The sequence below is a fragment of the Trichosurus vulpecula genome, chromosome 6 (genome assembly GCF_011100635.1).
Source record: "Trichosurus vulpecula isolate mTriVul1 chromosome 6, mTriVul1.pri, whole genome shotgun sequence".
Classification (NCBI taxonomy): domain Eukaryota; kingdom Metazoa; phylum Chordata; class Mammalia; order Diprotodontia; family Phalangeridae; genus Trichosurus; species Trichosurus vulpecula.
Genome location: NC_050578.1, coordinates 266,496,137 through 266,568,225, shown reverse-complemented (window position 1 = coordinate 266,568,225; position 72,089 = coordinate 266,496,137). Strand labels below are relative to the sequence as shown.

At 40.9% G+C, this 72,089-nt stretch overlaps 1 protein-coding gene across 3 annotated transcripts; it reads right to left on the bottom strand.

Moving 5' to 3' along the window:
- Positions 1-28,393: 28,393 nt before the first annotated feature.
- LOC118853002 (glycine N-acyltransferase-like) lies at positions 28,394-39,298 on the bottom strand. Of its 3 annotated transcripts, none has more exons than XM_036762789.1 (6): positions 39,189-39,298; positions 38,847-38,946; positions 34,844-34,951; positions 34,551-34,677; positions 33,451-33,622; positions 28,394-28,999 (listed from the first exon to the last, which is right to left on the bottom strand). In XM_036762789.1, exons 2-6 carry the CDS (start codon positions 38,922-38,924, stop codon positions 28,543-28,545), a joined length of 942 nt encoding a protein of 313 aa, XP_036618684.1. In that variant the 5' UTR covers positions 38,925-38,946; positions 39,189-39,298; the 3' UTR covers positions 28,394-28,542. The 3 variants fall into 3 exon arrangements, with proteins under 3 accessions (XP_036618684.1, XP_036618681.1, XP_036618683.1); XM_036762786.1 differs by lacking the exon at positions 39,189-39,298 and adding an exon at positions 39,027-39,135; XM_036762788.1 differs by lacking the exon at positions 39,189-39,298 and adding an exon at positions 39,022-39,132.
- Between the last annotated feature and the right edge of the window lie 32,791 nt (positions 39,299-72,089).

The following is a 72,089-nucleotide window of genomic DNA, read 5'->3' as shown; positions in this document are numbered from 1 at the left end:
CATACAATGTGTGTTCTTGAAACAGCTTGAATCCTGACTATAGCTGTCAAATCCCGTTCTCCTATATTAGCCAGTTAGTCATTTGATAAGCATTTATTAAGTACTTACAATGTGCCAGGCACTGTGTTCTGTGCTATAGTCAAATGAAATACTTTCCATCCTTCACACACGTTCCATGTTTTATGACTGCTGGGAATTTACTCAGATCTAGTATTCTCATCTATAAAATGAAGGGTTTGGATTGGAAGTCCTCTGATGTCTATTCTGCTCAAGATCTGTGATTCTACTGGTGTATTTGTAAGCTCTGGGGTTCATTGTCCCAAGCCCAACTCACACGGGGGATTTGTGTCTTCAGAGCCCTGCTTTGTCTCTTCTCAGGGTTCTTGGAGTAATCCTTGGGGCTTGGGGGCTTTTCTCTAATATTCTTCTCTAATATCTTAGCTCATTAACCCCAATGTGGTATATTCCTCTCCATATCAAACAACTAGATCCCAATATCAATTTTTCCATTGGTAGGTTCTCACTATCTCTGATAAACAAGCCCCATCAGGTAGCTTTTATGAAGGGTTATTTACTGCAAAGATACAACAAGATGCAGAGTACAGAAAATTCCAAAACTGGTAGCACACTCTCATCATATGTCTCACACCTTGCTTATTTTTTAAATTTTATTCACATCTTGCTTATTGCAATAGCCTGCTGGAACCTCTGCCTGCCTCAAGCCTTTCCCCACTCCAATCCGTCCTCCATTCAGTCACTAAAGTGATTTCTCTAAAACAGGAGTCTGATCATGTCACCTACCCCTACTTGATAAACTCCAGTGGCTCCCTATTATCTCTAGGAACAAATACAAAATGCTGCCTTTGGCATTCAAAGCCCTTCACCACCTAACCTGTTCCCCCTTACATTTCTAGTCTTCTTACACTTTACTCTCTGACACACAATCTTTGATCAGTGACACTGGCTTCCTGACTGTTTTATAAACAAGAAGGTTTATCTATCAACTCTGGGCATTCTCTTTGGCTGCCCGTCCCCTATGCCTGGAATGCTCTCCTTCCTCCACTCAGACTAATGACCTCCCCAGCTTCCTTTAAGTTCCAACTAAAATCCCACCTTCTATGGGAAGCCTTCCCTAACCCCCCTTAATTCCAGTGCCTTCACTCTGTTAATTATTTCCTGTTTATCCTATGTATATAGCTTATATATGTTTGTTTGCACATTGTCTGCTCCATGAGATCATAAGCTCCTTCTGGGCAGGGACTGTCTTTTGCCTCCTTTTGTATCTCCAACAATTAGCCAAGTGCCTGGCACATAGTAAAGGCTTAAAAAGTTTATTGATTGATTGGTCCCTGAGGAGAGTGGACTCAAGTGTAAAGTGGTTGGTACAAAAGATGAACTTCAACAAAATGACTTCTCTGTGTGCTTTAGCTGATGGACAAGCCCTTTCCTTGTTTGCAGCACATAGAGAGTCAACTGCCAAATTCATTATTAGGACAGCTTGGCTGTTGTAGTTACTGACAGATTTTCCTATGTACTCGAGTTGCTGGACCTCTGCTAGATTTTTTTGATCTTTTGAAGACTACAAGGTGGTAACCTGGTTTGGTCTAATACCTAATCACTTAAGAACAAGCTGGGAAGAAAGATAATGAAGGTGGAAGGAACAAGAGGGGCCATGCATTCATTTGTGAACGCATGGCAACCCAGCAAACAGTGTCTGTTACCTCTCCTTGGCCAGAGGCTCACGGTATTTCTTCCTCTTCACTGAACGGCTATTAGGGAAGCTGGCACTTTCAGGGCCTTTGTGTTCCACAAGTATTTGGGGTACAGTTGTGTTGTGTGGGCTGTGGGGGTAGAGCAGGGCAGTACCACTCCCTCCCACTCTACCATCTTGGCTGCTCTCCAGCTTCACCCCATTTCATAGGAGTTGCATAAGTAGGAATGTATGGATCACGGTGAAAAGGTGAGGGGTTTAATGTAGTTGTTTTTACTAGGCATAATCATTTAGTAAATATCTACTATGTGATAGGCACTGTGCAAAGCATTTTTATTTCATTGGATCCTTATAACAACCTTGCTGTTATTATCCCCATTCAATTATTGAGAAAATTGAGGCAAACAGAGGTTAAAGACTTGTCCAAGGTCATATAGCCAGCAAATGTTTGAGATCAGATTTGAACTCAGGTGTTCCTCACTCCAGGCTTAGTTCTCTATGTACTGTCACCATGCAGCTACATCTAGGTGGCGAAGAGAGAGTTCTTACATGTTTGTACTTTTTGTATGTGTGCTCGGTTCTCCCTTAGCTGCCAATTAAAAGACTTTTCATTACTTAGTAGAAAGCCAGCAGGAAACTGTCTAGATATCTGCACTGGTTAGGGTGGAGGGAGGTATTATGTGTTGTTATGCACTTGGAAGGGCACCCTAATACTAAATGGACCATTTTGCCCAAGGTCCTTTGGATTGGGCTTTCATTAGCCAATCATTCCCTTTGTCTCTTCCCACTTTCCCCCCTTCCTCTCAGTTTCTCCAGGAACCTACGATAGATATCTCCAAATATTTGAAGGGCCACCATAAGGAGAAAGGATGAGACTTGTTCTGCTTAGTCTCAGAGGACAGAAGTAGGAGAAACGGAGTGGGGTGAAGGTGGGGAAGAGAGGTGCAGAGAGGCCAACTGAAGCTTTTTAAAAACTATATTTTATTTTTTCAATGATCAAACATCTGCCTTCTCAGGATCTAAAGAAAAATAAACCTTGTTAGAAATATGTATTGTCAATCAAAACAAATCTCCATGTTGGCCATGTTCCAATTTGTTTTTAAGTCTCATTCTTGCACTCTGAATTCCTCACTTCTCTGTTAGGCAGTAGGCAGCACGTTTTCTCATCAGTCCTCTGGCATTGTGGTTAGTCATTACACCAATAAAAGTTCCTAATTCTCTTAAAGTTCTTCGCCTTTACTCATATTGCTGCTGTATAAATTGTTGTCCTGGTTTTCTTTGCTTCACTAGGCAGTGGGTCATATATGTCTTCCCAGGCATCTCTGAAATCATCCCCATTCACTTCTTACATCACAATATTATTCCATCGCATTTACATATCATAACTTGTTCATCCATTCCCCAATTTATGGGCACCTCCTCAAACAGATTCCTATTTTACCTCCCCCAAAGAGAAATAAGAGTTCATTTTACTTAGGACTAACTCCTCCCTTAATCTGTCTTTCCTCTATTTCCCTCCTCTCTTCTCCCCTCTCTCTGCTATTTCCCTGTTGAATGAAATCTATGTACCCAGCTACGTGTGTGCGATATATTCTTCCTTCCTTTAACCAGCTCAGAGGAGAGTAAAGTTGAGGTGTCATTGAGGTGCTTATTCTAAAATTCATGCAACAATCTTTCTCTTGTCTGAGCTGTGTTTCAGTTAGAAATCCCGTTGGATTCAACCCCTATCCGTCAGCTAGATAATTCTGCTGTTTCAGAGAGACAAAACTGCAGCCTCTCCTTTGAACTGGGATTCCTGCCCTGTATAACACAGTGTCCAATGTGTGAACTACTTGGAGGTAGTCTACACAGAAAGATTTGGAGATGAGAGACTTTAGAGAATTGTCTGGTGGAAATGAGGCCCAGAGAGATTAAATTAAATTCAACAGCAATTTATTAAGTCCCTACCATATGCAAGGCAAAGACAGAATTGCGTAGTGGTTTGAGGGCCGTCTTCAGAGTCGAGAAGATCTGGGCTCCGACATACTCAGGCTGTATGACTGTGGGTAATCACATTTCATTCCCAATGGATCCTCCAAGGGGACAGAAGTTACAGGGGAATTGCTGATATACAGGCTGAGAGTTTCCAAATTGGGAGTTACACACATGGATGGGCACAATGAGTCTGTACGTAATAATACAGTGACAATTTCAGGAAATGGGAAGTGGAATTCTCCCACCCAAACTAAAAGCCAAAACAAAAGATTTTCTTTTTTTCTTTTTTTTTTAAATTTTATTTTTTTTTATTATTTTTAGTTTATAACACTTGGTTCTGCATAATTTTGAGTTCCAAATTTTCTTCCCTCCTTCCCCGCTTCTTTCCCAAGACGACATGGAATCTGATATATCTTCCATATATAACTTCGCATTGAATTAATTTACACACTAGTCAAGTTGTGGCGAAGAATTGTGACCAATGGAATGAATCATGAGAAAGAAGAAACAGAACAAAAGATATTCTTAACGAAATGAAGGCACTGACTTTCACTCTGTCTTGGCAAACAGAATTCATCTACTGATACTGCTAGGCTTCCACTTGTGAGAACTGTGATTGTACAGGAGACAGCCTGGAGTAGTGGAAAAGTTATGGGACCCCTCAGACTGCCTGTGTGTGAGGATGTCATGAAAAAAGCCTCATAGATCAAGTAGGGTTTGTGTTTGGATAATCTGTGTGGTACCTTCTAACTTGAGGCTCAGTTAGTCATAGAATGTCAGTGCTGGGAAAGACCTTAGACAGAAAAGGCTTCAACTTCCGTAAGTTACCAGTGAGGAAAATCAGACCCTTTTACTACCTAAGATTCTAATCTTCTCTATGTCTTTAACGATCTATAAGATTCTTAAAGCCACTCTGGCTTGATTTTTCTCATCCGCAAGATCATGGAGATTAGACTGGATGAGCCAGGTGGCACAGTAGGTAAGAGGACCAGACCTGGAGTCAGGAAGACCTGAGTTCAAATTCTGACCAAGAAGAGTTCCAATCTGGCCTCAGACACTCTAGACAAGTCACTTTACCTCTCTTTGCCTCAGTTTTCTCATCTGTAAAATGGGGACAATCATAAAATCGACCTCAAAAGGCTGTTGTGAGGATCGACTAAAACAACATGTACAACACCTTCAGAATTTGAACGACTCTATAAATACCAGCTATGGCTGTTGTCCTTTAGTGATTCTCTTATTCTAGAAAAGATGGGTTAGTTCCACTTTGTAAGGAAATAGAGGGTAAGGAAGATAAGAATTCTCTTTGTCTATTGGAGTGTGGACAAGCAGTGTTACAAGCTTCAATTAATTTGCTGACTTTCATTCATTTATTTAACAAACATTTATTAAGTGCCTACTATGTTCCAGGCACCATGCTAAATGCTGGGTTGAAACTGAAACCTGTATACATAAATGCATTTGTACACGTTAGCTCCATCCTCAAATATTCTTTTCCATTTGGGGGGTTAACTTCCACTGGTTCCATCCACAAGGGTAAGAATGGAAACCAATCCATGTGAGAGAATTAAAAAGGTATTTACTCTTTTCTGCTATGTGTAGGAAAAATGGAATATTTTCTTTTATAAGGTACTGTAAAATGTGGGCCCTCAAGTGAGCCCCTAGGCCTTTTGTTTGGTATTTGGGTAGGGTACAAGCCATCCTTATTTCCTCAGTGTGATCCATGACAGCCCAAGAGATGGGGTTCCCCTCTGAGTTCATCAGGCAAAAAGTTGGGAAGTTCTGGATGCAACATGTGACATCATTCAGGCTCTTCTCATTGAGACCCAGCTCCCAATGATCGTTTACGAGCTTTGCATGCGATGCATTGAGGGGGGCAAACTTGAACTCCAGATTTCTACTGTAAAGAAATTAAGCCCAGTTATTTATGTCTCTGTTTTTGAATTTTCTGAAATGTCTACAATATATGGCTAGTCTTTCCAAAATGCATGAATGATATGGAAAATGGAGCCATACACTGTGAGAGTGGAGGGGAAACAGAATTAAGCCAGTGAGGCTGATGAAGACCAGAAGTTTGAGGCTGGGAAATGAAGCAGCTAAGGGAGCTTTCGGAGATGGAAGACTTACTTGTGGCAGGTAGCCTGAAGAAAAACGCTGTATTTCAGGGCATACCCTGCTACCTTGACACCTGGGAGGTAGTCAAAGGGTCAGGCAGAAAATATTCTTAGAAATCCAGGTGATTATGAATATATCCTGACAGAAAAAGTTGTGTCTAAGAGGGATGACCAGACAGTGGTTTATTCTAAAAGGACAGTTCATATTGGTTGTCCCAAACAAAGGGTACACACCTAAATAATATCTCTTTGAAAGGAATACCTGTGTGTGTGCAAACACACACACACACACACACACACACACACAGAATGGGTTAGAGTAGACAGAGAGCTAGCCTTGGAGTTAGGAAAATCTGGCTTTGAGTCCTGCCACTAACACACACGGGCTGGATAACCCTGGGAAAGTCACTTAATTTTAGTAGCTATAGACACAGGACTATAGCCAATTATTACATAAAACATATTTATTTTGAAAATTTTCATTTGATTTTTCTGATTGAAATAGTTTCATCATCATTGTTCCTTTTTATTTCATCGCTTTTCGCTTGCTAACAGCATTACCACAGATCTTGTTCCGTTTTTATCCCCTCTCAGAGACATATCCACCCCCTTCCTACCTTACCTTCAGGGATTCTGGGATGCTTTTGGCCAGTGATTGGTACAGAGCTTCCACCATGTGTTCCTCACATACTAGATGCATCCTATGGCATACACAAACTCTTCAGAATGAAATATTGGTTAGAATAAAATTAAGAGACCAAGGGACCCAGGACAAAGAAGGTAAGAAAGAAGAAATCAGGCAGGAGAGATCCATGGGACACATGGCCCATAGATGGATCCACCTGGGCTATTTGCAATAATGAGCCACACACTAAATCAGGGCCCACAAAATATGGGCTAAATCAGGGCCCACAAAATTCGATTCCTGAAATATATGAGGAAGGGGACTAATATCCTCTGGTGATTTTAGGAGGTTTAGTGTATAAAATGCTGGATGCAGAGTCGGGAAAACCAGAGTTCAAAGCCTTCCTCAGACACGTAACTAGGTGTGTGACCCTAGGCAAGTTACATAACCTTCTTTGCCTCCATTTTCTCATCTGTAAAACCTACTCTTATGGTCGTTGTCAGGATCCAAATGGGACAGTATGTGTAAAGTGCTTCGCAAACATCAAAGCATTGTACCGATGCTAGTTATTACTGTCCTTCCCCTAGGAGTTTCTACTTCAAAGATGTGTGAACCTTGAATGTCTCCTTTTTCCTCTCTGAGCCTCAGATTTTTCCACTGTAACATGTGGAGATTAGATAAAATGATCTCTCAGTTTCCTTCCAGCTTTAAAGACACCAAATCAACCCTTAACTGAAAGGAATGCCTGCCATGATATAATACTCCAGAAATGGTCATCTAGCCTCTGCTCAAAGACCCCTTGTGAGGGGGAACTCACTATTTTTTTGGGGGGGCAAGGCAATCATTGGTTAAGTGACTTGCCCCGGGTCACACAGCTAGTGAATATCAAGTGTCTGAGGCCGAATTTGCACTCAGGTCCTGCTGACTCCAAGGCTGCTGTTCTATCCATTGTGGCACCTGGCTGCTCTAGAACTCACTACTGTTTAAAAAAAAAAATTAATTTTTTTTTCAGAGTTGGGGTAAGTAGGGAAAGAAGGGATTTTTTTCAGGTGTAGGGGATACTCTGAGTGAAAACACACTAATAGGAGCTAACAGGAGACAGAAAGTAGTTTGGTTTGATTGTAATGGGGTAATGTGAGGTCAGTCTAGAAAGATAGTTTGGGGTTGGGATTGTAGAAGGCCTTCGAGGCCCAAATAAAAATATAATTTTCTAGGTAATAGGAACCCATTTAAGGTTGCTGGGGAGATAAGAGATGTGATGAAAGCAGTGACTTAGGAAGATTACTGAGATAATGGCATGAGAGGTAGATGGGAATGGGGGGGTGGTGTTGGAAAAACCAACGCACTATCAGAATATTCCAGATGGGAATATATGAAAATATTCTTCATCTCTTCTCTGAAAGAAGTAGAATAGTGTTACGGGCTTCCGAAGCGTCATAACTATGCTCGGGGTTCCCCCCAAGTCCCAGGCCTCTGCCTAAGCAAAGGACCTGATCTTGCGGACAATGTACGGGGTGGGAGCCGAAAAGATGGTAAAGCACTCCGTTTATTATTTCAGCAAGCAGCACATTTATACCTTTAGTGATGTAGGTACACTCTTTGGTTACGTGGGTGAAAGACAGGTAAAACTCATACACCTGGGTCCTAGGACCGCCCTGACTCCACCTACTCTCCTCCCCTTCTCTTCCCGTGCTACCCGAAGCTCCCTGCAGGCAGGCAGTCCGGGCAAAGACCGGAAACTCCACGTGGTCAGGAAGCCTGAAGTTCCACGTGGTCAAGCAGGTTCCCACAAAGACCTGGGATTGCTAGGGAGGCAACAAAGGCAAGACCTCTCCTCCTGGCTCCACCCACATCCCAAAGCCCTGAGTTTATCTCAGCAAGCCCCTGGGCCTGGAGGTCCGAGGAGGACAGGGCTTGGCTCCAACGCGGCCCGCAACAGAATAGTACAGAACAGTGTAGGTGAAAGAAGGGAAGGGATGTAAGAGATACTGCCCAGGGAAGATGGGCAGGGCTGACTCTTTCCTGTCCCCCACCACTGCCCCAGCCCGATTCCAAGCCTGGGGTCCCTGGGCATGTGGTAATGTCCCCAATGGAAAGAGTGAGAATTGACAGACTTAAGGTGCAGGAAGACAAGTTCAGTTTTGAACGTGCTGAAGTGGAGGAGCTGTCGTGACCTCCAAGTGGAGAGGCAGTGTGCTATGATAGAGCGATGGAATGGGAATCAGGAAGACTTGGATTCAAATCCTGTTCGGATAAATCAGCTGTGTGACCTCACCCAAGTCACTTCACCTTTCTTTGCCTCAATTTCCTTCCTGCTAAAAGAAAGGCGTTGGACTCAATGGTTTTTACGATTCATTCTGGCTCTAAATCTATGATTTCATGATGCTATGTCCTATTATAGTCCTGAAGTTCAGGGGAAGAGGTCATGGGTGGAGAGAGAGACTTGGGAATCATCATGTAGAAGCCATGGAAATAGATGAGATGATCGAGGGAGGGGGCATCCAGGGAGGGAAGAAGCCCTGGAATAGAGCTTGGGGAACCCCTAGTCCCTACTACTCTATAGCTCCTCCCCTCCCCAGGCTCACCTACTGTACGTGGAGGAGGGATCACTTGATTCTGGTCCTCTGTTCAACCTCACCCAGGAGTGGGGATCCCACCACAGATTCTTACCATAGTGGGCTTCGCTGAGCAGAGAAGATGGAATGAGAGGGGAGAACATCCATCCTGGAGGTTCATTACTCTACAATAGCAGAAGCAGTATCTACTCCTATGGCAATGCTCCAGTGCACAATAAATAGGAAAGTCAGGATTAGATCCCAGGTTTTCTCCTTCCATTAAATCATGGGAGACACCGAGTGGAAGGAAACCTGGATCTGACATTAAAGAATCAAAAAGTTTGAATTCCAGCTCTGCTCCTTCCAAGCTACATGACTTTGGAAAGTACCTTCTGTCTCCAGTCTTTACTTTCCAATGGGTATGTGTTGGGGATGGGGTTGGAAATTGGATAAACTAATCTTTAAAATCCTTTCTAATTCTAGAAGCATAAGCCCATGGAGTCACACCCCATCCCATTCACTGAGAGATGGTTATAATGAAATTTAGAATTAAGTATCAGCTCCCTACCCCAGTACCCATTGCCAGCCTCTGACTTTTTTGGGCTAGGAAACTACAGCACCTACCTCCTTCTGGAGATTCTAGCTGGCTGTGAAGTAGTAGCGGTTGTGATGCTTGACTCAGGTCAACCTTCTCTCACACACCCAGGTAGCCTGTTGGGAAAGTCTGGGATACTTGGGGATTCCTTGGTAGACCTTTTAGAGCCAAATCACGATGGGCCTTCTTGAAAGAGTGATGTGTAGTTTATGTTGTGTTAGGACAACATCACTTCCAATTTCAAAAATTCTGCCTTAAAGCTCTCAACTTTATACCCAATATTCCTACCTGATTGGCCTATTCGGAATCTAGTCACAGGCTACCAAAGAGTTGGACAGAGCATAAGCAAGTGTTGCTACATTATGAAAATGAGCATAACGGGGCAAATGATTACTCACAAAAATACTTTTATTGCAAAACACTTGGCATGAAACCCACTTCCCTGTCTCGCCACCTCCAGCTGTCTGGCTTCCAGAAAGCCTAACTGGACTATAGAAGGGGTGTTAGTCCATGAAGCTATTGAGCTACAGAGACTCTAGAACAAGAAGGGGTATCTAAGGAGCCACCCAGTCCAACCTTCTGTCTTTACAGATAAAGGAACTGAGGCCCAGAGAGCAGAAATGACTTCTCCATGATCACGCTCTTAGTAAGTATCAGAAACAGGTTTTGAATGCAGATCTTCCTAACCCCCAGTATATTTTTTTCCTAGGCACACCTCTATGCCTCCCAAAGGTAATTTTCCCAACCATCAGAGTCTTGCTTCCAGTCACAGAATGTTAACATTGGACAGAACCTAAGATATCACAAGATCACAGAGCTAGAGCTAAAAGGCACCTCATATCCTATACAGCCTGACAAATGAGGGAAATAGGGCTGATGGAGGTTAGATGACTTATCCTAAGTCATGCAGACATCAAATATCAGAGGTAGGGTTTGAATCGAGGTTCTCTGAGTACAGGGCCAGAACTCTTACTGGAGTGCCTCCCCCACTTAGGATCGGCTGCCCGTAGCACAGGTTTTTAGTCTGGACAACCTGAACAAAAGGGTCTCTTCAAAAACAGCCCCAATCTCAGCCTGGGGAGTAGGATGTGTTCCATTCTCCCAGGCCATCAGACCATGCTGCACTTTGGGGAGAGGGTCTATGGTCTGGGAGAGTAGGGAAGTATTTCAGAGACCAGCAGGACACAAAGCAACCCTTGCCTGAGCCCCAATAACATCCTTGACAAGTGGTCATCTAACCTCTTATGGAAGACCTTCAGCAGTGGGGAAACTCATTATCTACCAGCTTTTGGATGGCTCTTAATGTGTTCAGCTTTTCCTTCCGCGGAATCTAAATGATCCTCTCTGCAGAGTTTCCTGAATTCTCATTTCTGCTCTCTTTCTATCCCCAGAGCTTAACAGAGTGCCCAGCTTGTAATCACTTACAAAATGCTTATTGACCCACTGAGATGAGAGATGGAATACTGGAGATGGAAGTTTGAAGTCTGCATGGAAAGGAGTGACCATACACAAAGAGTTAACTCTCCTTCACGCTTTCTCACCATTATATTACTGGTATGCGTGGTCTTTTGTTTTCCTTTCTAGGGCTTATTCCATGGAGTGGCTGGAAGGACAATTCTAATCCTTTCATTTGGAGCAGACAGAGGTGATCTTACTAACACAAGCTCAGGCAGGCTGTTGTGCCACTTACCTGCCTGGCTTTGAGTTCCTGAATTGGAAGCCAAGTACCCTTCCCCCAGGCTCACTGGTGACTCTAGAGGCTTACATGGAAGCCTGGCATTGCCAAAGGAGATGTAGCAGGATGTACATTTCCCTTCTGATCACCTCTAGAAATATTGCACTCTATCAATTTCCTCCTCAGTTCTGAAGCCCAGTGGGTTGGCTTCTGTGGATAATACAATCAACATTTCAATGATTTTTTTTTGTCTAACTATACCTTATGAAAAAGAAATGCCAAAAGTACAAAAGGGAGATGCTCTTCTGGGTGTGGGAGCTAGTGATAGTTTTCTCTACTCTTATTCAAAGCCACTGGGAAATACTAAACCACCAGAATAATAGTAAATACTACTACTACTAATAATAAATACTAAACCACCGTAATAATCTTAGGCATTTCTGTAGGGCTTTAAAGTTTGCAAAGCCTCCTCTATAGTGAAAAGAATTCTAGCTCTGGAGGCAGAGGAGCTGAGTTCAAGACATAACACGTTCACCACTACCTGTGTGACCTTGGTAAAGTCACTTAAACTATGTGGGCCATGATTTTCTTATCTGTAAGATCATATGACTAGATGATAGCTAAGGTTGCTTCTAGTTGAAAATCTATGTTCTAATGAACCCCTTGGGGGATAAGCAATAGCAAATGTAATAAGAGCTGTTTATATAGCACTTTAATTTTTAATTTTTAAAATTTCTAACATTCATTTTAAACATTTTTGATCAAATTCTCTCTCTTCTTCCCACCCCTCCTCCACCCAGGGAGAAGGCAAGCAATATTTATATAGCACTTTAAGACTTAAAAAGCACTTTTACAGATGGTAGCTCACCTGATCCTCACATCAACTCTGTGACGTAGGTGCTATTATTATCCTCATAATGTATTTGAGGCAGGAGCTGAACGCAGGTCTTCCTGACATTAAGTCCAGCACTGTGTTTGCTATATCAAAGAAATTAAGACACAATGTCCAAGGACTAATACATCAAGATCTTCACTACTGATGACTTAGGAAGGTGAGTGGGAGCTTTGCCCTTGGAATCAAAACATGAGTTTGAGTCCTGCTTCTACCAATGACTAGCTGTGAGTTGTCATCCGAGTCACTAAACTTTTCTGGGCCTCAAGAGCCTCATCTTTAAAATGGAGATCACACTTTGTACATTGCCAGCTCCAGTAATATACTGCTGTGAATTGACTTTCTCAAAGTCACACCAGGAGTAAGTAAGTACATAGCAAAGTCCTCCAGTCCTACTGGTCTATGAATCTAACCCATAAAAGTGTTCTATAAATGTGAAGTATCATCATAGAATCAGGTAATTAGCCTATGTATGCCTAGGGATTCATGAGAATAAACTAAGGACACAAATGAATTATTTGCCAGACCAAGACAAGGGGTAGTTCCTTGAGTATGGAATAATCATAGCTTATAATTTACATGGTGTTTTATATACATTATCATGTGGTCACAAGAATCCTTTGAGGTAGATACTAGAGACATCAAAATCCTCATTTCATAGATGAAAAAAGTGAAGCTTATCACACCACACCTTCCAGATATCTCTATGCCTTGGTCCTCATGCCTGGAATCCTCCACCCTTTTCCCTCCTCCTCTTAGCTTCTCTGGCTTCTTTGAAGACTGAGACCAAATTCCACTATCTGCCAGAGGCCTTTCCTGGTCCCCCAGCCTTCAAATCTTAGATTACCTTAAATCGACTCTTTATGTGTCTTGTTAGTATCTGATTGTTTACACACTGTAATTTTGGGGATGTGATCTCCTTGAGGGCAGAAACTATTTTTGTTGCCTTTCTTAGTATCCCCAAGTGCTTGACACAGTGCGTAGCACATAGTTAAGTACTATGCTTACTGATTAACTAACTAAAGGGACTTGTCCATGGTCATCCAGCTTTCTCATCAGTTGAGATAGAGTATTCTTTCTACTTGCTGCCCCTCTCACACTGGGAAAATTGGAAGCACTCCAAGGTTGGAATGAGACTATCAGACAAATTAGTGACTGAATGTTCAGGTTACTGGCAGAGGGGAGAAGCGTGCGCATTTCTCTGTGGGGAGGTTCATCACGCCTGTTGCTTCTGTCCATCACGGGTAGGATGAGAAGACTAGGGCTTTTGAACATAGAAGGTCAGGACTGGAAAGGGATCTTAGAGCTTTGTTTAAGTCTAGGCTTTGGAATATTAAACTGCTTATATCCTTTGTCCTAGAGATATTACTCCTAGGTCTGTTCCCCAAGACGATTAGTGAAAAAGGAAAAGAGCCTACATGTTCTAAAAATGTTTATAGCAGCTCTCTTTGTATTGACAAGGAACTGGAAACTGCAGAGATCCCCATCAACTAGGGAAGAGCTGAACAAGTTATGGTGCATGATTTTGGTGGAATACTACCGTGCTATAAGGAATGATGAGCTCAGTGAGCTTTAGAAAAAAATGGATGGACTTGCACAACATAATGAAGTGAAATGAGCAGAACCAAGAAAATGTTGTATTGTACATAGTAACAGCGATATTGTTTTAAGAACGGTTTTGAGCAACTGAGTCATTTTGACTCTTATACATATTCAAATCAACTACAAAGGACCTATGAAGGAAGACACTATTTGCACCTAGAGGAAGAACTGATAAATAGAAGTATGTAAATAATGGTCATATATATATATATATATGACCATTATTTACATACTTCTATTTATATATATGTAAATACACACACATATGCATATATATACATATATTTGTGTCTAACGGTAGTTATCTCTAGGGTGAGTGGGGAGAGGGAAGAAAAAAAGGGGAAAAATTAATTTCTATGATAACTTTATTATATATTTAACAGGAATAGCAAGTTGTATATAATAGATTTATAGTTTCATGTACTACCATCTTTTTACTATTCTACTATGTTACAGAAATGTTTGTTTTATTTCTTAAGTTCAGAATAAAATAAATAAAATTTCAAAAAAGACTAGGCTTTGCTAAGAGAACCATTAATTAGCTTAATCAAGAGGGGAGGCCCCTAAATTTTCCTTTCAGTTCCAAGGAGTACTTAAGGAGGAGACAGAGGCAGAGGAACTGTTATGGAACAAGTGGTGACCTATGAAGTGGCTCATGGCCAGAGATTAGAGAGCTAAAATTCTGAGGTCCTTTCCGGCTCTAACATTCTATAAAATATTCTACTTTTTGTTCTGAAGTCCTTCATAGCTCTGACATTCTATGCTCCGAGGTCCCTTCTGGCACTGTCATTTGGTGATCCTATTATGCATAAACAGCAGTGAGGTGGCACAATAGATGGAACACTGAGCCTGAAGTCAGAAAGACTCATCTTCCTGAGTTCAAATGTGGCCTCAGACATTTACTAGATTTATGACTTTGGGCAAATCACTTCACCCTGTTTGCTCAGTTTCCTCTAAAATGAGATGGAGACAGAAATGGCAAACTGCTCCAGTATCTTTGCCAAGAAAACTCCGGATGTGGTCATGAAGAGTGGGACATGACTGAAACAATCAAACAGCAGCAGAAGAGTTAAACTTGTTCTGCTTAGCCACAGAGAATAGAGGAAGAGAGGGGATAGGAGTGGGAAAGATATGGAGAGGAAGATTTCATCTTAATTTAAGGAAGTCTCTCTGATGATCACAGCTATCTAAAAACAGAATTGTTTGCCCCCAGCAAGTAGTGGTATTTTGTCCATGGAGACCCTCAAGGACAAGCGAAATGACCACTAGTGGGTTGTCAAAACAGTAGAAGTGACTTCTGTTCAGATACAAATAGATTAGATGAGCTCTGAGGGAAGTAGGCTACCTTGGGATATACTGAGTTCCTCATCACTCCGATCTTCAAGTGGAGACAGGAGGACCAGTCTTTTGAGATGTCATAGAGCTTGAACTAGACGATCTTGAAGGTCTCTTTCAACTCTGAGATTCTGTGTTTCTTTGAACTCTCCCTCTCTCCTCTTGCCTTGTTGACCAACTGGAAAGTCATAAGCAGGAGCAATGTGGTGTAGTATAAATAGCTCTGATCTAGCAATCAATAGATTCTGCCATGTGACCTTGAGTGTTATGTCAACCCTCTGAGACTTACTTTCCTCAGTGAGAGGACTAGACTCAATCTCTTAATCTCTCTGTCTCTGTATGTCTCCGTCTGTCTTTCTGTCTCTGTCTCTGTCTCTCTGTCTCTCTCTCTCCTCTGCATTTCTATGTGTCTGTCTGTACATTTTGTCGGCTGTGTGTCTGTCTTCTATCTACATTTCTATTTATCTTTATCTATCTGTCTTTCTGTCTATCTACATTTCTATTTATCTGTATATGTCTTTCTGTATCTATCTGTATGTCTATGCTTTTATCATCTATCTGTCTATCTATCTATGTATCCATCTGTCTATCTATATTTCTGTATATCTACCTACCTATTTATCTGTGACTGTCTGACTATGGTTAAGTCTGCCTGCACTTCTATAATCTAGCTATCTGCATTTCTATCTACCCGTTTATCTGTGATTATCTGTCTGTCTATGTTTCTATCTACTTATGATAGAATCTTTATTAAGGGCTTGTAATGTGCTAGTCAGTGTACTATGCTCTGGGGGTACAAACACAAGCAAACAAGACAGTCTCTACCCTTAAATAACCAACATTTTCTATTTAATATATTTAATTTTCAGGATTGATTTTCACAACAGTTTGAATTTCGAATTTTCTCCCCATTTCTACCCATCCCCCACTCCAAGGTGGCATATATTCTGGTTGCCCCTTTCCCCAGTCAGCCCTCCCTTCTGTCACCCCACTCCCCTCCGATCTGCTTTTCCCTTCCTTTCTTATAGGGCAAGATAAATTTCTATGCCCCATTGCCTGTGTATCTTATTTCCTAGTTGCATGAAAAAAACTTTTTTTTTTGTTTTTGAATCTCTGTTTTCAAAACTTTGAGTTCTAAATTCTCCCCCCTCTTCCCTTCCCACCCACTCTCCCTAAGAAGGCAAGCAATTCAACATAAGCCACATGCCTATCATTATGTAAAACCCTTCCACAAAACTCATGTTGTAAAAGACTAACTATATTTTGCTCCTTCATAACCTATCCCCCTTTACTGAATTTTCTGCCTTGACCCTGTCCCTTTTTGATAGTGTGTGCTTTTGATTACCTCCTCCCCTATCTGCCCTCCCTTCTATCATCCCCCCTTTTTTATCTTCTTCCTCCTTCTTTCCTGTGGGGTAAGATACCCACTTGAATGTGAATGGTATTCCCTCCTCAGGTCAAATCCGATGAGAGCAAGATTCACTCATGCCCCCTCACCTGCCTGCAGCTACAGAACTGCTTTTTCATGCCACTTTTATGTGAGATAATTTACCCCATTCTATCTCTCCCTTTCTCCTTCTCTCAATATATTCCTCTCTCATCCCTTAATTTTATTTTATTTTTTTTAGATATCCTCCCTTCATATTCAACTCACCCTGTGCCCTGAATCTATATATATATACATATACATATATACATACATACATACACACACATATATGTGTGTGTGCATATATATGTATATATATGTGCATATATATATATATATATTTATACATATGCATATTCCCTTCAGGTACCCTAATTCTGAGGTCTCATGAATCATACATATCATCTTTCCATGTAGGAATGTAAACAACAGTTCAACTTCAGTAAGTCCCCTATGATTTCTCTTTCTTGTTTACCTTTTCATGCTTCTCTTGATTCTTGGGTTTGAAAGTCAAATTTTCTATTCAGCTCTGGTCTTTTCACTGAGAAAGCTTGAAAATCCTCTATTTTATTGAAAATCCATATTTTGTCTTGGAGCATGATACTCGGTTTTGCTGGGTAGGTGATTCTTGGTTTTAATCCTAGCTCCATTGACCTCTTGGAATATCGTATTCCAAGCTCTTCAGTCCCTTAATGTGGAAGTTGCTAGATCCTATGTTATCTTGATTGTTTTTCCACAATACTCAAATTGTTTCTTTCTCATTGCCTGCAGTATTTTCTCCTTGATCTGGGAGCTCTGGAATTTGGCAACAATATTCCTAGGAGATTTCTTTCGGGGATCTTTTTGAGGAAGCGATCTGTGGATTGTTTCAATTTCTATTTTACCCTCTGGCTCTAGAATATCAGGGCAGTTTTTCTTGATAATTACTTGAAAGATGATATCTAGGCTCTTTTTTGATCATGGCTATCAGGTCATCCAATAATTTTTAAATTACCTCTCCTGGATCTATTTTTCAGGTCAGTGGTTTTTCCAATGAGATATTTCACATTGTCTTCCACTTTTTCATTCCTTTTGTTATGTTTTAGAATATCTTGATTTCTCATCAAGTCACTAGCTTCCACTTGCTCCGATCTAATTTTTAAGGTAGTATTTTCTTCGGTGGTCTTTTGGACCTCCTTTTCATTTGGCTAATTCTGCCTTTCAAGGTATTCTTCTCCTCATTGACTTTTTGGAGCTCTTTTGCCATCTGACTTAGTCTATTTTTAAGTTGTTGTTTTCTTCAATATTTTTTTCATTATTTCTTGGGTCTCCTTTAACAAGTCATTGACTTGTTTTTCATGGTTTTCTCACATCCTTCTTATTTCTCTTCCCAATTTTTCCTCTACATCTCTAATTTACTTTTCCAAATCCTTTTTGAGCTCTTCCATGGCCTGAGACCAGTTCATAATTTTCTTGGAGCCTTTTGATGTAGGTTCTTTGATTTTGTTTACTTCTTCTAGCTGTATGTTTTGGTCTCCTTTGTCACCAAAGAAAGATTCCAAAGTCTGAGACTGAAACTGAGTGTGTTTTTGCTGCCTGGCCATGTTCCCAGCCAACTTACTTAACCCTTGAGTTTTTCAGCAGGGTATGACTGCTTGTAGAGTAAAGAGTACTTTGGTCCAAGCTTGAGGGGATGTGCGTTGATTTCAGAGCTATTACAGCCAGCTCCGCCACACCAGCACTCCTCCTTCCCCAAGAACCAGCAGCCTGGACCTGACTCAGATCTTCAGCAGGCTCTGCACTGCTGCTCTGATCCACCACTTAATTCCTCCCACCATGTGGGCCTGGGGCCAGAAGCAACTGCAGCTGCAGTACTGTAGCTGCCCCTCCCCCACTGCCCCAGGGGTGGTGGCTGAACCTCGAACTCTTTTCACTCTGTCCTCCCTCAACTTTTCCCACTAACCTTCTCTGTTGTCTTTGGTGTTTGTGGGTTGAGAAGTCTGGTAAGTGCCACAGTTCACTGATTTAGGGCGATAGGGCCTGTTCTGCCCTGCTCCCAGTCTGGTTGGTCCTGCCGCCGCCCACACTGGGCTCTGCTCTGCTCCACTCCCACCTCCATGCATGACAGACCTCATCCAGCAACGATCCAGGCTGTCCTGGGCTGGATCCCTGCTTCCCTCTGCTATTTTGTGGGTTCTGCAGTTCTGGAAATTGTTCAGAGCCATTTTTTATAAGTTTTTGGAGGGACCTGGCTGGGAGCTCATGCAAGTCCCTGCTTTCCAGCCACCATCTTGGCTCTGCCCCCGACGTTTTACAGTTCACAAAGCACAATATGCACATTTTCTTATTTGTGCCTCACTGCAACCTTGTGAGATAGGTACTAAAGGTATTATTATTCCTTTTTGAAAAAAGGAAACTGAGGCTCCAAGATGGTTTGCCTGGAGTCACACAGTTAGGAACAAAAGGTCCCTAACAGGTTTCCTCTTGAAGGATGCGTGTCCCTTTTGGTGTACTGGTCTGGGGGAGGAGACTCTTTGGCCTGGTTTACCTGGGGCCTACAGCATACACTTGGGCCACTAGATTCCTTTGTGGGCCATAGGGCACTGGTCCCTTTTCCTCTGCATTAGTCCAGTGTGCAGAGGGAGCTCAACCCAGCCAATCACAAAGGCAACGGCTTCTTCCTCATTTGGTCACTCCTTATAACAGACATCCTCAGCACCCATCACCTAGGGTGGAGGTCTGAGCTTCAGGTCATAGCTTTGTGCTACCTCAGATGCCTCCAAGGCCAAGGTTATGGTCTGCAGGGACTTCTAATCAATCAATCAGGTCTACATTAGAAATATAGTTGAATCTTGTCCAGTTTTTTACTTAAGCACTGAGTCTTTGTATTGCTTAATGAAAGGCAAATGCCCAAGATCATCCTAATGATGAACCAGAGGACTCGGGCTCTATTTAATCAAAGTGGCAGGGAAATTCAGGTAGATACAAACTGTGTTACCCCTCTCAATGACAGTAAGAGGCGAAGTGTTGTACGTGTTAAAAAAATCCACTCGCAGATTGGCTATTTCCACTTTCCAGTGAGGAGAGGAGGACAGTCCTCCTCTACCCTAGTGTCATCATGACCCCACTTAACTTCAACTAGGTACAAGTCCAGGGTCCTCTAGCTGCCTTTGTTCTATTTATGTTTTTTATTTTCAGACCTTAGACAAATGGGTACCCATGATGTATGTGTTCAGGTCTGTCAGTGGCCTTGTGAGTTCTGAAAGGTCCATAGGTCTTAGGAGGCAAGCAAGCTTGGCAGCTGGGGTGTCTCTAGACTAAGAAGAATAGGAAACTTTTGCTTCAGAGAGACAGTCGCTGGAAAGAAGATCAAGCTTGACTGTTGGATTAGACAGTGCTTGTTGAAGTGAAGTACAAACGGCCTAATTAACAGTACTGCAAAACTGCTTTATTTTCTGATCAGGAGTAAATATTAGTTTCATAATGCAGGAAAATAACCTTTATGTTCTATAATATTTATAGTGGCTCTCTTTGTGGTGGCACAGAACTGGAAATTGAGGGCATGCCTATCAATTGGGGAATGACTGAACAAGTTGTGGTAGGATTGTGGTGGAACAATACTAAGCTATAAGAAATGATGTGCTCGATTATCTTAGAAAAACATGGATAGACTTGCATGAAATAATGAAGAGCAAAATGAGCAGAACCAAGAGAATGACATATACAGTAACAGCAAAATTGTTTTAAGAGCAACTTTGAGCAAATAAGTCATTTTAACATTTATAAATACCCAAATTAACCACCAAGGACATATAAAGGAAGACACTATCTGCATCCAGAGAAAAAACTAGTAAATAGAAGTAGATAAAGAATGGTTTTACCCATATATGCATATTTGTATCTAATGATATCTATCTCTAGGAAAGGGAGGAGGAAAAAAAAGGGAAATAAAGAAATTGCCAAGATAAAGATTTCCCTGTTGGCTCAAGTGTTTGTACTTCAACATATACAAAACTATCACGTTCCTTATTGAGATTAAAAAAAGTGTTTATACATGATATTAGATACTTCTTTTCTTAAAACAAAACTATGTTTTTTTTAGTGGTATGTTTTTGTAAGTGTTGTAAGATAAAGGCTACAAGATACATAGAGTCCTGATTTCATGACAGATGGGGATTTCAGGCAGAATCGTAGCTGATGGATATAGAGAGTGGCTTTTGGCCCAATTTCTGGCACTGTAATGGGGTCATCAGAGCCCTAGAAGTCTGCTGGTAGCCATGAACTTGTAATGTGTACAGTCATATGCACAACAGAATCAGTGGGACCAATCACTGGCTAGGGTGTTGTGGGAGCAGAGTTTTCCAGGGGATGTCTCCTCAGCCATGATCCCTGATCAGGGTAGAGATTTTGACAGCAAATTACTCAGAGAAATATTTGACCTGTCAGGAACTAAGAAATGTAAGTCTATGTGACTACCCCAAAAAGCAGTTCCCCTTTCAGTAGGCTTTAATGGCAGCTGGCTAAGTAGATTGGGAATATTGGTAAGAGTATAATATACTTGGAGCCAGCATAAATCATTTTTTTCCATAGAAGCAATACAATATACCAAGGCATAACACTATAAATTTGGGGGACAGTGAGGATTACTGGCTAAAGTGCTGCAGTTCAGCATTCTAGTCAGGAAGAGATGGGTTCAAATCCTATCTCAGGCATTGATTAGCTGTATTATCCTAGCCGATTCACAACTTCTCTGAATCTCAGGTTTTTCTTCTGTAAAGTCAGAATAACAATAGCAATCTGTCGTATGGGTTATTGTTAGAATAATATGAGTTAACTCTTTGAGGTATTTTACAAGACCTAAAATTTTATATAATTGGTAACTATTATTAATCTACACCATGTTTGATGACATCTGAGAGAAAAAAATCAGCTTCCAATTGAAATATGACATAGAATATCATAGAATGTAAGAGGTCTAGAAATTCAAACTGAGTAGTACCTCGTACTACTGAGAGAGGTTGAGAGATATATGGAAAAAATAGATGGAAAGAAAAATCATTCCAATATTGTTGTTCACTGCCAAAACCTGTAGCTGGGACATAGAGTTCTGGTACATTCTTGGCTACAATAACAAGCACTGGAACTTCTGACCAATCAAATGGCAAACCATATGAGGGAGCTGAAAGTCTAGGAAATCTGTTAGTCTGTAAGACAGCTGTATGAAGTGGGGGAAGTCCTGCACAGATGACACATTGCAATTCCTTGCTAACTGTGAAAGAATGCTTGGATTATCAAATGAAGAGGAGTAAAAGAATGAAGAGTCAAGGAGTCAGACACCCAAAAGTTCCCATCTGCGGTGTGTGTCCTAGCAGAGATCTTTAAGGGATAATCAATATAAAGGTGACCTTGGTCAGCATTCACTTATAAGTAAGACCTAATCTAAGGACACTGGTAGGCAATGCAGAGTGTGCCAGGTGTCTTTACTCAAATTGTATACAATCTTTGGTATTGGGGGTTAAGGAGGAAATTTAACAGATTTAACAGAAGTTAAATCTGGAGGCATCCAACTTTCTGACTACTACTCATCCTTTGGAGCTCTTAGCAGGATGGAAACTCTATATAACAGAAAAATCAGTTAGCCCCTAGTTGTCCGTGGACCTTGGACTTTTCTTGTTGACCAGTGCACCCTAAGATAACTTCTACCCTACAGACAATATGGAGACAGAATACTTAAAGATGGTAGCAATTCACAGCAGAAATGGAAATTTTCAGCTAGTGAAAACTTAAAGCACTTAATATGTGCCAAGCACTGTGTTGGACGGACTATGCTAAGAGCTGGAGAGACTGAGGACTTAACCTCCTTGGCTTCCTCATTATTAAAATGAGTGGGTTAAACAAGTTGACCCTTGAGGTCCCTTCCACCTTTTGACCAGGATCCTGTAACCAGGTCTACAAAAGAGTTAAATGCCTCCAAAGTCACTTTGCCTGACAATAGAAAACTCTAGTCATCAGACAGAATCAAAGGGATAAGCCTTCAGAACTTGGGTTCCCCGTAGGCAGGGACAAAATTCTGAAGCGAAATTGAGTCATAAGCTCTGGAGTCTTTTAGCCCAGGAAGAGACTGAGTTGTTGTGGACTAGGAGTTGGAGAGCCAAGTTCCCAGTTCTGTGAGAGACACAGGGGAAGCAAAGGACAGATGTGAAGGAGAATGGACTTGGTGCTCCACCAGGACTACTAATGTTTTTATTCACCTATGGGATGCAACAGGACAACACTGACTAGAATGTTAGATCACTGATTGTTGGTGATTTTTTTCCTGACTAAGAAGAGGTAGCTGAGGAGCTGAGCTCCTCCTAGCTCCCTTTTTGTTTAAAATGACTGATGTTTAAATTTTAAGTTTGCCAAGCTGTTCATTTGCTATTTCCCATATATTTTTAAAGCCAGCTTTCTCTTGATAAATATAAGACTGATCTTGATTGCTATTGAGTGTATGTCTTTAATGATGGGCATAGAGAGTAAATGAGGAGGCAGTAGTTACTACTGTTAATACAAAGAATTATAATTAGAAGTGCAGTTAGCTATTCCTCTGTCCAGAGAACCAGGATCTTCATCTGTGCTTGGGGACTCAAAGGTGTCGTGATGACATTTGATTATTAGCCTATGGTAATAAGCTTCATTAAAAATCAGATAAGGGAAGCCATGTGGATTGAGGGCCAGTTTGCTTCTAGGCCAGGTGTTCTTAACCTTTTTGTATCAAGTATCCCTTTGCAAATCCCTTGAATATTGGTACTTTGGCAACTCACCTACATCACTTAGGAGCTCAGTCATGTTAAGGCTTCCTGTAAACTTTCCTTTCCTTCATATAGACTAAGGCAATAAGGAAAGACTCATTCTACAGTAAAGGAAAGTGTTTGAGGCAAGGCAGCTCTTCACAAAGCCAGCTTTCTAGCCCTACAGGCAGTTCATAAAGGAGAAACTCTGTGACAGAGCATCATCCTCAGTCAGTGAGGATAAAAAAGAACCTAAGCATTGGGAGGAAATAACTCTTAGCCTTGTCCTTTAAACCCCTTCAGCAGTCCAGCATGGGGAAGGAAAAAGATCCCTTTTCTCTCTCCCTCCTACCCCACTTTGGCAGTGATGTCTTGAAGCAGAGTAATTATCCAGTAAGAGACTTTGAAATCAACAGAAAGCAATTTTAGGGAGCTCAAGTGAGCCACCAGCTCAGCAGAGATGTTGTTCCTAGGGCAGGCAGCACAAGTTCATGATATGAGGAGAAAGAATACTGGGGTTCAAAGTTGGAAAAAAGGCACAATGTCTTCTCTGGGTCCTAGAGAGAGCCAGGCATTTAGCAACTTGACATCCAGCTCACAGTGGATGGGAACAGGTACCTCCAAGCTGAAAATTCTTCTAATGGATGTCTAATCATAGATTGCTTATATCTTCCAATAGAGGACCAACTGAACTAATAAACGAAGTATCATTCCCAGAAACTTTTCAGTCAGCAAGCATTTATTATGTGCTTAATATATGACAGGTAGTGTGCCAAATGCGGGTCAGTAGGGGCTTTACTTTTTTTTTAGTTTTGGCCTACTGAGGGAGGGTTTTATTAGTGATGAAGGATAAAGAGCAAAGAAAAAAGCTGAGTTGTTTAGAAGTCTTGAAATAAATGGCTTCCTCTACACTTCCCTCTGCTTTGCTTCATAGGCACTAGGATGGGGCAGCTAAGTGGTACAATGGATAGAGCGCCAGACATGGAGTCAGAAAGACCTGAGTTCAAATCCATACCCAGTCACTTATTATATGTATGACTTTAGGTGCTTAAATTCTGCCTCAGTTTCTTCATGTATACAATGGCAATCTTAATAGAACCTACCCGTCCTCCCCTCAATTTTCATCTCCCATGCAGTAGATGATGGATGACAAAGATTACTACACAAGCACTTACCACACCTTCTCCAAAGACCTTCAGAAGTTGTCAGAGATCCTAGGATGTGAGAGTGTCATCAACTGGAGACAAAGGCTCATGATCCAAGGTAACAGGTTCAAGGTGAAAGGAAAATGTTTTCATTTGAGCTTCACAACAACACAGTGAGGCAGGCATTCCTGGAGTTATGAAAGGGAAGGCTCAGGCTCAGAATAAGTGACTATGCCCAGGACTACACAACTAATGAGCTTCAGATTCATGATTTGAGGCAAAATCTTTCTGCTTCCAAGGCCAGCGCTCCATATTCTGTTTCATGCTCCCATTATGCTTACTGTTTATATGGTACCATGTTAGGTTTGGACACTACCAAGGTGAATACAGTATGACGTGTGCTCTGAAGGAATTTACAACGAGGTCAGATGACAGAAGAGGTACGTATTAAATTCCATTCTTCTTGACTCTAGGTCCAACATTCTATTTACTGCACAACTTTACTTCCTCAAAATCCGTGTCCAAGCCATATCCAGCTTGGCAACACAGTTGTCCAAACTTGTATTGACTCCCCAAAGTCCCTCCTACCACTGCCACTACCTAGATGTGGCACCTTGAGCAAATAACTTCATATCTGTAAGCCTCAGTTTCTTCATTTGTAAAATGGCAGAGTTGGAACCAGATGATCTCTAAGGTCTGTCCCAGTTCTGACACTATTCTGTGACACAGAAGTAGTGTCTCTCCCCATCAGCAGTGGTTAATAGACTGGGCTATTTCAGCCTGTGATCACTAGAGGACACCCCAGCCTAATTAATGGCACTAAGCCCTGGAAAAAGGCTGAGGAGGGAGGGAGAGGGAAGAGAGAGAGAGAGAGAGAGAGAGAGAGAGAGAGAGAGAGAGAGAGAGAGAAAGAGAGGATTTGACTGCGAGAACGAGAGAGAGAGACAGAAAGAGACAGAGAGACAGAAACAGACAAAGAGAGGGAGGTAGAGAGACAGAGAAAGGAACTTTGTCTCTGTCTCTGTGTGTGTGTGGTCGGTCATGTTGGTCCCCAGTTGCAGGCGGCTGTAGATGGCCGAAGCCGAAGCGGTGATGTTCACTTTCTGGGTGGCATTGTCCTCCAGGAAGGCACGCCTCACCTGGTCCTGCTGCACCAGACTGCCACAGCCTCCACCACGGTGAGGATGTGGGTGCCGATATTGGGGGCTGTGGATTTGCCTATGTAAATAAAGCCGGCCTGAAGTGCCAGTGAGTCACCAGCAGACGTACTCCAGTAGTCCCATACTGGTCTTATTCCTGTTTCGGCCTGAGCTCAGCCTGGTATCGGGCTTGCTGGCTGTGATTGCCCTCCAGATGGTCACTGATGTCAAGCATCTGCTGCCGGAAGACCTCCTCCAAGGTCCAGGGAGGCTGGGCTGCCAGCGAGTAGACGTGGTGGCTGGTCTGTGGCAGAGTGGTGACCATCTCGACGTACACGTAGTGAGTCTTGGTTAGCTGGCAGGTGGCCGAGGATTTGCTGTTGAGGATGGGAAGGAAGGAGGCCTCCGAGTTGATAGGGACGGCTACAGCGTAGATGTGGGAGAGCCAGTCTTGGATGAGCTCAGAGTGAGTCTCCAGCGAGATCTCCCGGTGGGCCACCAACGCGCGCCTGATCCGGGATCAGGTACTCCCTGTCCTTGGTGACGCGGCATCCGGAGTAGCTGCGCCTCAAAACCAGCCCCAGCTCCACGCTGGGAAAGTTGTCCCAGCCACCGCCGCCGTTGGGCAGCGCCCAGAAGGCGGGCAGGAGACGGCCCAGCCACGGCCTCAGCAGGGTCAGCAGGGACCCAAGGAGCGGGGCCATGGCTTCTCCCTTGGGATGGCACAGAGGCCGATTCCCCACGAGCAGACTTTGAGAACCAGTGGGGCTGAATAGTTTGCCCCAAGCCAAACTGGTGGTGAGCATTGAAAGCCAAGATTTGAATTTACCTCATTTTACTCAAGATTCAGTAGAAAGAGCTGGATTTGGATTCGGAGGAATTGGGCTTCAATCCTGGACCTGAAGGCTGGCGAATCACCCGGCAGCCTTTCTGTCTCCATCACGTTATTGGCGAAAGGAAGGGTTTGGGTTAGATTATTTTGAGGACCCTCCCAGCCATAAATGTATGACCCTATAACTGAATCCACAGCGTCAGAGCTGGAAGTGTTGGTTCTATCCCAGAGTTGGGGAGTGGGTGGGGGTGAGGGGAGAAGTACTGTAAATACTGGCTGCCTACTTTCTTGACTTTTTAAGAAATTCACAGAAAAAGATCCTGAGAACATTGGATTTCTCCAATGTCAAGAAGGACAGGGAAAGTGAAACCTGGGCAGATGCTGCTATTGCAAGGCAGACTGTGAGGAGTAGCTGGAATGAATTCAAGGGATTCTCCTTTGGGTGGCCAGGGAAATGCCTTAGGGTACTGTTGGCGCAAACAGAGCTAGGGGTACTTGAAGAAGTTGTTTGAAACCCAGACCTTAGCGTCTACACTGGAGTCTAAATCCCCCGAGGGGTTTTCAGGTCCTCTTTTCCTGGTCTGGCATCTCATTTTATCAGGGACCCTCCTAGCTTGGTCCCCAGAGCAGAAATCTCAGTAGGAGTCCTCTAACCCAGTCAGAATCACCACCCAAGGGGGGCTCCACCCTGAGACTCTGCCTCACCCCACCTCCAGCTCCAGCCCTCTAAAAGACAGGGGCTGCTTGTGGTGGGCTTGCCCAGGGCAAAGAGGTGCCAAAAGGTACCAAAGAGGTGCTCTGGTACCAAGGAAGAGAGAATGGGATTTTGAGGATCCCTGGGGTAGTCAAGAAAGTGTGGCACCAGAGATTTGAAGACAGCTATTAGAAAAACTAAGTGCCCAAAGCTACAAGAACTCAGGTGTCTACTGCCTTCCCTTACACCTTGCATTTCCAGCCTGTCCTTTCTCCTGACTTGGAAGAACACCCAGTGATCTGCTGCTGCCACAAGAGAAACAGGTAATAGAGTGGAGAGCTGGACCTAGAACCAGAGGACGTGAATTCCTTACTAGCTCTGAAACCCTGAGCAAGACACTTGATTTCTCAGCTTCAGTTTCCCCATCTGTGAAATAGGGAATAATAATAATTAATAATACTAATTCATATGTATAGGAAGATGTGAGTTTGAATCCTACCTCAGATACTACTAAGTAACACTGGGTAAAGCGCTTGACAGCCTCAGTTTCCCTGATTGTAAAATTTGGATAATAGCACCTCCCTCATAGAGGGGCAGCCAGGTGGCACAGTGGATAGAGTGTTAGCCTTGGAATCAGGAAAAAGCATCTTCAAGAATTCAAATCTGGCCTCAGACACTTGTTAGTTGTGTGACCCTAGGCAAGTCACTTTGCCTTGTTTTCCTCAGTTTCCTTATCTGTAAAATAAGCAGGAGAAGAAAAAGGCTGGGAGATAGAGTGTCATAGAAGACACTTTAGAGATCTTCAAGGCTCCTCACTTTACAGAGTGGGAAACTGAGGTCCGTACATTAGCACATTAGCAGTGAAAACCGTCATGGATTGAAAATCAGAAGACTAGGGTTTCAGTTCCACATCTCCCATTTACTACCTATGCAGCCTTGGGCTGTTCCTCTCTGGGCCTCAGTCTTCTCGTGTGTAATATGAGGGGGTTCACTTAGATGGCCTCTGAGGTCCCTCCCAGCTCTATGATCCTGGCCCTAGGCTGCCCGGGGAGGTGGGTAGCAGAACCAGGTTTAGAGTTCCAGCCATCTGACTCCAAAGGTGTCTCAGACCCTACCCTCTGGGTACCAGGGCAGGTAATTGCTGTTACCAACTTGGGATCATTTAAAACTGGAAGAGATGGGTATTCACTGTGACGTCTTAAGCCCCCTAGACACCGTTCCCCACCCCCTCCTTTATAGGTGCCCAGAACTTCTAAACCTCCTTTTAACAGAAAGACCAGGTGGGAGGGGGGTCAGGGAAGTGCCCAAGGAAAAAGAGAGCCAAGCGTCTTGTTATCATGGTAAGATTTATGCAAAGAAATCAATGTGTTGGCTTAAGTTTGATGCTCTACAGTGAGAGGCCTGTCGGTTAAAAATACGTAACACTCCATCCAAACACCTTCCCATATTCTCCTGGAGAAGGAGCCTGTGCCCTGCTCAGGAGGAGCCTGAGCCTCTGCTCTGGCTTTCACTCTCCTTGACAGCAGAGGCCCCAAGGGGCTCACAGTTCCACTGTAGCCAGCTGCAGGGTGCAATTATCTTTTTCATTTTCTCGCCTATCCGCTGCATGTCTTGATTGTCCCTAGCAACGTGGCAGTATATAGGATAGCCCAGTTTGTCCATATCCTGGATCTGCTGGTAGAGGATATGGGAGATCAGGCCCAACCTTCGATACTCAGGCAGGGTTCCTGCCATTCTCATTTCTCCAGTCTGGTCCATTAGGTCCCAGGACACTGGAGTCCCCTCTGGCCCCAGAATGCAGTAGCTGGGGAAGTGCTGGATGCAACGTTGGATGAACTTCAGGCTCTTCTGGTTTCCTCCAAAGCTCCAGAGGTTGTTCACTAATGAGGCATGCTCAACATCCAGCGAGGACATCTTAAACATCTCTCTGTTGCTGTTGAGGAAAAAGAGAAAATTAAACATCATTGACAGGTCGAGCACATTAGGCTGGTTGTTTACACCATAGCTACTGTATGAACCTAAGTGCAGAGCTCAGTTTAGGCACTTGCTAGTTGTGTGGCCTTGGACAAATCATTTGACCTCTCTGGGTCTTACTTTCCTCATCTGTTCCCTTGGGTGGGAAAACTGTAAATTAGGGAGTTTTTCCTTATATTTAGCTGAAATCATCCTCCTGCAACGTGTACCTGTTGGATTGAAATCTCTTCTAACTCTAGATCTAGGATCCTGGAGAATAGGTTGTGCCATGGGCCTGAAGGGTTTTCCCCCTCTCCCTCACCAACACCTTTCATTTTAAACCCCCAAGCTTTGTTCAAGGTGCAGATCAAGCGCACCTCAATTCCTAGAGAAGGTGGCAAGCTTGTGAAGTGGCCCCAAAAGTTTTGCTCATCTCCTCTTTCCTGGGGCATGTTTCTCTGTCTTCTGTATAACCCAATATTAGCAGAGCACATGGCCTCACTAGGCTGTTTTTGTTACCTTCAGCTTTCTTTCCTTCTCTGTCTCTTCCACATTCTTCTGGACTCCTTGCAATAGTTTAGATTTCTTTTCTGTCTCTCAAATCTGTTTTTTCCCCTCTTGAAGCACTTCCATTCTTCCTAGGAACCCTTCACTCTCCCTGACAAGTCATCAGTCAAGCACTATTACCTTTTCTTTTAGGCAGAAGAAAAACGTGTCTTTAATAGACATTTAGTTGTTACTTAGCACCGGCAGAAACAAACATAGTGAATTGTCAGGCCAGATGCTGAGTTCCCTCATCTAGAGACCTTGGGTTCTTGGATCAGTCATCTTCCCTGGGCTTCAATTTCCTCATCTGTAAGATGAGGGAGATGGACTCCTGTTTCAGCTCTCAGTTAGAATCCATAGCCCCTGAGGCCCCCTCCAATTCTGAAATTCTGTGATTCCTGTGGTTACCTGCAGCAGCAAAGTGCTTACTTTACCCTGCAGATCTATGGCTGAGGCTCTTGAGTATCTTTCACTCCTGCCTTTTCAGATGACTTCAGTTATTCTATTTCTATTAATGATTCAAGGCATAAAAAAACAACTCTTAGCTAAATGTCCCAGTGGATAGAGCATGTACCTCTATTTCCTTATCTGTAAAATGGGAGAGATAGTAGCACCTGCCTCTCAGGGTTATGGTGAAGATGGAATGAGATGATAATCCCTTCATAATAATAAACCTTAAAACATCCCGCCAATGCTAACTATCAGTAAAGCTTGGTGGTTCGGTGAAGTTTTCTGGTTTTGTTGTTGTCCAGTCGTCTTCAGTCACGTGCAACTCTTCATGAGACCTTTTGGGAGTTTTCTTGGCAAGGATACAGAGGGATTTGACATTTTCCTCTCCAGCTCATTTAACAAATGAGGAAACTAAGGCAAACAATGTTAAATGACTTGCCCAGGGTCGCACAGCTAGTAAGCGTCTGATGCCAGATTTGACCTCAGGTCTTCCCGACATTTATTCACTTTATCCTTTGTGCCACCTCACTGCTTTCTACAAAGCCTGGCTATTCTTATCTGCTAGAGAATCTTATGGAGTGGCATAATATATCAGAAAGAACACTAGCTTTTGAGTCACAGGCCTTGGGTTCAAGCCCTGACTCTCTTTTACTGCCTGTGTGACCTGGAGCAAGTCACTTAAGAGAATTTTCAAAACAGTAAATGAAAAGCTTTCACTAGAAGTCTCTAAATGGATGATTTGATGGAAATCTACCTTCCAGACACTCTGGCATCTTCCTTTTTCCTCCTCTCCTTCCATTTGCTAATATGGCATCAGATACTGGCTAATCTCATCTTCCTTGGGGGCATGGAGGTGAGTGAGTATGTGTGCCTGCATGCGTGTGTGTGTGTGTGTATGTGTGTGTGTGTGTGTGTTTTGCCATCTTCTATAGAATCCAGGCTTTGTAGAGAACAAGGTTTTATTGCACTGTTCCATCCTGGCATGGAAGTGACCTTCTGTCCTCCTAGAGAATAAACTCTAGCTAGTATTACCAAGCCATAAAGGTTTCTAGCCTGGGCTGAGTGATAGACCATGTATCTTTTGTACAAGCATCCAAAATTTGGAGTGGCTCAACCAATAGGGAATGAATTTTTTTAGGGGATCCATCAGCACAAAACCACCATCAGACCAAGAAGAGAAGGGTTGGAATATGTATCTATGGTAGAATGTTCCCATATTCCAACCAAACCACAGATCTTTGAAACACCCTTTTGTCAATTTCCTCTAACAGGGTACCCAGTCATTTTCCTTGAGTTTAGACATATGCGTGTTCGATGAAAAAGGGTGGGCTTTGCAAAGCATTTTGGTGCTTCTTAGGCCCAAGACCTCAGGAAATCTGGCTACAGATGCTGGTTCACAAGACCTCACTATTTATTTTAATAAGTACCCACTATTAGTAAGTGCTGGTTACAGAGAAAAGGAAGCTAACATAAGACACCCAGTCTTTGCCCTTCAGGAATGGAAGAGAGATAAAGCACCAACACAGACCACGATCTAAAGGTAGATGGGTCCTAATTCTACCAGCCCAGCCCTACTTTTCTCTCCTGAACTTTCGTATTATCGACTGTTATTTGGATGGTTTTAAGAACGCAGACTGAACATGTCCAAAACAGAATCATTATTTTTCCCTTCAAATCTATCCCTGTTCCAAATATCTCAATTCTAGAAGAGAATAAACATTCATATGGTGCAAGGTCCTATGGTAAAAGGTGCTTTTACAAATACTATCTTATTTGATCCTTATAACCACCCTGCACAGTAGGGGCCATTCTATTATTACCCCATTTTACAGTTGAGGAAACGGAGGCAGAGGTTAAATGACTTGGCCAGGGTCACACAGCTAACAAGTGTCTGATGTTGGGTGGGAACACAGGTCTTCCTAACTCCAGGCCCAGGGCTCTGTCATCTTAGTGTCCTGACTCCTCACTCTCCCTTGCCCCACATACTTAGTTACCAAACTGTCATTTCCACCTACACAATATCTCTCACATTTGTTTCTTCCACCCTATTCACATGACTACTCCCCTTGTTTAGGCCCCCCCCCTTGCCTCTCATCAGGGTTTTTCAACGGCCTCTTCATTGAACTCTCGCCTCAAGTCTTGATATTCTAAAATACTCTCCATTTTGCCAGAAAAGTATTTTCCTAAAGGGAAGCTATGACCATGTCACTTTCCTACTGAATAAACTCCAGTGACCTCTATCATCTGTAGAATCAACTATGAACTCTGTTGTGCATTTAAGAATAATACAATATATAATATATAATATATACATATAATATATAATATAAAATATAAATAAATAACTATGAACTCCGTTGGGCATTTAAGAATAATACAATATATAATATATATAATATATACATATAATATATAATATAAAATATAAATAAATAACTATGAACTCTGTTGGGCATTTAAGAATAATATAATATAAAATATAAATAAATAACTATGAACTCTGTTGGGCATTTAAGAATAATACAATATATAATATATATATATTATATACATATAATATAAAATATAAATAAATAACTATGAACTCTGTTGGGCATTTAAAGCCCTTCACAACCTTATCCCTACCTAATCTTTCTTTCCCGTCACAATTCTGTGGTCCAAAGAAATGGATCTTCTTACTGTATTTCCCTTCTATACAAAACACCCATGATTTGGTTGATCCTGGAACCAGCTCACTACCACTGCAGATTGACAAGTGTTCTACAACTCGTAGCTTCAGAGAGTTGTCTAGAGGCACTCAGAAGTTGATTCACTTGCCCAGGGTCAATGGTGACACTTGAACCTTCCTGATTCCAAGGTTGGCTCAATTCCTTATGCCATGCTGCCTCTTACTTCATACCAAATTACTATGTATAGCAGCATTTTCGAGCTTGAAATAGGCCTGGGTGATTCCACACCCTCCAACTACTTTCCTATGAAAGATAGTCTTTATAAGTAAATATACATGACAGTCTAGCTCCAATAGCAATGTGAATATCCAAGCAAAAAGTGAAGAAGAGAAGACAGACAATCAAATTCCAAGATTTGTTCCCTCAGAGTCTGGAGATTCTTACATTCACAACATAGTCATGTAATATCTGTAAGGTCAATAGGAGATGTCAGGGATCAGAAAACCCCAGAACAGTGAAGCTAATTTATAGCACTTATGGTGGCACAAGAATAGCAAAGGCCTGATTTCCCACTGCTTTGGTCTTTACCACACTAGAAGTCCTCACTTTAATCAGATGGGGAAGGGACTGTTCCACCTTTGAAATGGAAATCAGCAGGAAAACAGAATTTGACTTATAGAAATTCACGTTCTAGTCAGTTAGACTGCAACACATCTTCTGTAGAGTAAGAAGTACTTGTGCATGACTCAGATTTTAGACAACTTACAAATCTCTTTTTGGTTTCTCAGTCTTCAGTGATTTATCCACATTTTGCTGAGAAGGCGCATGTCTCCTCATTGTTTCAGAAATCAAATAGAGATATCGATTTGTTGCCTTGACCTGGACTGATTTTTCCTCTGCAACATTATTTATCACCTCGTTTAAGCCATACTGTAAACCTATAGGAGGAAAAAATGAAAACAAAATTCCGTTAGTTCCAAAATTCCACCATTCAGACACAGGGAAGAAACATTATCATCAGAATTAAAGCCTGAGCGAAAGACCAATGTATAATCTCACAAAGGGATCCTGGACATTTTGGAAAATGGAATTGGCTCCTGACCTTGGAGGTGAAGACATTCGACTAGGAAGAGTCACAGGATCTCAAAATCAGATGGAACGTCAGAGATTATCTCTTCACACTCATACATACCTGACAATCCTCTCTACACCATTCCCAACAATGGCCTCTCAGCCTTTGCTTCAAAGCCTGCAGGGATGGGATGCTGGTTATCTCTCACAGCAGCTCATTTCACTCTCAGACAGCTCTGATTCTTAGGGAATTTTCCCAGAGATTAGGCCTAAATTTGCCTCTTTGTAAGGATTGCCCATTGTTGTTAATTCTGTCCTGGGGCCAAGAGGAATAGAGCCCCTATTCCACGTGCCTGCCTTCCAAATACCTAAAGACAGCTTTCATATTCCACCACCACCTCCAAGTCCACACAAACTTTTTCTTCTTCAAGCTACATATCCTCGGTTCTCTCAACCAGTCCTTGTAAGAATGATTTCTCTTCTCTTCATATGCTCCATTTTGCCAATATCCTTCCAAGAATGTGGAGAACAGAACTGACCACAATACTTTAGATGTGGCGTGACCAGAGCAGGGTACATGGTTGTCATTACCTCCCTAGTGTTGGACATTAAGTCTTCCTTGATGGAGTCTAAGATCACTTTAGCCCTTATGGCAGCTATTTTGCCCTGTAGATTCATGCCAAGTTTGCAGCCTCTAGGAATTAGAAGATCTGATAGAGCCAAAAGGTAGCTGTGCTAAATGATGACTGGAGAAGAGTTTATTGACTGGCTAATGCAAATCCATGACATTCTTACCTTGAATCTGCAGATGCTGCTTCCAGTTGATGACATCTGAAGACTTGAGGATTTCCTGACAATTCTGGAGATCCTTGGAATAAACTTGGTAGGCATTGGTATAGGGATCTAAATCATCTGTCATGTCCTGAACAGGTTGGAAAAAAGGAAAGAAAGCCAGTGATCAGAATGTCGGAAGGGACTAGAGTAATGGGGAAAGTTGTTGACCAGGTAATACAAGCATTCTAGCTTTGCCACTGATGAAGTGAAAAGGGGTAAGCTCAGCCTCTATGGAGACAAAACAAGTGGTTTACCTGCTCTCGAGGTCGGACGATGACAGTTTTAAAATTTGGCCACCTGTCCACCAATGCCTCCAGCTTGAATGGATTCCCGTGGTTCATATGGAAGACGGTCCCATAAATCTGGAGAGGCAGCCCAAAGAAGACAGAGTGACAGTCAGTCCATTGGGCAAGGTGACAAAATCAGTAAATAAACATTTATTATATGACAGTCACTGTGCTAAGTTAGAGATATAAAGAAAGACAAAAGACAGTCCCTGCTCACAAGGAATTCACAATCTAATAGGGGAGGCGACATGCAACTAAGTACATACAAAGAAGCGATATACAGGATAAATGGGAGCTCGTTCATAAAGAGAAGACACTGGAATTAAGAAGAATCAGGGAAGGCTTCCAGTAAAAGATGAAATTTTAATTGGAACTTGAAGGAAACCAGGGAAGCCAGGAGGCAGAACTGAGGAGGAAGATGATTCCAGCCAAAGGGAGCAGCCTGTAAAAAAGCTTGAAGCCTGGCGATGGAGTCTGTTGTTTGAAGAACAAGGAGATCTCAGAGGACTTGGTGGGGGGAAAAGGGGAAGAAATGGGATTGATGGGGTATAAGGTATGAGAAGACTAAAGAAGGGTGTCAGGTTATCTGAAACTGGAGGTGATAAGAAGCCATTGGAGTTGACTGAGTAGAGGGTGACATGGTCACACTTACATTTAAGGGAGATCACCTTGATAACTGAGTGGAAAATTGCCTGGAGTGAGATGTGGGGCAGGCACATTCTCCAGGGGAGAATGAGTGAAAACACAGCAAGTGTTAGAAAGGTTAGAAAACTTTGCCACCAGGAGGGAGAAGTTCGGTGATTTTGCCCGAGGCATAGAGATACTAAATAGCTGAGCCCAAACTTGAACTGGGGTCTTTTGACTGAGTCTAATGCTCATTCCAGCACACAACCCATTTTGTATTGCGTTTTGTAGGTATGACCTACATTTGGGACAGCGGGCTGCGTTCTACTGAAAAGCATTCATGCCGGACACTGAATTGGATGAGACCTCAGAGCAAGGAGATCCCCATGTGAAAAGGAGGAAGCTCTGAGCTCAGAGTAGTGAAAGTCAGTGGTATCAGAACTTTAAAGTAGGAGAGGCAGTCCAACATTTGACACTGGTCCTTTAGGAATACCACCTCCACGGACACTCCAGGAGAGCAGGGGAGAAAGATAAGAATTGAATTCCTGAATCCACTTCAGTTCAATACACATTTATTAAGCACCTATTATATACAAGGCATTGAATGGAGCTTAATTGTCCTGAGGGGATAGTAACACCATCTCGCTTTTATATAAATTTATAGGCTACCATAGAGGGAAAGGCTTCAGTGGTCATCTTGTAGGTCATCACCCACGCTGGAGGCTGCCCAGGCTAGATTAAAATGTAAATGGAAAATATTGAAAAAGGTAAAACTACAATAGAACATAATGTTAATTTGGTTTTCTAAGCCAATCTGCTGCCCCCCCTCCCCCACCAAAAGATTTGATCCTTATTCATGGCTTAGTGGCTCCAATCTCTTCTTGAGTTAGAAATCATTGATCTAGCCCAACCTTTACTTGACTCAGTCAACCAACAAGCATTTATGAAGCACACATGAGGAGTGAATACAGATCAGAAGGGTCAAAACAAAACTCAAAACTTATTATACACATAAAAAGAAAAACAAGGTATCCATAATAAGAGACCTGCAGTTTCATGTACAATCCACATTTTCTTTTCAACTTGGAATATACAAAAATGTCCATTTTGTTTGGTGTTGGTTAAAGTCAGAATTTTTAAAAAATAAAAATAAAATGAGGAGACTGGAGTGGAAGATTGGTGAACCTGTTTTCAGCTATAACATCTGTGGTTTATGGTGCTATGATGATGTGCAAATGTAGCAGGTTATGTATGTGCGAAGGGGGGAACAGGAAAGGAAAAGAAAAGAAGGGAAGGGAAGGAAGGGAAGGGAATAAACATTTATTAAGCACTTACTGCATGCTAATCACTGTGCTACTAAGCACTCTTATAAATATTATCTCATTTCATCCTCACAACAAACTCTGTGAGATAAAGGCTGTTCTCTTATTATCCCCATTTGACAGTTGAGGAAACTGAGACAAATGGTGGTTAGATGATTCGGCCAGGGTGACACAGCTTGTAAGTGTCTAGGGTTTGATTTGAACTCAGGTCTTCCTGACTGGAAACCCAGCCCTCCGTGCACTGTGGCGCCACCTAATCGTGAGAAATTCCAAAGTGAGCACTTGGTCATAACTTTATTTGTCCAGGGTGGAGTGCTCTGGAAAAAAAATGATCCTTGGATCTTACTTCTTCTTTTGGATGGGGGAGGGTATAATTTCTACAGAGAGGGGACTGTTGCAGAGCCTGAGACAGGGCTAACCTGAGGCAAGGTTGGCAGGGATCCGGGATACAACAAACAAAAAGGACCAGCAAAGGAACACATTGTAATAGGATGTTTCAGATGTTAGAAAAGTCAGGGATTGTTAAGGATTTACTTTGCAGTAAGTTGCTAAGTTGAGTTGTATATAATTGGGGTTTCAAAGTCTCCAGTGGTCAGTCACATGCAGGAGGGCAGGATTTTCTAAACATGTCCAGGGCAACCTAATATTATGGATTGTCAGGCTTGGACGTAAGGAAGAACAGGGGTCAAACTCCATTTCCAACACAACATGGATGTCACTTAACCTCTCATAGTGCAAATAAGTACCTCTCTGAGCCTCAAGCAACCTCCTAAGACTTAGGACCAGGTGATAGAGAGGTTTCAATTATCCCCATATGGAGTTCTCATACTTCGACACCTCACCCCCCATTTTCTATTGCATATTATCAAAGGATCCTAGACCATAGAACTTGGATGGAGACCTACAGATCATCATAACTCAACCTACTCCTTTTACAGATAAGGAAACTGAAGTCCAGAAAGGTAGTAACTTTCCTAAGAATACATAGCTAGGAAATCATGGACCCTTGGTTCTCCTCCCAGGGTGTACAAATTCCTCCCTGGGTTCTTGCTTCTAAAAATGAACTGATTTGACAGCCCTTTGTACTGGAAACCATACTGAAATTGTGAGTTCAAACTCTGACTCTTCCAATTACTATCTCACAGGGGCGACAACATCTACACAGAACAGCAATTAAAGTTTAAAATGCACGAGGACTTTCAAAGGCTAATAACTGGCACTAAGACTTTTGGAACACCCTATATAAGCATATCCATGATATATACACCATGAATACACCGTGGTTTAGGGATGTAGGTCACGGGCAGCTGGGAGTTGGAGTTAGGAAAGGCCTCATGCAGGAATTCTTAGTTGGTTGTGTAGGTGTATGTGTGTGCTTGTGTCATGGCCCCCTGGGCAGTATCTAGTGATGTCTGTGGACCCCATCACAAGACCATGTTTTTAAATGCATAAAATACATAGGATTACAAAGGAAGCCAATAGTATCAAAATACAATTATCAAAATATTTTTAAACATAAGTTCAGAGAGCCCAGGTTAAGAACCCCTGATATAGATTGTCATGCTTGAGCTGAGTTTTGAAGGAAACAGAAGATTCCAAAAGGAAGAAGTTAAGAGGAAATAGATTCTGGGAATCAAGATAACTTGTGAAAAGGAATAGAGTTGGGAGATGGACTGTCACATGTGCAGGTCATAAGGTAGGTCAATATGACTGGAATGCCAAGTGTGTGGAATCAGTTGGCCAGTCAACAAGCACTTCTTGAGGGCTTACTATGCACTCAGCGCTGGAGAAGGGAAAGGTAAGTTTATATTTGATCCTAGAAACTACTAGAGGTTACTGAGTAGGGGGAAATGGCAACATGAAACCTGCATTTTAGGAAGGTTATTCTGTGGAGGAAGGCTAAGATAGAGGAGAACCTAGTACAGAAGGCTGTTGTGGTCGTCCACGGGAGAGGAGATGAGCCACTGAACCAAGACTGCATGAGTGGAGGGGAGGAAACATACAGGAATGATGCTCATGCTTACCTTTAAAGACTCAGGAATGTCCATCCTCAAGGCTCTCTCCAGAGTCTGCAGCATCTGGGGGCTACGGAGAAGGAACATCTTAGGCAGATGTTCAGTGTAGCTGTCAGAAGAATATCAAAAAGGGAAGAGATATAAAAAGAGAGCCACATGGATGTGCCCTGCCCCCCCCCTTTACCTTACTCAATGACATTCCAGCTGGAGTACGCCATGCCTGAAATGGCTCCCTTGTGCGTACTGGTGCCCCAGAGGGCTCTAAGCTGCCACCACATCTCTCTGTTGGCCAGTGTCCTAAACTCAGGGCCTCATCTGAAAGAACATAATGTCTCCTTTGCTCCAACCCACCTGTTCCTGTTGCTGCCACTGCCCAACCTTAGTATAACAGACTCCAACGCATTTAAAAAGGATTTTGCTAGGAAACCAGAAAGGGGAGCAGCTGTTGGGTAACTGGAGGAGGGATTGGGGAGGAGATAGTCACAAGTTAACAGTTAACAGTTTGAAAGATTATTCCCGGCCTTTGGCCAGCTCCAAGACCCTGACTAGCTGCCTTAGCTTCATCTTCCTATTAAATTATGCTTCTCAGTTTGCCTTTGGTCCCAGCCCCAGAGGTCATGGAATAGGCTGGACCACTACCTTTCACCATCTTGTAGAATATATTTAATAATAATAATAATAATAATAATAATAATAATGATACCTGACCTTTGTATAGCATTTTATGGATCACAAAGCCCTTGACATAAATTGTCTCATTTGATATTCATATCTAACCTATGAGGTGAGGGCTGAGGCTAGCTTTGTCTCCATTTTATAGACTATAGTTTGTAAGTCTAGAACTGAAAGGAAACTTCAGAGGCCATCTAGTCCAATGCCCCCAATTTACAGAGAAGGAAACTGAGGCCTGGGGGATTAAGTGACTTATCCAAGGTCATACAAGCTCTAGAGGTAGAATTTGAACCCAGTCCTCTGATTCCAGAACCAGTGCTCTTCCAATGTATCATATGCTCTCCCTTGTTCAATGTTCACCTTAATGAGGCCAGTGCCACAGCTATCATTGTACTCATTTTACAAACAGGTAAACTGAGGCCAAATAAATAAAGTCCCAGTGCTAGCAACTGGCAGAAGTCCAGCTCTCTCTCCTCCTTCCCCCTGAAAAGAGCTGATAGCACACTTGCCCTAATTAACTCCCAATCTCAAAGAAAGGAATCATTGTTCCTATTGGATTGTTTGGCTAAGCATCTCCCCTCACAACACCTCTCCAGTGAGTCAACAAGATTTATTAAATGAGCACTGTGTGCAGGGCACGATGCTAAGGGCTGTGGTTACAAAGGAATGCAAAACCACAAAACCAACTGCTGCCCTTTGGGAGCTCACCACCGATGAGGAGATCATAGGTGTGATAAAAAAGCCCATGCAATGTCCATAGAGAGCAGGCTCAAGTGGCTGGGGGCCCAGGAACAGCCTCCTGCTCAACCGAGGTGTGTCCCCAAAACTATAAGGGACAATAACCACAAGGGCCCAAATTGTCCAACTATGGGCGTTATCCAGCATATTCTCTCACCAGTCATTGGACAGGACTTCCCCACAGCATCTGGGGATGACAGGTTCACCCATGAAGTCTACAGGCAGAAAGATTATCCGGGAGAGGTGACACTGAGTAAGCATCTCACAAGACCCAGGAACACTGAGCACTCAGCACTTCTGCGGTTCATTAGAGTTTGCAAATAACTGCATACACTGCAGCCCTGAGGCATAAAGAGCTGAAACTTAGAAAGAAAACGAGGCCTACTCCCCAGCTCTAATAGCTGGTGAGTAATGCAGAGGGGTCTTCTGACCAATAGCCCTATAATTTCTACACTCTGCTCCCCACTCTATTAAATCAGGACAGGTAGGAAGTACAGTGGGTAGAGGGCCAGGCCTGATGTCAGCCAGACTCATTCATCTTCCTGACTTCAAACCTGGCCTCAGGCACTCACTAGCTGTATCAGTAGCAGGAGGGTGGTCCTGGTGATCCTGGTCCCTTAAAAAGTCACTTGAGTCTTTCTCCAGAACATGATCTTCTTTCTGCTCTGTTTGGATCTTGTGTATGTCTTTTTTATTCCATCTATTGTCTCCCCATTAGTGGTGAGCTCCATACTACCTGGGCAAGTCACTTAACCCTATTTACCTCAGTTTTCTCATCTGAAAAATGTGCTAAAGAAGGCCATGGCAAACCCGTACTTTTGCCAAGAAAACTCCAAGTGGGGTCATGAACAGTCAGACACGACTGAACACCAACAATAGTTACTGGATTATGTAATAATATATTAAAATAATTTGCTGAAAGTAATCTTGGAGAAATTGTAGAGGTGAGAGGTGGTGCAAGATTAAAAGATGGGACCAATATCCCTGATTTTCATAAGGGAGGAGAAGGTGGATTGATTAGTCATGATTTACCTATTTTCCAAGTGGTTTTTTTTGCATTTCTGTCTTCTCCTTCCACTGTATCAAATAATCAAATCAAATCCACTGACTTTTAGTGTCTAGCCTAGAAGTATCCTCTTAAGAATCATCCCTAGGCTGTGTATCATAGCTATACTGAGGACCTCCCACTCCCTTAAGTAGTATTCCCCAGGTTCACCTACCAGTGACCCCAGGAGGGAAGCCCTCTTTTTAACTCTGTCCCTCCCCTGAATAGATTTCTTGGCTCCAAGTGCATTTTCCTACCAGAATAGTCCAAGCGCTCAAAGTACTACCATAAATGTCTTCCAAGTATCATCTCACTTGATCCTCAAAATAACCCTACAGGGTGGGTGCAATTCTTATTCCCATTTTTTCAGATGATAAAACTGAGACTCAGAGAGGTTAAGTGACTCGATCAATAAATGCATTATTACCTCAATGGGTTACAATGGGATCCTAGGGTACCCTTTCACTCCCATGTGGAAAACCTAAATGCAAACTATATTCTGAGACTTTTTACAATAAAGTCAGAATATATGCTTAATGAGCCAAAGGCATATATGATTTTTTGGGTAACCCCCAGGATTGAACTTGGTCTATGTGATCCCATATCCTGGGACACTAGACTACCAGGTTTCACCTTTCTCTGGAGCCAACTTTGTTTTTGTGGCCAAGACAGATGAACTTAAAAATTCTACTCTTTATCTGATTGAGATCTGCTGATTATAGGCTTATGTTGTTTTATCCCCACTCAGTGGAAAGATGCTAGAGAGAACAAAACCCTTGCTGAGAAAACAACCTAAGTGGAAAATAGTTGAGCCTGTATGATTATAGGAATTAGGAATAGAGGGAGGGAGAAGATTTTACAGAAAGCATGAAATGTCTCTTTTTGAAATTTAGTTCTCAGCAGGATCCTGCAAGAATATTGGTTGGGCAGTTTTTCTTCCTAAAAATCGAAGTGGACCCAGAAGTTTCTGTACTGTTTGCCTTTTGCCAAGTGGTCACATGTCAATGCTCAGGTTTAATAATCATGAGGGGTGGGTGGTTTGATTCAGCAATAGTCCTGAACTCAGGGCAGAAACAAGTTGGACTCTTGGATCCTTGACCTCTACACAGAGATCATATGACTGTTGGTCTGATCTTTAATTGATTATCACAGAAAGAGAGAACTAGGAGGGACCTTAGGGGACAACTCACAGAGCCCTTTATTTTAGACAGATGAACAAACTGAAGCCCAGAGAGGTTACATGACTTTCCATGGCCACCAAAATAGGCTGTTAATGATTCTCTGGTTTAATAAAGGCAGCTGTGGTGTATTTTAAAAGAGTACTGAAATCAGGAAACGTGGATTTGAAACCCAGATCTGCCACTTATGATCTCGGTGACCCAAAGCAAGCCAATGAGTCTCAGTATTTTTCCTTATCATTTTAAAATTAAGATGATGATGATGGTGGTGGTGATAACTATGCTACACAATGTGCCTGATTGTTTTGAAGATGAATTAAATAATGCATATAATGAGCTATATAAATGTCAACTTTTAAAAAAATTATATCTTCCCAATATGAAACCTACTGGGCTTCCTTTTCTCCGTATTCTTCTTGTTGGCTAAATCCTTCTGGGAAAAAAAATAGCATCATGTCTTTTATTTTGAAACAAGAGTCAATTTTTTGGATATCTTCTTCCTCTCTGCTTTCCAACAACCTACCAGATAAAGAGTCCTCTTCTCTCACAAAGAAAAATTATTCAGCAAAGCCTATTAATGCAATGACTCTGTTTGACAGTGCACACACTGCTGTCATCCTCCACATCTCTTACTGAAAGGACAATTGAATTTCTTGATCTTTTCCCCGGAGCCAAGACTGGTTGCTCCATGTTCTGTTTTGCTCTAACTTTCATTGCATAAATTCTAATTAGGTCATCATATATTTTACATCACCCACATTCCAAGTGCTCAGGAAAACTTACTTAGAGAGAAAATGACCACTATAAAATAATTGCAAAATTTGCACCACTATGTATCACAAAGGATCAAGAAGCAGAAAAACTATCAAAGAATTATATAAGACCCTCAACATTAAATCCACATACACGTTCATACACAATGACTTAAGTGTAAAACTGAGAACAAGTGAAGATGGCAAAAAAATATATTTTCCTCAAAGACATGCTCATGATACAGAGGTCTAGGACTTCTGTATATTCTATACATCATGGGCATTGTCTTTGAGAAACAAATTAGTAGCTGCTGACATGGTGAATATTGAATAGCCTTAGAAAGATGACATTTTAACAGATAAGAAATGACTTGCTGATGTGAGAACCATTCTTGAATTGGCTGGCTATGTACAGTCAGATTACCAATTTACTAGAGCGAAGATAAAAATTTGTATGAAATTAAGGGAAAAGATAAGAAGAGATAGCATTCTATTGAAATAAGGCAGTGAGAATGAAAAATGAATAATGGATGGAAGAAATGCTAGAGACACAGAAGTTTAACTGATGGAAATCAATTGTTATAACGAGGAGACCAAGAGAACCTAAAAAGCATTTCAGGTAGCAAACATGCTTTACTTGCCAAGAGGAGAGAGATAGCAGCCAAAGAGCATATCATTTTAGAATATAAACTCATTTTATAAAATCTTATAGCAGATGCTGGAAGATTATGAGTGGTATTCCCTTTTAAAGCAAGTGGAAGCAATAAGGGATGAAACCAGTTTAAATAAAATCCTAATGACAGGCCTAACCAAACAAAATCATCCTCAGGACATTTAAAGATGAAAATAGGACAGCAAAAAAAAAAAACAGAACAAAAGAAATTTGGAAATTTTTTGTAAAAATAACAAACTTTTACCACCAAGAACAAGAAATCTATCATACTTGGGATACATTATTGGATATGATTAGAAATGAAGTGGAAATAATGCAAAAATGAAGGTGAGTTCAAATCTGGCTTCAGACATTTTCTAGCTGTGTGACCCTGGGCAAGTCACTTCACCCTGTTTGCCTCAGTTTCCTCATCTATAAAATGAGCTGGAGAAGGAAATGGCAAATCACTCCAGCATCTCTGCCAAGAAAACCTCAAATGGGGTCATGAAGATTTGGACACCACTGAAAAACTGAGTAACAACCACAATTGAACAAATATGTGGAAAGCAGCCAGATTAGATCAAGGACACTTATGAGAAATCTGTACTGTAGCTGACAAAATTGTGAGGATGGTGAGGGAATTGTTTTTAAAAATATCTGAAAGAAAGGAAGAAAGCAAAGAGGCCTAGAAAAAAATCTCACATCTTGTTAATACTGAAAAAAAGCAAATGAGAAAACACCAACAACCACCGGTCTATATGCCTGCTTTCCCAGCTGTATGTAGTTTTAATGAAAATCATCCACATGCTCCTTGGCGGCATTCTCAAGGAGGGAAATGGGCAGGCTTTCACAAATAACATTCCCTAACAGATCATACTTTTATTATCATATAACTGAATGAAAGATGCAAAGATTTCTAGACTCCATTATGTTTATTACTTACACCAAAACAAATGGTTCTGTGATGTCTTTGAATTGGGAGTTCCCTCCAACAATGCTGATTGAAATGCCTAAATGTCCTGTGTGACTCCATGCTCCCCCAAAAGTTCACCAAATGGATCCACTCAATATTCTGGTGACCTTTCTGGCTGGTACCCAATGTTAAAAGAATACTGGAGGCTGGGAGAAAGCTGGGCACCCAAAACCGGCAGAGATCCCCAGGCCGCCCAACACAGGATGGCAGTCTGTGGAAGCCAAGAGAGGCAGCACAACGCCACCGGTCGTGAAACACCAACTCCTGAGTCTTGCAGCCCGAAGGTATGAAATGCTTCTTGAACTTCTGGGAGATATCATGGCCAGGTAAACGGCTCGAATCCCTCCCCTTCCCACCCAGAGAATTCCTCGGGAAAAAAAGAACGCTGGAACAGAGGAGAAAGAAGTGGGGCTTCAGTGGTCAAGTAGTAGAAGTTCATTAGTCCCAGAGGGGCAGAGCCAGCAGGGGTCAACACCAGGAGCCCAGACATAATCTTGCTCCCCCAGGGGAAGTGCCAGACATCAGCTCAAAGAACAAACAGCTGAGACCAGAGCTGAAGAGCAACAGTGCTGGAGAGCACCCCTAGGGAAAGAGACGTTAGGGAGCCAGACTCCTCCACCACACCCCAGGAAACTGAATGCTATAATTCTAGACTCACAGTCCCCAGAACAAGAAAGCTGGGACAGAGAGCCCTGAGCCCCAAAGGCAGAAATTTGTTGTAAAGCCAGGAAAAGGCAAACCAACATGAAGAAGAACACAAAAAAACCGAGGACCATCGATTCTTTTTATGGAGACAGGCAGGATCAAAATGCCTATATGGAAGAGTACAGCAATGACACTATACATACATCTGATACCTCAAAAGGTAATGTGAACTGGTCTCCAGCCAAAAAAGCACTGCCGGAAGAGCTAAAGGAGGATTTTAAAAACCAAATTAGAGAGCTAAAAGAAAATATGGAATAAAAGATTGGCGAAATGGCTATGGAGATTCAGAATCTAGAGAGAGAAAATGGCACCTTGGAGGCAAAATCAACCAATTGGAAAAGGAGACTCAAAAGCAAAATGAAAACACTAACTCATTAAAAATTAGGGTTGAACAAGTGGAAGCTAATGAATTTATGAGGCACCAAGAAGTAGTAAAACAAAATGTAAAGAATGAAAAAGTAGAAAAAAATGTGAAATATCTGATTGGCAAAACAACTGACCTGGAAAATAGATCCAGGAGAGACAATTTAAGAGTTATTGGTCTACTGGAAATCCACGATGAAAAAAAGAGCCTTGACAGTATCTTCGAAGAAATTATCAAAGACAACTGCCCAGAGGTCCTAGAACCAGAGGGCAAAATAGTCATTGAAAGAACTCACCACTCACCCCCTGAAAGAGATCCCAAACTGAAAACACCAAGAAATATCATAGCCAAATTTCAGAACTACAAAGTCAAGGAGAAAATACTTCAAGCTGCCAAAAAGAAACAATTCAAATATCGTGGAACTACAGTCAGGATCACTCAGGATCTCTCAGCTTCCACATTAAAAGACAGGAGAAATTGGAATATGATATGCTGAAGGGCAAAGGAGCTGGGGCTGCAACCAAGGATCAACTACCCAGAAAAACTAAGCATAAGTTTTCAGGCAAGGAGATGGACGTTCAACAAAATAAGGGAATTCCAGACCTTCCTGATGAAAAGGCCAGAACTCAATGGAAAATTTGATCTCCAAATACAAAACTCAAGAAAGACATAAAAAGGTAAACAGGGGGAAAACCCCCACAAACATTATTAATCAATAAGGGCAAATTATTTGGATCTTTGTATAGGATTATATCTTCTTATGTATGTTTTATATATAGACATATATATGTCAGTCTTGAGAATGGTACAGCTATTATGACGATTGAAAGGCATACACATAGATTGTGAATGCCTGTATAAAGTAATTGATATAAAGATAAAAAAAACATAAGTAAGAGATGTAAAGGGAGGGCTATGAGAGAAGAGGTAAGGAGGTAGTAGGAAATGGTAAATTACACCAAATGAAGAAGCACAAAAACATATTATAGTAGAGGGAAAGAAGGGAGGGAGAAGAGCAGTATTTGAGCTTTACTGTCATCTGATCTGGTTCAAGAAAGGAATAACATACCGTGATAAGTATAGAAACCTAACTTGTCTTACAGGAAGTAGGAGGGGAAGGGGGGGGGAAAGGAAGAGGGGTGGTCAGAAGGGAGGGGAGAAGTAACAAGTGGGAAACAATAAGACAAGGGAAGGGAATAAAGAGGGAGGGTAAACTGAGGAAGGTGGTGGTCAAAAGCAAAACTTTGTTGAGGAGGGGAAGGGGAAAGGGAGAAATAAAAGCATAAACAGGGGGAAATAGGATGGAGCAAAAGACACAGATAGAAATCATAACTGTGAATGTGAATGGGATGAACTCTCCCATAAAATGGAAGCAGATAGCAGAATGGATTAAAAACCATAATCCTACAATATGCTGTTCACAAGAAACACATTTGAAACAGGGGGACACACACAGGGTAAAGGTAAAAGGCTGGAGTAAAATATATTGTGCCTCGGCTAAAGTAAAAAAAGCAGGTGTAGCAATCCTAATCTCAGACAAAGCAAAAGTAAAGATAGATTTAGTTAAAAGAGATAAGGAAGGACATTATATCCTGCTAAAAGGCACCATAAACAATGAAGCAATATCATTGTTTAACATATATGCACCAAGGGGTATGGCATACAAATTCTTAGAGGAGAGGTTAAGGGAGTTACAGGAAGACATAGACAGCAAAACTATAATATTGGGAGACCTCAACCTCCCCCTTTCTGAACTTGATAAATCTAACCTCAAAATAAAGAAGAAAGAAGTTAAGGAGGTAAACAGAATTTTAGAAAAGGCAGATATAATAGACCTCTGGAGAAAACTGAATGGGGATAAAAAGGAATATACTTTCTTCTCAGTGGTACATGGCATATATTCAAAAATTGACCATGTACTAGGGCATAAAAACCTTACAATCCAGTGCAGAAAGACAGAAGTAGTCGAAGCACACTTTTCAGATTATAATACAATAAGAATTATTTGTAACAAAGAACCATGGAAAAATAAGCTAAAAATTAATTGCAAACTAAATAATCTAATTCTAAAGAATGAGTGGGCCAAAGAACAAATCAGAGAAACCATTAATAACTTCATTCAAGAGAATGACAATAATGAAACAACATACCAAAACTTATGGGATGCAGCAAGAGCAGTTCTTAGGGGAAGTTTTATATCCCTAAATGCTTACATGAGTAAAATAGGGAAAAAGGAGATCGATGATCTGGACATACAGCTGAAAAATCTAGTAAAAGAGCAAATTGAAAATCCCCAATTAAATACCAAATTAGAAATACTGAAAACCAAAAGAGAGATTAATAAAAGTGAAACCAAGAAAACTATTGAATTAATAAATAAAACAAAGAAGTGGTTTTATGAAAAAACCAATAAAATTGATAAACCTCTGGTCAATTTGATTAAAAAAAGAAAGAAGAAAATCAAATTACCAGTATCAAAAATGAAAAGGGTGAGTTCACCTCTAATGAAGAGGAGATCAAAACAATAATTAGGAATTATTTTGCCCAATTGTATGCCCATAAATTTGACAACCTTAGAGATGAATATCTACAAAAACATAAATTACCCAGGTTAACAGAAAAGGAAGTAAAATTTCTAAATAACTCCATCTCAGAAAAAGAATTTGAGCATGCCATCAATGAACTCCCTAGGAAAAAATCTCCAGGGCCAGATGGTTTTACGTGTGAATTCTATCAAACATTTAAAGAACAACTAATTCCTATACCTTGTAGACTATTTGGGAAAATAGGTGAAGAAGGAGTCCTACCAAGTTCTTTTTATGACACAAATATGATACTAATACCCAAACCGGGTAGAGTCAAAACAGAGAAAGAAAATTATAGACCAATTTCCCTAATGAGTATTGATGCAAAAATTCTAAATAAAATATTAGCAAAAAGATTGCAGCAACTTATCACCAGAATAATACACTATGACCAGGTAGGATTTATTCCAGGAATGCAAGACTGGTTCAATATTAGAGAAACTATTAGCATAATTGACCATATCAACAACAAAACTAGCAGAAACCATATGATCATCTCAATAGATGCAGAAAAAGCTTTTGACAAAATACAATGCCCATTCCTACTAAAAACACTAGAAAGCACAGGAATAAATGGAGCCTTCCTTAAAATTATAAATAGCATCCACCTAAAACCATCAACAAGCATTATTTGTAATGGGGATAAGCTAGATGCATTCCCAATAAGATCAGGGGTGAAACAAGGATGTCCATTATCACCCCTACTGTTCAATTTGGTACTAGAAACATTAGCTGTAGCAATAAGAGAAGAAAAAGAAATTGAAGTAATTAGAATAGGAAAAGAAGAAACTAAATTATCACTTTTTGCAGATGATATGATTATTTATCTAGAGAATCCTAGAGAATCAAGTAAAAAGCTACTTGAAATAATAAACAACTTTAGCAAAGTTGCAGGATATAAAACAAACCCACATAAATCCTCAGCATTCCTATACATTACTGACAAAGCCCAACAGCAAGAGATAGAAAGAGAAATTCCATTCAAAGTTACTGTAGACACTATAAAATATTTGGGAGTCTATTTGCCAAGACAAACCCAGGGCGTATATGAACATAACTATGAAACACTTTTCACGCGAATAAAATCAGATCTAAATAAATGGAAAAATATCGGTTGCTCATGGTTAGGCCGAGCTAATATAATAAAAATGACAATTTTACCTAAATTAATCTATCTATTCAGTGCCATAGCAATTGAACTACCAAAAAAATTATTTTACTGAGCTGGACAAAATAATAACAAAATTCATCTGGAAAAACAAGAGGTCTTGAATATCTAGGGTATTAATGAAAAGAAATGCTAGAGAAGGTGGCCTAGCCATACCAGACATTTAACTGTACCATAGAGCAACAGTCATCAAAACTCCCTGGTATTGGCTAAGAAATAGAGGTGTGGATCAGTGGAATAGGATAGGAACAGAAGAGGGAGAAGTCAACAACTATAGCAATCTACTCTTTGATAAACCCAAAGAGGCCAGCTTCTGAGCTAATAATTCACTATTTCACAAAAGCTGTTGGGAAAATTGGAAAATGGTAGGGCAGAAACTGGGCATGGACCAATATCTTACACCATATGCCAAAATAAAGTCAAAATGCGTTCATGATTTAGGAGTAAAGGCTGGTACTATAAGTAATTTGGGAGAGCAAGGAATAGTTTACTTATCAGATTTATGGAAAAGAAAAGAATTCATGACCCAACAAGAAATAGAGAGCACTACAAAATGCAAAATGGATAATTTTGAATATGTTAAATTGAAATGTTTTTGTACAAAAAAGCCAATGCAACAAAAATTAGGATGGAAGCAGAAAATTGGGAGAAAATCTTTACAACTGGTATCTCTGATAAAGGCCTCATTTCTAAAATATACAGGGAACTGAGCCAAATATATAGGAATACGAGCCGTTCCCCAATTGAGAAATGGTCAAAGGATATGAACAGGCAGTTTTCTGACAAAGAAATTAAAGATATGTATAGGCATATGAAAAAATGCTTGAAATCACTACTGATTAGAGAAATGCTAATCAAAACAACTCTTAGATACCACATCTCTCCTGTCAGGTTGGCTAAAATAACAAAACAGGAAAATGATAAATGCTGGAGAGGATGTGGGAACATTGGAACATTGTTGCATTGCTGGTGGAGTTGTGAGATGATTCAGCCATTTTGGAGAGTAATTTGGAACTACACCCAAAGGGCTATAAAAATGTTCATACCCTTTGACCCAGCAATACCCCTTCTAGGGTTGTATCCCAAAGAAATCACACAAGCGGGAAAAGGACCCATATGTACAAAAATATTTATAGCGGCTCTTTTTGTGCTAGCTAAGAATTGGAAATCAAAGGGATGCCCATCAATTGGGGAATGGCTGAACAAGCTATGGTATATGAAGGTAATGGAATACTATTGTGCCATAAGAAATGGGGATGATACGGACTTCATAACAACCTGGGAAAACCTACACGACATAATGCTGAGTGAGCAGAGCAGAGCCAGGAGAATATTATACACGATCACAGATATATGGATTCTGTGAGGACCAACCCTGACAGACTTCACTCCACTCAGCAACACAAGGTACAAAGACAACTCCAAAGGACTCACAATGGAGAATGCTATCTACATCCAGAGAAAGAACTATGAAGTATGAATGCAGATTGAGGCACACTTCATGCTCGCCTTTTTCTCCCCCTTTTTTTTCTTCCCTTTTGGTTTTGTTTCTGGGTTTTTGGTTTTTTTTTTGGTTCTATTTCTTCTTTCTCATGATTCATTCCACTGGTCATAATTCTTCCCCACAACTTGACTAGTGTATAAATCAATTCAATGCGAAGTTATACGTGGTAGTTATACGAGATTCCATGCCGTCTCGGGGAGGGAATGGGGAGGGAGGGGAGAAAATCCGGAACTCAAAATTATGTAGAACCGTGTGTTGTAAACTAAAAATAAAAATAAAAAAAGAAAAAAAAAGAATACTGGTAGAGTACTTTGGTTCTGCTTCTACTATCCTGCGTTCTTGCCATGTAAAGAGGCACAAGCTCCTTTTCTTTCCTGCTCTCAAATTTCAATGACAACAATCCCTCCACAGCTCCAACAAGTTTCTTGTTGGTAATGTGTTGCAGCCTGTGCATCCCTACCATATGACTTTCTACCGCTTTCTGTCTGATGCTTATCTTTAACTCTTTGAAGGCAGTGGTATCCTGTGTCTTGTTGCCATAGAAAAAATGTACCTGGCACTGTGCTAAGCACTGGGACTACCAAGAAAGGCAGAAACCAGTATCTGTCCTTTATGAGTTCAAAATCTAATGGGGAAAACAACATGCAAACTGCTATGTACAAACAAGCTATATATTGTCATGAATGAAATTAAGGTAAACTGAGACACAAAATTCCAAACACAGTTAATTTTTTGGTTCTCAATATACAGGGTGAAATAGTGGTGACCTCAGAGGGAAGGCACTAGTAGTAAGAGGGACCAAGAAAAGCTTCTTTAAGAAGGTGACTTTTTTCAGTTGAGACTTGAAAGAAGGAAGCCAGGAGGAAGAGAATTTCAGGAATGAGGAATAGCCAGTGAAAATGTACAGAAGTCAGCAGATAGAACGAGGAATAGCAAAGAGACCAGTTTTACTGCATCATAAGGTGTGTGGAAGGGGGTAAAAGAACAAGGCTTGAACCTCAGGAAGTCTCCAGGTTATGACAGAGTTTAAAAGCCAAACAGAAGAGTTCATATGTGATCTTGGAGGTGATAGGGAGCCATTTGACGTGAAGGTAAAATCAATACGATGTGGCAACTGATTGGCTACGGGGTAGGAGGAGTCAGTAGTTACTGATGCTCTCTCATTCACTTTTTTCCCCCAGTATTAATAGAGTCTGACATTTTTCGTACCTTTCTCTCGATGCCTTCATATGTATCACTTCTAGTGTCAATCTTTTCTATATATACTTGGTCCAATCTGGCAACTTTCTCTGTTTTTATTCTCTTTAGTACAGTCCTGCCTGCTCTATAAACACCTCAGGGACTGGGATATTAGGGATCAAGTGCATTGGTTCCATTCTTCTTGAAGGAGAAAACACTTTGTTGAAATGATTGTTTTGCAAATCATTTCCATTTTTCTTCCTTTTGTAGTCTGCTTTCCATTTTCATTCCTGAATGCCTAATTGGTTAGTTGATTGTCTTGCCAAGATTTCTTTAGAATAGTCTTTCCCTCCACTGCTTTTCCCTGCTTCGTTGGGCTACACTGCTGATAATTATCCATCATCCTTCTTTGTAAAAATTTACAAATCAATTTAAATTTTAACTTGGTTTAACCTTTGGCAGTCATCTCTCTATTGGGCAAACGAGTCATATGTATGTTGACTAAGGCAGTGTCTTGGGTCTTTTGGTCTTGGCTGTGGCCATCAATTTACATTAGTTTAATTTCTGGATGAAATTATTATAGTCAGTATTAATGTCTTTTTGGTTGTCCATTTCCCATTTTTTCATTTTCAATAACTTGTTTAAATAATTCAGGGATAAATCTGTATGAATCAGTGACCTAACTTCAATCTTTGCAACATTAAGGAAATTTGTGTGTTTTGATTGGGTTCAAAAGAAACCATCCTCAAAAATTCAGGATGTGGTCATTTTAATTGGACAGTAATTTATCTAAAAATGATCTGGGGTATTTAGTATGAATGAGAAGGGTGATGTGGCTGCCCAAAGAGCTGATCAATAGGTAAATCTTTTAGGAAGTACTTACTAGAAACTAGTCATTGTGTTAAAAACTGAACAAGCAAGCAAGACAGACCCTGCCCACAAGGAACTTTTGTCTTCTCAAGTACAAGACATTATATAAAGAGGGATGAAGAAGAGGATGGGGAACGCTAGCAGTATTGCAGTCTTGGGGTGTGTTAAAGACAACATAGCTTCCAGGAGTAAGGATGGTCTCTTTGTGCTCTGCCTTCATTAGAACTCATTGAATCTTGCGTTCTATTCTAGACCCCATGGTTCAGGGAGGACATTGATAAGCTGGACAGCATCCAGGGGACAGCAACCAGGGTGGTGAATGGCCTTGAGTCTCCATCGAAGCTTATACAGCTTCAGTTAAAGGAACTGGGGAAGTTTAGCCTGGAAAAAGAGGCAGGAAGGTACATGATAGCTGTGATCATTCTTTTGAGAGTTGTCAGGTGAAGAGGGAACTGATTTCTGTCTGGCCCCAAGAACGACATACGGAACTGAAAAGAGACACATGTTGGCTTGATGAATGAAAGAATAAAAACATCTTTATTAAGTTTTTGCTTTGTAAGTGGTCACAGATCCCACCCCCCGCCCCCCCGCAAAGGACTTACATTTGAATGAGAGGAGACACTGCCATACAGCCAAGGGGCATTTCAGTTTAGAAATCGAGAGGGATGTTGAGTGGAGAGAATTAAAGTCAACAAGCATTTATGTGATTGTATGTGTCAGACACTATGCCAAACTCTGGGGATACAGAGAAAGGCAAAACAGACACCAAAGCCTGCCCTAAGGAGAGGACGTTTTAAAGTGGAAGACAATATGTAAGTAACTAAAGATATACAGAGTAGATGAATGGTAGCCTGAAAGGGAAAGATACTAGCAGCTGACAGGTACCTGGAGAAAAATGTGGGACTGGGGATGAGTCTTGAAGCAAGCCAGGGAAATGTGCAGGTGAATAAAGAGATGGTATTGCTAGGTATTGTGCTGGAGGGCCCATGTAGCTGGATTAAGGAATGAGTGACAGTGATTAAGGTATAAAAAGATCAAGGTATGGAAAGATATGGAACAGCTAGGTGGCACAGTGAATAAATTGCCAGGCCAGGAATCAAGAAAACCTAAGTTCGAATCTGGCCTCAGACACTTACTAGCTGTGTGACCCTGGCCAAGTCCCTTACCCCTATTTGCCTCAGTTTCCTCATCTGTAAAATGAGCTGGAGAAGGAAATGCCAAACTCCTCCAGTATATCTGCCAAGAAACCCCCAAACGGGGTCATGAAAAGTTGGACACAACTGAAAAATGACAACACAGAAAGCTAGGAAGAGGCTAAGTTATGATGAGCTTTAATGTTAAATTCTCTTTGGCCTTGGGGGTACCACTAGATTTAACCGAGCAGGATTTGACCACGAAAAATCACCTTGGCAGCCGAGGGGAGGATGGGTTGGAGCAGGGACGGACATGAGGCAGGGAAATCAAGCAGAAATCTACTGCAGAAGGGGAGAGGGCCCTGGCTATGAAATCAGAGCGCATGGGTTCAGATCTCATCTCTGACGGTTACAGCCTTGGTAGCCATGGTCTAGTTTTTTTTTTTTTTTAACTTTTCCTCTCTGTAACCTGAGGGCGTTGGGCTAGATGGCCTTTTGGATTCTTTTCAGCTACAGACCTATGACCCTGCATTCCTGAGGCAGGATTCTCCTCCCCCCAGCACAAAGGCCATTCTCTATAGACATTGACCAAAGCCCAAGGACCAGAGAGTGGGGTGAAAGTTCTCATTAGGAATCTATCCTTCAGAGTAGGGCTGTCAAACTCAAATACAAACTGGCAGGGGGAGGGGAGGCATTAAAGGGACACAAGCATCTGTGCAGGCTGCATTTTGACTTAGAAAACCACATAGTACAAATATCTACATTCTACTGTATTTTTATTTATTTTGTTAAGTATTTCCCAGTTCCATTTTCATCTGGTTCAGGTTGCAATGGCCCTCCAGCTGATGTTGGACCCTCTGTGATATGGTATCACTTTTCTCATCTATTACATGGGATCGTAACTCTTGTGTGCAGGCATCTTGATAGAATGGGTGGAGGAGACATCCTTAAATCCAAAGGAAGATTTGGGGATTGAGTTCTGCTTCTTTGTCAACCTGGGCAAAGGCCCTTCACTTCTCCGAGGTTCCCTAAGGCTTTCAGTTGGGAGCAGGTGCTGAGATGTATGGGTAAGGGGCGTTTCTCATGGGAAGCTTCCTATACCCACAGCATTACAGGTCCAGTTTAAAAAATAACAGCTTATATAATCTGCCTCACAAGGTTGTCCTGAGGAAAGTATTTTGCTGACCTGAATACCTCAAATGAACAAAGCTCTTTTATTATTAACATAAAATTACAAAAGTAGGTGTTTAGTTGAGGACAGAGCTTTATGGTGATGGAGAATGTGTAGGAAGCTTACTGGATTTGCCCATTTGCCCAACCCAACCCAGACAGCATGCAGAGGGATAGAAGATTTAGAGGTGGGAGGAACGTCAGGGGTCATCTAATTCACCTCCCTCATTTTACAGAGGAAGAGACTGAGATCCAGGGAGGTTGTGACTTGTCCAAGGTCACACAAATAGGAATCAGCTGAGATTGGAGATTCAGATGCAGATTCTCCGGCCCAAACCAAACCCAGTTTAATAAAGAAAAAGTTTTCCCCAGTACCTGAGGGCAGGGTAAAGGAAGTGCTATCAGCCACTGGAGGACTTTCCTCTTCTCCTACACTGGGTTGGCCTCAACACAGACAACTTTAAGTGCTTTGTGCCAGGGAGTCTGGAATCCTGACAAGGCAGGACAGACTTAGTGGGCACTGGCAGGGCCACGAGTCAGGATGGGAGGAAGTCGTCACAGGTCACAGAGATGGTGCAGAACTGGGCAGAGTCCAGAGTCAGCCAGGCTGGTGTTGCTATGGTTACCGGAACTTGAGCCAGTGCAGGTCACAGTAGCTGAACAGAGTAGGTGGGCTGCAGGGTTGGCAGGCTGTGCTTGGCAGGAAGCCTAATATTGAATGCAGTAGCAGAGCCCACAAAGGCCAAGTGGCAGGCAAGGGGAGCCACATGGTTTCAGGCAGGTAGAGAGAGGAAGGCTGCTTCATCATGGCATTAAGAAGAATCCCAAGGACCATCAGCAGGTTCTCATTCAGGAACAAGGTCTTTTTTCCCACCTTGGATAGCTCAGAGCCAACTAGTAGAATCCACTATTAGATTTGAACTTTGGGCCTTAAAGGACTTTGGAGGCTAGGATCCTCATCTGGAGGAGACACACAGAGACACTGAGATAGACAGGGAGAGAGCCAGAAAGAGACAGAGAGACAGAAGAATAGAGAAAGATGGAGACACAGAAATGGAGACAGAGAAAGAGAGGCATAGAGAAAACTAGTATAATGGTGAGAAAGTTGGCTCAGAAGTCAGAGGACCTGGTTCAGATTTCACCTCTGCTGCTTACTTGGGGAAGCTACCTCACTTCTCTGGGCCTCAGTGCTACAGGGGAAAAAAACTAAATGGATATCACTTCAAATTTTAAGAAAAGGAGGATGGCATCTATATTAGCAAAATATCCAAGGTTTAAACATGTAATTGGGATATGTTTCATCCCTATTTAAATGAGATGTTCTAATTGTAGCAAGAGTCAATTCACCTAGTTTCTTCTTTCTAATTTAATGCTGAAAGTATTAACTAAATTTTTAGAGGTCCATACATATTGAAATTCATCTTCGGGATGTCAGCCTTCAAGTGTTTGCTTGTGCAAAATTCCCTTACATTTGCATTTGTATTTACAATTGTCAAATATTAGTTATGCAGGATCAAGGTTTAATTTCTATTAAACAATAATTAAATATCATCCCAGTGTGTCTTAAGTACAGAATTCAACAAATCAATTGCTTCTATTTCCATACACATAAAATGGCCCCAATTCCTGCTCATGTATATATATATATATATCAAATTAACAGCAAGAAATGGCATTAAAGTCCTAAAGGCTTTTTATTCTTTCAGAATATTTTTTTCAGCTTTTAGAAAGTTGAATGTGAAAGTAAAAATACTCTCCATTTAAAAAAATCTTACAAATTATATGACTTGTAATTTCATAAAAGTCATAATGAAATGTTCTGCATAGGACAACAGATGTCAGGCAGCTAGGTGGTACAGTGCACAGAGATGAGTTCAGATTAGACTTAAACACTCCCTAGCTGTGTGACCCTGGTCAAGTTCACTTAACCCTGTTTGCCTCAGTTGCTTCATTGTAAAATGAGCTGGAGAAGGAAACGGCAAACCACTCCAGTATCTTTGCCAAGAAGACCCCAGATGGGGTCACAAAGAGTCAGACATGACTGAAAAGCTACTAAATGACAACAAGTGATGCACAAGGCCACTGAATGTCGTGGGCATTAGCAAGAGATGAAAAAACATAAGTCTATGGATAAATGAGTAAATTATCTTGTTTGATATTCTGTGAGTCCAAGATTGTAAACCACTCTTACCTATACAAAAGTTCTAACTGTAGAATTTGGGGTGGGAACTCCTGTGCTTCTAATTGGCACATCACCTGTTGCTTAAAAGTGTAAAATTAATATAGACATTTGCGAGCGGTTGTGTCAAGTTATTCTATTTACAAAAATGGCCCAAAAGTGAATTCGACAGTCTATGCTTCTGCATACTTCATATCTTCAAAAGAAAAGGTATTCTAACACTACAGAACTGAAAAAAAATGCCAGCTTCAACAGGCAGCTGGTAAGAAGCATAAACTTCACAAAAGCTTACAACAGAATGTGCAGATAGCGCCCAAGTCAAATTCTATTGTTAAAGCTGGAAAGGTTTAAGACCATTCGAATTTAAGAGCAGAGATAGAAATCTTTCAGAATCCCACTGTGTGTATGTGTGTGTGTGTGTGTGTGTGTGTGGTGTTTTCATTTTAAATACATGATCTAATTAACCTTTTGGTCTTCAGTCTCTGTTTTACAAAACCAAACAGAAAAAAGTAACACAATAGATTATATTGATTAATACATATAAAGCTAGAATTAAGATGAATAAAGAAAGCCAAAACAGTAAACTATAAAACTTGCTTGTTGCTTGCTGGAACCAGTCCTACACTAAAGAATGGGTGATATATACATTTATTTTCAAGTAGATTACTTTACATTCCCTGAACACATGTCCTTTTCATCAGTGCATCATTCAGCTAGTCCAAAGTACCACAATTTATTCTTTTTAAAAATTTAATTTAATATTTTTGTTACATTTAAAATTCTGTATTGTCTCCCTCCCTCTCCAGCCCACACTAGAGAAGGCTACCATTTGGCACAGATGTATAAAAATATGTAAAACAATACTACACATATTTCTATTTCTCTAGAGGTGGAAAGCACATTCATTCATAGGTCCTTTGTAGTTGATTTGAGTATTTATGTTACTCAGAATAAGTTGGTTGTTCACAATCATTCTTTGTATGTATTTTTTTTAATTTTAGATTTAAATAATAAAACAAATACATAGTAAGAAAGAAAAAGAAATATATTGTAACTTAAATATAAATAAGAAAAGAGAAAAAACATGTCATGTGCACAGCAGAATCATAGGAAAGAATTCAAAATACATAGCAATAAATTTCCCTTTCAAGAAAGCCTATAAATTAAGTACTACATATTGTGTTGAAAGCTGTCCATTTTTGCTTCCTAGTAGATTTTCTTTTGTTCTCTGCTGTATGCTTTTTACTTTGTTCTATTTTCCCCTCCCTTGCTCCTCCCTCCCCCTGCCCCAGGCTACAATTAATCATGGATATATTTATATAAGGATATTGATATATACATACACTTATACATATATACACATGCATACATATAGAATCATGTACTTTCCTTAAGAGATCCTACTCCTAATCTTTATTTTTTATGTTTGTGCATATCTCTCATTTCCTATCCCTCCTGACTCCTATACTTCTACCTGCTACTTTGCCCTCCTATGTACTTTACCTCCCCTCCTTCCCCAGGATCTCTCCTTTATCCTCCTATTCCCAGAAATCTAAACACCCTTTTGTACACTCCTTTGACCTATTCCTTCAACCTCCCCTCTAAAGATCCCTCCCTTATCCTCTCCCAATCATCCCCTTAACATTTTATTTCCTTCTAAATTTAAAAGACTTTTTATACACTTCTAGATGTATATGTATTGTTCCCTCTTGAACCCATTCCTGAAAGCAGGTTTCCAGAACTGCCAGCCTTCCTCTTCCATCTAATTCCTCTGTGTCATTTCTTCCTCTCCCATCTCATTTGTATAAGGTAATTATTCTTTTTAGCTGTTCCTAAATGGTTTTACTTTTTAAAGTCATATCATACTCAAGTCTACCCCAATCCTTCTTATCAAATACCTAATTACTAATAACAATCTTACACATACATTTTACATACATAAAAAGTAAACAATCTGTTCTTATTGAGTCCTTTGTAATTAGTCTTTGATACATACCTTATATTTCTCTTGGCTCTTGTATGTCAAATCTTCTGTTAAGTTCAGGTTTGTTTGTTTTTTAATGAAGTTCTGAAAGTCTGACAATTCCTTAAATATTCATTTTTTTCCATTCAGGATTACACTTAGCTTTGCTGCGTATGAGATTTTCGAGCAGAAGCCCAGTTCTTTTGTTCTTCCATATGTAGTTTTCCAAGATATGTGGTCTTTTAGTGTCACTACTACTTGGTCTTGTGTGATTTTAATTGTGTCACCACCACATGTAAATTGTTTTTCTTGTTATTTGTAATATTTTATCCTTGAACTGGGGGTTTTGGAATTTGACTATAGCTGCAGGTTTTCCTTGTAGGATCTTTCAGGTGGTGACCAGTGGACTTTTTTCTATTTCTACTTTCCCCTCTTGTTCCAGTGCTTCAGGACAATTTTCTTCAATTATTTCTTGTATTATTGAATCCAGATTCTTTTTTTGGTCATGGTTTTCAGGTAGTCCAGTTATTCTTACGTTTTCTCTTCTTGATCTGTTCTCCAGATCGGTTGATTTTCTTACTGAAATGTTTCACATTCTCTTCTATTTTTTTCATTCTTTATATTTTGTTTTATTATTTCTTAGTCTCTTATGACTTTGCTGTCTACCCCTTGCCCAATTCTGATTTTCAAAGAGTCATGGACTTCCTTAAGCTTCTGGATCTCCTTTTCTAATTTGATGTCTTTCTTTTCATTATCTTCTTGTTTTTTCTTGTATTGTTTTTTTAAAGTTTTTCCTCAATCTCTCTCATTTGATTTTAAAGTCTTTTTAAAGCTCTTCTATGAATTCTTTTTGGGCAGGTGACCATTTGACATTACTCTTTGGGGTAGAAAAGGATTTCTTTGCTTCACTGTCCTCCTCTGAAGAGGAACTCCAGTCTTCTCTGTTCCTATAGTAATTCTCTATGGTTGAATTCTTTCTCCTTTGCCTGTGTATTTTTTGGGGGGGGCACTAACTTAATTTTGTAATCACCTCTGGTCCTGAGGTATGGGGGATGGTGCCTCTGGCATTAGATCCTAGTTCTCCCTCACCTTGAACCCAATCCAAGACCTCCAGCTTCCTATAAGTGCCCATAGCCAGTGGTGTCCCTGCCCCACTGCTTCTGCACTCACTGGGCCTGTGCTGGTTCCTTTTCAGCACCCCCCCCCCCCAACACATACATACACATCTCTGAAGCACAGCTGGGTCTGGCATTCCTTGTCAGCAGAGGTTCCCTTGATCTTCCCCAGCTCAGATGCCCAACTCCCCTCACTGTTTTGGGGGTAAAAGTTCCTGTGGCTGGGGCCAAGGCTGCCTCCCAACCCAGCTAACCCCAAGGCTTGCCACTCGTTGTTTTAAGCCGTGCCTGGCCTGGAGGTGTTTACTCTTCATGGGGATCAAACCTCATCCCAGGATTTTTCTTCAGATCTTTTCCAATTGTCCCAGGAAGACCTCTGTTCTGCCCCTTCTCTTATTTATTTTTTATCACTGTATGTTTGCACTGAGTTGCTGTTTTATTTCTTTTATGGAGGAAAATCTTGAGAGCTTGGAATTTTCTGACCTACTATATTACCTTTCCAGAATCCTCTCCCCCACAATTATTTTTTGAACAATATTGCTGTTATTGTACATAACATTCTCTTGATTCTACTTATTTCACTCTTCATTATTTCATGCAGATCTTTCCATGTTTTTCAAAAATGAATCAGCCCATCATTTCTTACAGGGTGATAGTATTCCATCACAATCATGTACCACAAATTGTTCAGCCATTTTCAAACTGATTGACATCCCCTCAGTTTCCAGTTCTTTGCCGCCATAAAGATAGCTGCTACAAATATTTTAGAATGTTTTCCCTTTTTCCCTTGGGAAAGAGATGTGATAATGGTATTCTGAGTCAAAGGGTACACACAGTTTTATAACTCTTTCGGCATAATTCCAATTGTTCTCCAAAATGTTCACAGTACACAGTTCCAGCAACAATGTATTAATGTCCCATTTTTTCATATCTCCTCCAACATTTGTACAAAAACTTCTAAGTTTAATGAAGTCAAAATTATCCATTTTACATCTCACAATGCTATCTCTTGTTTATTCATAAATTCTTCTATCCATAATTCTAATAAGTAATGGCTATCATTTTAGCCAATCTGATAGGTGTGAAATGGCATCTCAACACTATTTTAATCTGTAAATATTTCTATAATCAATAGTGATTTAGAACATTTTTATATGACTACATAAAGTTTTGATTTCTTCATTAACAAACTACCTATTCATGTCCTGTGACCACTTCTCAATTGGAGAATTTGACAAATTTGACAAAGTTCTCTATGCTTTTGAGATATGAGACTTTTATTCAAGAAACTATAACATTTCTTCCCAATTTTCTTCTTGCTTTCTAATTTTGGCTACCTTGATTTTATTTGTACAAAAACCTTTTAATTTAATGTAATGAAAATTATCCATTTTACACCTTGTAATACTCTCTATCTCTTGTTTATTCATAAATTCTTTTCCTATTCATAAGTCTGATAGTTACTATGTTCCATGTTCTTCTAATTTTCTTATGATATCACCCTTTATATCTAGGTCATGTATCCATTTTGACTTTTTCTTGGTAAATGGTATTGGTCTATAGTCAATTTCTGCCAGACTGCTTTCCAGTTTTCTCCCAATAATTTTTTTTAGCAAATAGTGTATTCTTATCCTCAAAGCTTAAATCTTTACATTTGTTGAACACAAAGTTACTATAATTGTTTACTACTGTGTATCATCTGTCTACTCTGTTCCACTGATCCACATTTCTATTTCTTATCCAATACCAGATAGTTTTGATACTGCTTTATAGTATAGTTTAAGATCTGGTACTGCTAAACTTCCTTCCTTTACATTTTTTTCCCATTAATTCCCTTGGTATTCTTCACCTTCTGTTCATTTATTTCATCCCATGAATGTTTATTTGTTCTAAAATAATTTGAAAGTTCCACTTTTCCTTCTCAAAATTTCAGTATTTTATACCTTTATAAACCATATATTCATTTTAATTTGATCTTTTCTAATTTGAGCACCCTCTATTCAGTGTGCATACACTTAATTTATTCCTATATACATATTCTTATTTAATTCTATCTTCAGTATGTCTTTCCCTAACTCACTATAGCTTTATTATACAATTTGAACTTATTTTCACTAACCAATTGATTACAACACGTTTTGCTGTATTTCTAATTTACCTAAACAATTGATTTAAACTGCAGTACTACCATCAAATTTCACTTGCGTTCAGTTGCTTTCTGATTTCAAAACAAGTTTTCTTTTTCTGGGAGCACTTTGAGAATCACCTTCAATCTGAGATCCCTAACCAAGACTTGTTTGGTGCCCTTAGGTTGGTTGTTTAAAAGTAGTAAACAACAGAAGGGTAAATGAACTCCAATTCTACCCACTTTTATTCTGAAGATGATCTAAAATTTCCTTTCCTGCTTCCTAATAATAAAAATTGCTTCCTTAAATAAAGTTGTCCTAACTTTAAGTACAGTTTTTAAAGTATACCTTTATTCTATACTAAAAATCAATTTCACAGATTGTTACCCCAAAACTTCAGACATGGAGATTGGTTAACTGAAACCCCTTTAGGCTTAGGAAATGTGTTTCTTTTTTAAATTTGGAGTTGTGGTATTATTTAAGGCAGCTCACAAGAGTTTTATTCTAATTTCTCCTATACTCTTTCCTGAGTTTTTCTTATTTTAGCACTTCCCTGAATTCCTATTTCACATAATCTCTCCTGAACATATCTCATAATTAATAAAACATTTCTTAAAATTCAAACTACAGTTTTCAATCCATCCCTAGTCATTCTAAAAGTCCCTTTTAAGGAATAACTGATCTGTGAAGTTTTGATTTTCCTTAAGCTCTACAATTTGCCAGTACCCCATAAGCTCATCAAAATACTTTATAAAGACATCCAAATTATAATTGAGAAATTTTAAAAAATTATCCCTTTTTCACAAATTTGGTTTCCAATTACTTTCTGTACCTTAGTTTTCAGTTTATTTCTGTATTTGTCTTTCACTTCAGCAATCTGCAACATGGCCAGTGTTGGAAACACAGAAAAAAGAGAGATTTGTCCTCTTTTAAGGCTTTTTTGAAAGTTTACTTTTTTGTTTTTACAGCTTCTCTCTTTTGGTTGATCGTGCAAAAAACAAAGCAGAGGTAAAACATCCATTAGCTTTGGGTTAGCACAAGCACAAATAACATAGCACAGACAAAACAGACATTTATTTCCCATTCTCTTAAAGATTTTCCTAATTGTATAAGGTCCCTTTGTATCTGAAGTAAGGAACTCATTATTCCTAAACTTAGTATCATCATTTACAAAATGAACACACACAGAACATTTAACAAGACACAACATTAAATCAGGCCTGAATTACTCCTAAGTTTTTCTCTAAGAGATTTTGAAGTCAAGATCTTACCTGTCTGCTCTACTAAGTATGGAACTTATGACGATCTTGTACCTGGGGTCCTACTGTCAGCCTAAAATAATTCTTTTACTTCTTAGTTACGTTAATGCTTTTAGAATCTCACCCAAAAATGTAATTTATTAATGATACAAAATTGCTTTAATCGCATTTGCCAACTGGGCAACCTTTGTGTATTTTGTATTTAGAGCAGGTCCCTAAGAGATAGAAGAGAGCTGGTTAAAGTTCCATTCCTCTAGACTTTTTGCCAAAGTATAATCACAGGAAGAAAACCTGAGAATGATGAAGAATTTAGTAATCTCAACAGTTCATTTCTTCTAAGCTGATTTGGGGAGATTGTTCAGCAAAATTTCATAACTTCTTAAGTAATCAAAAGTTCCATGCTCTGACCAAAACAACCCCCTAAACCCTTTGTATGCTCAAGCCAAACTTTATACAGCTTAATAGCTCTTTCTTTAGTCATCCCCAGACAGGGAATCCCCCTTGTCCCAATGAGGATCTTGTAGGATGCATCTTTTCTCTTATGCCTGACCCCATCTCTCCTGGGGGCATCCCCAACTAGGAATGACACTCCCCAAGGATCTTCTGAGAAAATTGGACTAGATTCTCGAGGCATCAGCATTTTGGCTTATTCCACCTTAGAAATTCCCCACTGAAGATGTTAGAGATGCCCCCCACCTTCGATTATGGCGCATGGGAGGTAATCTGCTATCCCCCTGAGATCCGCCTATATGGAAGGTTTTCTCCTACAGCTAACACTGTGATATTCAGAAATTCTCCAAAACTTCCAATTTTTAATTTTTGGGCTTAACCTCTGGTGTCCTTAGACTGGTCTACTAGGGCCCAAAGGATCTCTATAAGCAAATAGTCAGCAAAATTTATACCAGCTTTCCTTTAAAACTTCCTAAAAATTTACCTTTGATTGTCAGTAACTGACTTATCTTAAGAATATAAGTGATAATAACCTTTCTCACTAAATGAAAGGGAACCTTCTCCTTTCCTCAGCTCCATAAAACTAAAATGAGCCTTCTTCTCAGGTCAGAAAAGGTTGGGGATTGTTCCCAGGGTGGTTGTATGCCTTGAAGACTTCCAGAATCCCCCCAAATCAGTTTGAAAGATTGTTCTACTAATGACAAAAATGGTCGCATTATTCCTTGTTAAAAGAATTTAAAGGCAAAAAAACTGTTTCAGCCCTGCCAACATGCAGTTTCAAAATTAGGTAGGTGACTAGGTGGCTGAAAAATAAGGAACTAGTAATTTCACTACTGAATCTTTAACAAAATGAAAATTAAAAAATGGAGGGAAAAGGAAGAAAAAGTAGCCTATGTTTAAAAAGTTAAAATTATGGCCACATAATTTTTATAAAAATAGAATTTGAGTGCTCTGGAGCTTACAAATTTAGACAAATTAGTCACAAATTTAAGCAGTCCCCCTTAGCACCATCAGGGACACTTCCTAAAGAAAATGAATTTAGGATAAATCAAGTCAGACTCACCAGTAGTCAATTTAAAGAGACTTACCTCAGGCTCAGAGAATTTGGGTACAGACAATGAGAGGAATCCAGTCTCCCAGGGCTGGTGTCCATGCATTGGCAAAAATTCAACCCAGTGTGTGCTTCCTTTCTGGGTTCCTTGCAGGGCCCAGCCTAAAGAGGTTCAGGTCCATGCATTGCTGTTCCATCTTGGGTGTCAATCATGTGGGGATTAAAATTGCCCAAACTACAAGAAAAACCACTGAGGCAGAGCTCTGAGCCAATGACACTTTATTAAAGAGTCCATGGTCCCCTCTAATGAAGAGGACCTCAGATCTTCCTCATGGTCTGAGATGCCCCCTTCTTTCAGGGGTGATAGATAGATAGATAGATAGATAGTTTTTATAGGGTTTGATACCCAAATATGTAAAAGAAACATGGTAAAATATAGAATCTCATTGGTTGATGAACCTTGTTCTTGAGGGACAAAAATGACATATGAGTGGGTGGGGGGGGTCACAGGTTGGGTGAAGCATGGGGCATCTCCAGTGATTAAGTGATCATAAGATAGTTATAAGATGGTCACCTGCTCGTGTTGGACAAGAGAGAATGGTACAGAGGTACAAAAATAAGTTGGGAGATTTTCCAAAACATCAAGGCACCCCACCTATGCTGAGTTTGGACATATGGAATTTGAGTAAATAGGATGGAGCTATGTGTTGGTAAGCAAAATGGGCTCTTAGCACTTAGTTCAACAAGTGCCCTTGAAGAGTTTGGCTTTTGTTTCCTTTGAGTAATTCAGTGTATTCCATTGAGCCTTACTAAGTGCTAAGCCCCAAGCTCTAACCTCTATTAGGTGTTAACCTAACCTATGAGGATGTGACCCTCCCAGGGTTCTAAGGGGAGTGGCTAACTCAAGAGCCAATCATGACGTTCGATGACATCTGAAATCCTATAAGAAGAGAAGACAGAGCCATTTGCACAGGGCTCTCACTCTTGGCAGCGTTTGGAGACTCCCGGGCAGCTGTAGCTAAGAAGCCCTCCAGCTTGTAAACCCGGATGTTGGGACTTTGTTAAACTCTGGTAACTATGTATTGGGATTTGAATCAGACAAGGTCTGTCTGTCGATGTTTGTACTTTGTATTTGTTCTGAAGTTCAGGGTGCTGGCTTTTTCCCCTGAACTAAGTGAATAATATTTGTATGCTGAATTAAAGTAAGCTTGTCAACCCCTTCCCGTAGCTTTCCTTAGTTAAGCAGATCAAAAGAACCTGTGCTTTTGCAGCATGCTTGTAGTGTTCTTGTGTTGGGCTTGGGTTGGTCTTCCACTCCCACAACAGCTTCATAACTGGTAAACAAGTAGTGAACCTCACATTAAAGTCTGAGGCCTACTATAAGAGCCTATCTCATCTAATTATCCCTCAGTCAGAATACATTAGTCCTCTTTTCTGCTCCTAGCATTTCCTCTGGAGCTGTCAGGCAGCAAACACCATATCTACCGTTCCCTGGCCCTTTCTGAAGCCACACTGGCTCTCAGATACGTGACCGTCTGTCAGGTGAAGGATTAGGGAGAACTCTGGAAAGAATCTTGCCTGCAATGACTAAGAGAGAGACCCCCTCCCCACCTGTGATTGTCCTAGGATAATCAATTTCCCTGACCTTTACAAAGATGACGATGGAGGCATCCTTGAACCCCAGGGGGAAAAGTTCCTCTTGCTGTATAACCCACGAAATTTCAGTCAGTTTTTTTGAGCAGTGGACCCCCCACTTGTAAAGCTCAGCTGTATCAACTCTGCCTATAACTTGTTACATGATTTTGGTCAATTTCTGTATCACTTTTACTTTCTCTACCTGTAAAATCATGGAATTGGACTACATGACCAATCAGTTCCCTGCCAGCTCTTGTTATCTCTGAATCTATAAGATAAAATGTGATCTGGTCAGCAGCGTTCTCGAATTCCTGGAGTTGTCCACAAGAGAGTCCTGTTATGACAGAAACCTAGTTAAGACAGCCTTGTCTTTCCCTAGTCAAGGTCACAGGCCCAGGGCCAAATCCACAGACTCCACATATTCATAGATAACCTTAAGGATGAAGTTTGTTTGGTGCGAACTTCATTCAGATCATTAGCTAGGGCAGATCAATTTAATATAATCTACTTCAGATCAAAAAACATTTATTAAGTACTTAATGTATGCTGCCTGGTAAACACAGGATACAAAGGTTATCATCTGATATCAGCAGCACCAATGAGCATTTATTAAGTGCTTACTTTGTACCAAGAACAATACAAAATTGGAATCACCAGCAAACTGGAGGGCCTGATACTGCAGAGACAAAAAGTGGAGTACCTGAATCCTTCCTGGCTTACTCTAAGTATACTAGAATGTACAAAGGATATACTAAGTGTCTAAATGTACTAGGATATCAAATCTATTTATGAGAAGGGAATGCACCGAGAATAACTGGTACTTACCACAGTCCTCAATAAGTCAGGTACATCGTGTAAAAATATGACCCTGTATGATTGAAGGGACTATCTTTCCCACGAGTCCCTGAGCCTCTAGGATGGGCTTTTTGCAATCTTCAGGGTGGAAATCCAGTAAGATAAATACCTGAATTCTGAGGATTTCACCACGGGCTTAAGAGAAAGAGAAAGAAGAGATTGGGCTCAATGAAGCAGCAACTGACACTCAGTCGCAGGAATCATAGTTTAATCCCGAGTTAGAAATAGCCAGTAGATGGCAGTGCTCAATCATCCTGCTGACCCTGCAGCTGAAAACCCTATATTCCAAATGGAGTTAGAGTAGCCCATTGGAGGAGCAGCGTGATACAGGAGAAAGAGCCCTGGGGCAGTAAAAGATAGCAGCTTGGTGGGCAAATGTAATTGGGCCTTTAGGGAGGAAAATGTAGCCTAGAAATTGCCACAACTCTCTAAAAGAAAAAGTTTTATTGATTTTTTAAACTCCACTGTCGCTTCCCAAACACCACCAAGTCCTGTCTCCTTCAGTCTCATCTAATTTCCCCTCATAATAAAAATTTTTAATTGAACTTAAACACTAAAAAGAGAACATTTCCATAGTCAGAACAAAACAGAAAAAGAGGGTGCCACTTGAGGCCATGAATTTCCAATTCATACATCATGTTTTTGTTGTTGTTGTTGTTGTTTTGTGGAGGGGGGAAGGCAGGGACAATTGGGGTTAAGTGACTTGCCCAAGGTCACACCGCTAGTAAGTATATCAAGTGTCTGGGGCCACATTTGAACTCAGGTCCTTCTGACTCCAGGGCCGGTACTCCATTCACGGTGCCACCTAGCTGCCCCTGTTTTGTTTAATTATTTCTTGATCTCTTATAATTTCACTGGCTTCACTTTGCCCAATTCTAATTTTCAAGGTGTCATTTTCCTCCTTGAGATTCTGGATCTCCTTTTCTAACTGGTCAATTTTCCTTTCATAAGCTTCTTGTTTTTCTTGAATGATTTCTAGTTTTAGTTTTTCCTCCATCTGTGTCATTTGATTTTTAAAGTTTTTTTAAAGATCTTCTATAATTTTTGGGGGGCAATTGACCATTTGACATTGCTGTTTGGGGGTTTCTTTACTTCAATATCCTCCTCTGAAGATGAACCCCAGTCATCTGTATTCCCGTAATAGGTTTCTATGGTTGGATTCTTTCTCCTTTGCCTGTGCTTTGTTTTTTTGGGTTTTTTTTTTTGGAGTAATAACTTGATATTTGTAATCACCTCTAGCCCTGGTGTATGGGAATTGGTGCCTCTTGCCTCAGATCTTTAGTTCTCTCCTCTAGCCTGGAACCAAAGCCAAACCTCCAACTTCCTGTAAGTGCCCACAGCCAGAGACTTTCTACTTCACTGCTTCTGAACTCACCTGGCGTGTGCTGCTTCCTTCTTGCCCCCACCACTCCTCACAACACAGCTGAGTCTGGCATTCCTCATCAGTAGAGGTTCCCGCAGTCTTTCTGGACTCAAACGCACAACTCCCCTCACTATCCCGGGGTGCAAAGTTCCAGTGGCTGGGGCCGAGGCAGCCTCTCAGACCAACTAACCCCAGGGATTGCCACTAGTTGTTTAAACCTCATCCCAGCTTGTTGTTCACAGGGAACCTAGCCTGGAGGTGTTTATTCCTTGCAGGGACCAAACCTAGTCCTGGGGATTTTCTTCAGATCTCCTCAAAATGTCCGAGGAAAACCCCGGTTGTGCCCCTACTTTTCTTTGTCTCCACCCACACTTTGTTTGCCCTGAGGTGCTATTTTAACTCTTGTCAGGGAAAATCTTGAGAGCTTGGAATTTTCTGACGTACTCCACCATCTACGCAGAATCCTCTCCCATCTTGTTTTTTAAGTATATCATAAATTCTATGTTACTTTTACAATTATCTTGTCTGCACTTCCTTTTGAACTTCATTCTGTTCTCTTCTCTGCACTTAAAAAGGATGTTTCAGTGCTTCTCTTTTTACAAATATCATTATTGCTACTGTATGGGATGGAAAATTCAAATAATAGGAGAGACATCTTTAGGAGAAGCAAGGCAAATTTATGTTACAAACCTTGCAGGACTTGGGCATGCTCCCGCTAGGAAAACTAGTGGAGGAGGCAAAGTAAAAAGGAAGTGCTGCCCTAATTATACTGTTGATGAAAAGATTCTTGCCCACTTCTATCCTTTCTCACCATCGGCTGGGAGGTGGGCTTACAATCTAGGAACAAAAAACTAGACAGAGAACTGCAGAACCAGGTAGATCCAGTCCATTCAGGCTTTCCCTAACTGGAACTCAACTGCCGGGGTTGGTGTCCAAAAGTCTAGAAGAAATGAGGAGACGGGAGGGGAGACCTGGAGCAGAGAACAAACAGTTCACAGGTAGTCCATTATCTCCCTATTTGGTGCTAGCACCTGAGAGAGGAGGAAGGGCACACCTACAGCTTCAGACCCTGACCTTCCAGAAGTTAGCTTAGTCACTACAAGGTTGATATCCAAGTCTCTCCTACTCCCTCAGACATTCCCTATTTCAGAAATATGAGAAGAGAGTAGGCCCTATATCCCCATCCTGTGAAGTCTTCACAAATTATCCTTCCCATTCACTACCTCTCTGATGCTTCCCTCACCTACTGAAAACCTAGAGAAAGGAAGAAAAAAAAGCAACACAAGTTTGTAAGAAATGAGCAGTCAAACAAAAATAAACCCATACAAATGGCCATGGTCAATGTTGTCTGTCTCTTTCTATTCCTTGTGTCCATTGCTTTTTTGAGAGGAGGTGGGTAACATATTACACCACAGGTGAGAGGAAGACTTTTAACTCTTATTGATATCTTGGTTTTATATCACTTTCATTTTCAAATATATTCATTTCTCCTCCCTACCCAGAGAGTCACTCCTTGTAACAAAACATTTTTAAGAAGAAGAATTTGTTTAAAGCAACCAAATAAAACTAACCAATGGTTAACCAAGTTTGGCACAACAGCTAGGTCAAATTTGTGCAAATGAATGAATCCCCTTAAGTGGTTGCATGGATTCTTAGCCTTACTATTGTTTCCATCCCAGTGGAAATATGCAGAGGGAATTCGAGTAATTTTGCTACTTTAGAGGGATTCACTGTTCATACTATTGTAGCACACCCAATCTCCCAACTGTGTGAAGAAGGGAGGGAAGGAGGTCAGAGGAAGGTCACACTGAACACTCTAAAAAATACTGATGTCTTTTGTTTTTATACCAGAGTCAACTCCAGATATAATCTACCACAAAACAGTGATGCAGAAATCATAACTACAGTGGCCAAATCTGAAAGGGCATACACCATTCTGCCCTGTGGTTTGCTGCCTCCCTGAAAGATTAACAATAGTAAAAAAAGGAAAGGGAAAGAAAGAAAGGAAGGAAGAAATAAATAAGGAAAAGGAAGGAAGGGAGGGAGGGAGGAAGGAAAGAAGGAAGGAAAGAAGGAAAGAAAAAGGAACAAAGGAAGGAAGGAAAGAAGGAAGGAAGGAAGGGAGGGAGGGAGGAAAGAAGGAAGGAAAGAAGGAAAGAAGAAGGAACAAAGGAAGGAAGGAAGGAAGGAAGAACCGTAGCTAAAATAGCTATTATAGCACCTTAAGGTGGCAAAGCACTTTGTCTCAAAAATATTGATACAATTTTAAGCAGCACTAGAAAATAAATGTTCCTTCTTAAATCCTTGAAGGGTTGTTGAGGAAGACAGAGTATTGTCCTGTGGCACAAGCCTCATTTGGGCCTTCTTGTTGCTTCAAATAAACACCATTGTTGTCGATACACACATTAGTTTTAATAGCTTAACACTGTGTATTATTTCATTTAATCCTTACAAAAACTCTTTGAGATACACGCTACTATTATCCTTATTTTATATATGAAGAAACTGAGGCCAGTTCTATCCCACAGCCAGTAACTGTGTGGGATAGAAATTTAAATTTCTTGACTC

Excerpts from the sequence above, each read along its gene's own strand:
- LOC118853002 (XM_036762786.1), bottom strand. The coding sequence starts at position 39,115 with ATGTGGTGGCAGCTTAGAGCCCTCTGGGGCACCAGTACGCACAAGGGA. Across the intron at positions 33,623-34,550 it reads GCAGCATCTGCAGATTCAAG|GTTTACAGTATGGCTTAAAC; the intron begins GTAAGAATGTCA and ends TTCCTCCTATAG. Across the intron at positions 29,000-33,450 it reads GAGAAACCAAAAAGAGATTT|CAACAGAGAGATGTTTAAGA; the intron begins GTAAGTTGTCTA and ends TTTCCTCAACAG.